Below are 60,948 nucleotides of genomic sequence, written 5' to 3'. Positions count from 1 at the left end.
AGTAAACAGGAGATCCTGGGTTCGTCCCAGAGTAGCGCACATCTTGTTTATAAAATAAATTAAACCGATGATACTCCTAACAACCATAATGACGTTTTTAAAATTTAAACTGCAAAATTACAGGTAACAAATGTGATTTTTAATCTTTATTTGAGGTAAGTAAATTTAAAATATACTATGATACCAAGCATGACAGATAAAATGAAAACGTTTTCCGTACGTGATTTTTTCAATTTTAATAAGCAAAACACACTGACAATTTAATTTACAAAAAATATGAATATTAAAAAATTAAATAAAAAATTTATAGATTTAAGATTTCTGTAAATATGTTACACTATTTGTCGAAAAAGATGTCGTAAGTATGTTGCGGTTAAAATTAAAAATTTTCTTCGGCAATTTGACTTACAAAATCTAACAACATATTTAGAAAGAGTACGCTATTTATGCTTACAGCTATTTATGCTTTTATCCAAGCGGCCAGGGTTCGATTCCCGGTGTAGGATTTTTTTTTTCAATTTCGAGGTGCGTTCTGATAATATGATGTGTAGAGGTTATTTAATTCGGGCTATTGTTTGTGAGTTTACTTTAAGTTTGTTGGTTAAATCTTGCATTATAATAGATAGTAAACTTAGCGTTTTGCCTGAGTTATAAAAATACGACGCAAGTAATTTAATTGTTTCTAATATTATATTTAACGTACTACGAAAGATATAACACGGGCATTTACTTAATAGCTACATAACAAACTGCGTTGAAAGGCTAATTCATTAGACTACATTTTACTAAAGTTAAGTTACAATATTACAACTGACATTATAACGACAACTGTGTTGTTCGTCTACCATAAGGGTAGACGAACGCGTCTGACTTAAGGTCTGTTTGCAAGAGGCTGTTTTTAACAGTAAAAACAATGGGTTTTTATACCCAAAAATAAAGATAATTATGTTTACGAAGAAGGGCAATAAAATAGGTACGAGTTTACGAGTATAATTAAAGTTAAGATTTGTTTCTTTTGTTGGTCGTTGACATCGTGTTGCATGCATCATTTAAACTGGTTAGAGGCGGTTTACTGCGGCAAATGACGACGTGGTCGTTGATTAATAAAATCGCACAGTTTATTGTTTTGTTGTTGGACCGTCTGTAATTGCTTCAGGGTTGCTTGACCGGTCTGAACGCATAAACCTCACATGAATAAAGCAGATGCTGTATTGCAATTTCTTGACCTTGATGAATCCGAATAAACTCGTACCAAGGATTGATCATGAAATGATTAATTCACAGATGCATAAAGAATTAGAATTGTTTTTGCATAACGATTAAAGTTAATGTAATTCCATATTAATCGCCTGATTAGCTTATCCCAAATTAATGTTAATCCCCTTTTTTGCAATTAAAGAAAAATACTTTTAAAAGGTAATTTGATTTCGGACATTATACCAAAAATAAAGTCAATTTTCAAAATATCTATCTGATTTAAAACAATTGTAAACCTAAAATTAAATATGGTTTTATTGAATACGTGTACCGGCAGCGTGGTGTAGTGGTAAGAACACTTGCTACACCACCACTAGGTCGTGGGTTTAATCCTCACTGCTCTCATACTGCAGCGCCCTTGAGTAATGCGCTATAAACGGTATGAACTCCTGCCGAGCTAGCAATAATCAGCAGCATAGTTACCCGGCAATTATAATTTATAATATCCCAATTTGCTAAAGGCAATTCGAGACTGGGTCGGAGTTGCTCATGTTACTCTAAGTTCAGGACGCGCATTCGACCTTTCCACATGGAAAATATTACTATTAATATTAAAAAAAATATATATTATAGTATTTCTAACATAAAAAAATGCAATTTACTATAAAGTTGATTAAAAGTAGTCCTTCATTAAAGAAATTTTATACAAGTTAGGTAACACCTGTAGGGAATTGGGTTAGGAGGGTGACCGAAAGATCCAGCAATGTATTAAAATACTTAAATATATTCCTAGATAAAACCTTATTCAAATAGAATTCTGGCTAAACTTTATTTATAACAATATATATACAAAAGAGGGGGCGATAACATTACATTAAATCATTTCTAAACTAACATCATTATCATATAAAATAACTTCTTTCTCCACAATCACAATTATTAAAAATATAACACACTCACAACTTCTCCTTCCACGTAAAGCGACACATTAATCAAATGGTACATAATGGACACAAACCAAATTATTCTGCGATGCGAAAATAAATAATACACTGGGTTTAATAATACAAAACTACATTACGTGGCTGTACGTTTTACTGTCAATTAAAATGGATGGTAATTCTATATTAAATTAATTAATAATCGCAAGATTCAGGAAAAAATATATTCAGCAAAAATCTGACGCATACATAGAAAAACTAAACAACAACAGGAAATGTTATCGGGATATAACCTAAATCCAAAATTGTGGCGATAATATATAAATACATAGCGTCTATACAATGTTTGACTATTTCAATATAATGACGAAATAAATTTGGTAATTCTAATTACCTTATGGGTAATTAGATCTGTCCCTGAATAAAAGGTATTTCTTAGTTTTTATACCCTTTTAAGCAACCAATACATATAAATATTGTTTCTTTGTAATTCTCTTATTGTTAATAAATTTGTACGGCTTTTAACCGCATAGAATGGCAGCGAGTTTGCACAGTTATTTGGGTTCACAGAACGAATGTTATTATTTTGCCTGAGAAGGGGTTCTTACGTATTCTTTTTTGTACCTTATAATGGGTTGGTTCTGGTTGATAGTGTTGGTAAAGTTTGTAAATATTTTTGCTTATGATACCCCCCAGTTTTGCGGCGGAAATTACATTACAGTTGTCAATGCAGGTGCTTTTGGCGTTTTTTGTGAACCAGTACCACAGCTGTTTTGAGGCTAGGAAAACCTTTGCAGCGTAATTGATTGCGATGCTAAGTGCTTTTCCTACACTACCACCCGTTTAGAAGAGAATTATGGTTACTGTAAAATAAATTCAAGGATCAGCGAAATAAATTATAAGTTTGTCGTCATCATATTGATATAGATTACACGAGAAACTAAATATAACATATTACTAATAAAAATGGAAACAGTATTACAATATAAGGATATATTACGATTAATCTATTTAAAAATCTATAGCTATAAGCGAAATAAAATATTAACAAATGTTGGTAATTTGGGAAAAGATTAAAAACGATGTTAATGTATTTTTTTATAAGAATATAGTAACAAAACCTTCCCTTGTTATGTTTCTTGTCTTTAAACTGTGCCATTAAGTGGTTGATCAGGGTTTCCGTTCTGGATTGTCGGACCTTGATTGGGTTTGTTTAACCTGTTTCTGCAATAATAAATGAGGTACCTCGAAAAGTACTAGGTAAATAATAAACCTCAGAATTGGGATAAACAATAACTAATAAAGAAAAATACGTTAAATATCGGGTTAGTAATTTTAGACATGGCTCTAAGAAAGCCAGAACTTATCAAACCATCAAGCTCTTCAGACAAATAGTCCATGTCCATGTTTTGGTTGAATTTACCGGTCCCTAGCATAAGTCGTTTAAACTTCTCGTTCGTTATGGATGATCTCGCAACTTGTCCGGCCAAACTGTTTATGTCTCCCAACGAGAATTGCTGGTCATTTTGGTACATCGTTGAAGCAGTTACGTAGTCGTGTTTACTGAAATTCTTAATAGAAACATGGTTTAGTGTTGGCCTCATCTTAGTGATGTGGGCCTTAGAAGATATTAACGAATAATTGTCAAAAACTACAAAACTATCGAGTACTTTAAAAGTAAACGAACGGCCATATTTAAAATTTTTAGATAGCCTGATATTGCCTTTATCAAGCAAGTCGTTGAGATTATAATTAGATTATAATTTGAACCGGAATCGATAAGAAAACCTCGATTAACATTAAAGGCAAATACGTAAAGTGTTATTGATAATATTTACATCTTGATGGTGTAAAACCTTCTTTATGGCCCCATGACTCACCTGCGAGCCATTGGTCTTTGGTAGTTTTTTTGTCGGTAGGTACAAGGTGGAGTACAACTGTAGGCCTTGTCTCCGTACCTACTGTGGTCATAACAATAACCTGGGTTATCGGGACGTCTTTGTGGAAAAGACGGAACGATAGGTCGAGGCGAATAGGCGTACCTCGAAGTGTTTTGCACTGAATCTTTATTATTTCTTCCGTGAGTACGGGGATTTCTTCCGCTAGGACAGCTAAGGGTAAATTCTTGCTGGCGGGGATTAAATGGGTATGTCTTTTTCATAGCATCGCTATTTTGGGGCTCCGCGCGGGCCATTGTATTCATTTGTTGAGGCAAGTTAGCGATTCTTTCGCCTAATAATTCATTTATGAGCTCCTGATTATTCTCAGGACGAGGAGAACTTTTTTCCATCTGTTGGGGATTATTTATTTTTCTTGCCGCTGGCATTATTTTGTCAGCGGTGTTCGCAAGCTCTTCAAGCGACATGTCGTCGCGCTGTTCGAGGACGAGGGTAATCTGTAGGGGCAAATTCTGAAAGAAAAGGCCAGAAAAGCGCTGAGGCAATTAAGTTGAGTAATTATGTAATTAAGCCAATAATTACCAACACCTGCTAAGAAATTTTACTATTATTGCTTTGGGTAGGCTACTAAAAGTCCACCTAACTAATTTTATATTCTTTTTTTGCCAACAGAAATTATCAAATACATTGTTATTACTATTACTATTATCATTTTATCAATTTACTATCATTATTTAAAAATGCTAAAAGTCGGTCTTACCAGTTTTCAATGGAATTAATCGACTCAGCTAATATGCTGAGGGGTCGTTTAAATTCGAAAGAGGCCAGAAACCTCCCAAAGAAACAAAGTGGGCAAATCCTGTCTACAAAATCGACAGATGCCCAAAGTAATTAAGTGGCTCCTCTAGGAACTTATTCGAAACACTTATTAAGTACACATGTGGTAATCACACAAAGGTAATGAAATAATACACAACATAGTAAAATTACATTCATAATTGTTGAACGGCCTGTAAAAATAAAGATAATTTTGTATCACAGCGACAAGTACAATTGGAGAGTACATCGACAGTTAGAGAAAGTGTTGAAACCCCTGCTACGTCTGTAGTAGAACCACATGTGGCATTTAAAACCACCTGTGCCACTCCTACAGAAGAAATGGTGACAACTGCACCAGATACAACAGTTTTTCTCCCGAAACATCAAGTACACAGGTAAGTAACACTCTCTTCAAACCCGGGAATTTGGAATTATCCACCTGCAGGACCGTAGCCAAAGGATACAGCAAAGCCCAATCCACAGAAATACTTCTTACGAAGGTTTTTTCTGTGGATGCCCTATGTTATGTGGAGTTAGGTGTTAAAATGCAGTGGATGTAGCACCCCTCCAAAGTTGAGCTCGAAAGGTTTGTACAAAACTGTCCGGCATATACTGGACATCAAGGGCTATTACTACCTTGCAACAGAATATCTCTTCTGTAAAAACTGCAAGGGTACGTACAAGTCCTGTAACCCCAACATTTTAAAACAGCTTCCCCAAGGAACTCGCTGTTTATTTCCTGCAGTGCTTACTTAGAGGTAATTGTTTTACACCTTAACGTGTGTTTTTTAAATTTTAACTTTTCAGGTATGGATGTGACAAAACTGTGGTTACAATGATGAGAGCAAGAATGCTTGGCAACAGTCTTAACTGCTATACAACATCAGTTGCAGGAGCAGCACAATGACTGTTGGGTGGCAAAGTAAATCTCTTACATGAGCGATTGTCAACGCCACAAGAAAGGTGCCATCATGTTCGGTGGAATGTTTTCGGTGAACTACGAAGAACCGCCCAGCATGAAAGTAACACGTTCTTGTAGTTGGTCTTTGTGCGCACATGTTCAGGATCTTTATGACCGCTTGGACATATCGAAGGCCAGTGCCACATCAGTGTATGGAAATATATTAAAAATCAACTTAACAAAGGAGGTGGTTAAAAAGTTGCAGGGCAAATATGCAGGTATATTTTTAAAAATTACATTTTGTTTATTAATAATGGCCTGGGTTTGTACATTTTAAATTGTATTGTGGCTATTTAATATTTTTAGTAAATATAGCAAATTTTTTTAATAATAATCGTTAGCAGTTTCTAAACCGATATCTCCGTAGCACTTATCTTAAAATAATTTGTTTTAATTTTTACAAAGGTACCTCTGCCAGCGGTGCTTATTTTTAAGCGTACCTGTTGGAAGGAATAACTAGATGGAATTGTGATAGAAAAGAGGCTGGCTTGGATGTGTAGGAAATGCACTTGGCATCGCAATCAATTACGCTGCAAAGGCTTTCCTAGCCTCAAAACAGCTGTGATGCTGGTTCACAAAGAACGGCAAGAAATGGCCAAAATCACCTGCATTGACAGCCGTGATGTAATTTCCGCCGCAAAACTGGGGGTATCAAAAACAAAAATATTTACAAACTTTATCAACACTATCAACCAGAACCAACCCATTATGAAGTACAAAAAAGAATATGAAAGAACCCCTTCTCAGGCAAAATAAAAACTTTCGTTCTGTGAACCCAAATAACTGACTCGCCACCATCCTATGCGGTTAAAAGCCGTACAAATTTATTAACAATAAGAGAATTGCAAAAAACAATATTTATATGTATTAGTTACTCAAAGAGGTATGAAAACTGAGAAATGCCTTTTTATTCAAGGACAGATCTAATTACCCATAAGGTAATTAGAATTACCAAATTTATTTCGTCATTATATTGAAATAGTTAAACATTGTATAGACGCTATGTATGTACATATCATCGCCCCAATTTTGAATTTAGGTTATATCTCGATAACATTTCCTGTTGTTGTTCAGTTTTTACTATATAGTAAAAACCAAAAAAAAACATTATTAATAGTGACATAGTTTTTCTATGTATGCGTCAGATTTTTACTGAATATATTTTTTATTGAATCTTGTGATAATTAATTAATTTGATATAGAATCACCATCCATTTTAAATGACAGTGAAACGTACAGCCATGTATGTAATGTAGTTTTGTATTATTTAACCCAGTATATTATTTATTTTCGCATAGCAGAATAATTTAGTTTGTGTCTATTATGTACCATTTGATTAATGTGTCGCTTTACGTGGAAGGCGAAGTTGTGAGTGTGTTGTATTTTTTTGATAATTGTGATTGTGGAGAAAGAAGTTAGTGTATTTTATATGATAATGGTGTTAGTTTAGAAATGATTTAACGTAATGTAATATTATCGCCCCCATTTTTGTATATACATTGTTATCAATAAAGTATGTTAGCCAGAATTCTATTTGAATAAGGTTTTACCTAGGAACATATTCAAGTATTTTAATACATTGCTGGACCTTTCTGTCACTCTTCTGAACCAATTCCCTACAGATATGGTGATTTTTCCGACGTGATAAAAGTTAAACATTTGGTTGTAGGGCCAGTTTAACCTGGAGCAGAGCAACCTTCCGGTATATTATTTTATTTTTTTTTGTAAAGTTTTTTTTTTTTTTATAAAAAGTCTTGTTATATTTTAATTTTTTTGATCATACCAGGATAGATTAGAGTTAAGTTTGTCATACAGATTATTCAGGTTTACTTATATTTTGTATGGGTTTTGGTTGATTGATTATATATTTGTTTTATCATAATTTTTGTGTGGTGTTATTATAGTGGTGGACTAGTGAGTGTTGTATAGTTGTGATAGGCCTATTAGTGAGCTCCATTTGTGGTGTGTTAGACAGCTTGCATTATGGTGAGCCGCTTACCTAAAGGGGGCAAGGATCTTAAAAACAAAGGAAATTCATTTTTGGATCAAGCTGTCTTGACTAAAATTCCCAGTATATTACATTGTTAGGATGACCTTATACCTTATTCTCATCTTAAAGACAATATGATACATTTATTTTCAAAAAGCAAGGCAGTGCTTTTTGATATATTGCTTAATGAACTCTAACTCGGTGACAAGGAGCCGTCGAAACTTCTCTGCCAAATGATGAAATGTGTAAACTTCACACAAGATGAGACAACTTCAAGTCTTGTCAGGCACCTTTTCTGTCAAAAGTTTGTCGCCACAGATTACCCTCGTCCTCGAGCAGCGCGACGACATGTCGCTCGAAGAGCTCGCGAACACCGCTGACAAAATGATGCCCGCGGCAAGAAAAATTAATCTACCTTCCGAAGAAAGTGAAACATCACCAGTTTTACTACCACAAAAACGAATAAGGACTAGATTGATATTTCCACCAAAGAAATTGGACCTTTAAAAAAATGCTACACTTGAATATTATAGCGATTCTTTCTTTATTTATTATTTATGCCAAATCATTTGGAATTTATTTTGAGTTAAAGCTGTGTATTAAGAATGGTGAATATTTTATACCAAATCCTGAACCTTGCGTACGTCATAAACATAGGCGAACAAGAACATGTGATCCATTGTTTATGAACCATCTAAATCTTTTATTAAGTTTGAAGCGTATATTTGTCAAACTTTTCGATCTGATTGCAGCAAGACTAAGAAAAGTAACACATATCCCGAGCAACCTTCTTTCTCAGAATTGTGTGATAAATTTATCCATACAATTAATGCACCTGGTATTCGTCGGTTAGAATAAGATTCGCCTAACAAAGAATAATATTAAATATGAATATATTTGGCCCAAGGGTAATGTTGGTTTTGTTCGAAATGCTATTATGCAGAAAATTATTATAAAATACGATTTTAAAAATCACCGTCTCATTTACCCGATTTGTTCAATGTCAAAAGGTGTTATTGAACGAGTATTTTGTACGGAAGGAACTCTAACTTACATCTAGAATGCCCTCCATTAAAACGATTAAGAAATAATAAATTATAATTCATTATAATATATCTCATCATGTTTACCGCCTTGAAGCACTAGATCTGGGGTTAAGCATCACGAAGTTTATCAGTTGCGGTCGATTTTACAAAAAGATTATGCCCTTAAACTCATGTTGTGATCCGTCTGGTTTGTTCACACAACCCCTTAATTGCCGTTATCTGGTGGATATTGATCAATCGTCCACAGAAAATATAGTAAATCCGTATAAGAGTAATGATTCGTTTTCGCTTCACCCTTATTCGTTTTCAACTAAACGAAGACATACGTTATAATCGTTGTCTCATAGAAAATTATTTTGCCACAACATACAAGGCTCTTGCTCGTCAATTTACTTCTGAAGTTCTCAGCACTCTTTTAGAAGGAGACAGAGCAACGGTTTCTATAGATGTCATAATCGAATTACATTGCAAACCGATAAATGCAACCCTTGTTCAGACTTTGCAACATAAAGATGTTTATTCTAGGCGCCTCTTGTTCGTTATCGCGAAAACAACAATGGCAGTTATCAAAATGGACAATTAGTACATGGTTCTATTGTCTATCCAAAAATAGCTCTAGTTAAAAATTATTTCCCAGGAAGAATTTTTACCTTTGGGTGGGAGAAATGTTTGTCGTGTACGAAAATTACACTTTGACTCATTCAGATTCACATATTTCAAAAATTTTTCCACAATTGAACAACAACCAGAACTATGAGGCCTCATACAGTACGCATGACTTTGTTTCGTTGGCGATGCAATTTCATGATGAGGGTCAAATGCCGGAGTATTAAAAAACCACTTCGTTTACATGTATTTGACACGAATAATGGCACACAAATTTCATCCACGTTCAAGAATTAGAACCTGAAGTTTCTAAAAGAAACGAATAACGCGTGTGAATATACAAAAAAGTAGGATAACAATAACTACACAGGTATTAACTATAGTAAGGCACAAATTAAGCTTACCAACACAGTATGCTAACCACTCAAAATACTGGCAAATTCGGCAAAAACAGTGATACAACAACAGTAGTGAACACTAGAAGAATAAAAAACTTAACGTTAGTTTTATATGCATTATAAAGAGGTTATTTGGCATAAAAGTAGATCCATTAACACAATTTACAAGTATCAATAAAAACATACCAATTTTAAAAAAGGTGTTTAACTTTTAATGGGCAGTGTGACACAATAAGGTAAGCCGCTCACTCACTGCAATAGTAGGCAAGCATGTTAAAAATAAGAAATTACAGTCTACATCAAATAACACAAATAGCAGTTAACAATACAGCAATATTAAAATACCTGGTATCGGGTCAGTAAGATCTAACAGAAAAAACAGTGTCAATCAACAGTACTACCCAAGTGAACAATCACAGTTCTAAAGGTGTGTTATAAAAAACATTAAAAAACACTGTTAAGATACCCAACACTATGTATGGTATTGGCAAGTTTTACACGTGGTTAAAGATTAAGACATATATTAAACATTTAAAAAACAGATGAGAAACATATTTACACCACAATGAACAAAAAAATAATTACCAGAAATTCCAATCAGTCAATAAAAGATCCGCCGTGATTAACAATTACCTATTATATCAGTAAAAACTAATTTTTATAAAAATTCTTTCAAATTGTAACTAACGATTTACTTAAATCACAATCACTTTTAATAACTGTTCTAGAAAGTTCTATTACGACATGTGGTGCAATACATTGCATGAGAGTATTAACCGCAATACGATTCAAAATTGAGGATAAACATATTAGCGCGTATTTAACACTAAGGTTTCCTCACAATATAAATGACGAAATTCGAGAGCAAATAAACAATTCATCTTACTGTATTATAAATGTTATTCTATGTTGTATTATTATTTTTTGTATCTGTATATGCCCGTATTATATATATATGTAAAATTTATTTTTTATTGAAAACATACCCCTACCCCTTAAAAAATTTTTAACGTGGGTTGTTCTCTGACAAAGGAACGTAATGTAGCAATAACAGCTTTTTTTTAATATGTTTATGAAAAAAAAACATGTTATGTTTTTTTATGGTAAACGAGTGTTTCCTTATTATTGTGTAAGTCGGTATTATGCGTTTTTGTGTGTGTGCCTTAATAATCAATTTTAATGTCGTTGAATTAAGTCTTATGTCATAAACACCTTTTAATTAAATTCATATACCAGTTGTGTAAGTATTGTCTTTACCCTTACCACTATATAAAGTCATGTGATTGTATGTGTAAAGGGGGTTGAGTTTAAATAACTACGTAACTAACTGTTTACAAACTGGACAATACAATTACAACTGAGTTACTGTATCTCTGAGTCTTTCTATTACGAGATTTGGAGATCGTTAATACAGAGTCAGACTTCACTACAAAACAATAAGAGTGTAGCTTAAATAACGACTACAACGCTACAGCCCAACGAAATAACTGAAAAAAAGGAAGGCAATAGAAACTCCTGTAGCAAGATATCTGTAACAAATGTAAAATGTTACCAAATATTTAAATAAAAAATTCTTATTTGCATAATATACGCAGTCTATAGGTTAATATATTTAATTCACGCTGCCAAACCTTAGAGTGATAGCTTTTCTCCAGCGAGTATCTTTTTTAAATATTTTTGAACCAACCAGATTGAACAAAGAAGCAAATATAGACGAGTTCATCCTAAACTATCGATAGAATGTAGGAGGATCTAACTTCAAACTTTAGTCACTCTAAGCCCCCCCTTTATCAAAGTACTTTTTTACCTACCTTGAATAAAAAAAATAGGACAAATCTGGTCCTACCTTCTTTGTTGGGCGTTTTCGCTGTTGGAGTATACACGCACGCAGCAATAATTTACAATTTGGACGACACCTCAATAGTATTTTGATTGTTTTATACGTTTGAAAATATACAAAAAAATAAATAGAAAAAAAGGTGTATAATATAGCTAGCTGTTTGTTAGTTTAAAATGGGGATAAAGGTTAAGCGGTCGCTTGTATGTTTACCATGGTGTTGGCTTACAATTTTTTAACGTTACATGTTTGAATTGACTAGCGTTAAAGCGGTGGAAGCGGTTTTCGATGCTAGCGTTACTTAACACTTTACTGATACCTATATATCTTTTTTTTATCAAATTACAAAACAAAAATAAAACTTGGGCTTTATGTTAAACAATTTTAATTTAAAAATTTTATCTGTTGGCGCAGCGGAGGACAGGGCATCAATGCATAGGGTATTTGGCGCAGCGAAGGACAAAACTTTAATGCATAGGGTATTTGAATGTTATGGCCGCCACGAACTCCTGGAAATGGTGCTCTTTCGGATATCGATGGCGCCACAACCATTCGTCGAAATACCCAGGCAGGTTTTCTCTTGGGATTCCCTTTATCTGCTTAAACTTCCGCTTCACCTTACCCCACATAAATTCAATGTCATTGGTGTGGGCACCTTCCGGGGTAACAAATTGGATTTGATGATTCACTGTTCGGTGAATAAAACTCAAATCTCGTGACGTTAAGATGCTTTTAAAGCAGATAGCTACTAGTTAAAAGTAAAAAAAAATGGCAGTATACTTACTTCTTAATTTATTATAAGCTGCCCAACCGTCGGTGTGAATGGTCGTTCCTAACGCAATGTACCTACAAGTGATTGACTCGAGGGTACCTCTAGTGCGATCATGCATCATTTCCAAAAAGCACGTCTGAAATTAAATTGTAGTTGTAATTGTGCCTTACTAGTTTTACCAAATTTAACAACGTGTATGTGACATACTTGGTTAAAACCCAAGTTTTTAATTTAAGTTTTTTTAAAAGTTTTTTAAATTTTTTTTTTTGTTTTTAAAACTTACGCGATTGGAACAATTAGATCGTTGAGATACCCAGAGTCATGGGGTCTGACATCCGTCCGTGTGCGAATAATCGTCTCTAGGGTAATCTGAAGCGGTCAGGCACCATTTCCAAAAAAAAACGTTTTTTAAAAGTAAATTGTAATTGTTTTTACGCCTAAATAATAATGTTAACAATTTTAAAGTTTATGTATTATACTTGGTTGTAGTGTCGATGCCAAAAATCATTTGCTCTTTAACTGGGCGGCCTTGCTTGCTTGTTTGTAGACTTACGCCTCGCAATAAAACTTTCATCCAGGGCGACAACATGCCCAGGAGCCCAAAATACGTGTGGAGATAAGATTGCACGTGGCTGCAAATCTACAATAAACAAATAAAAAATGCCTTTGTTATTAACTATTTTACACTATTAAAAATTTAACCTACATCTCTATTAAAAGAGAACCAATCTCCTATGGTTTTGGATAAGATTCCTGACATTGACCCAATCTAGCTCACTCAACCGATTCCACGAGGTCCTTATTTTCTTTTTTATGTCGGGTTAAAACTCTCTAGTATTAGTTCTTAGCTAAATTTTGGTTAATTCAGCTATTTTATTTGCATAAAAAAGATTGTTATTAAAAAAAAAATGTTTGGCCAGTGCTGTATGTGTTTACAATTCAAAAAAAAGTTTATAATAGAATTTTGTAGTGGCGACTCTTATGTAATCAAACGATTATAATGCCGTTTGCTTGAAGGCCTTAATAACGTACCTATTTTACTTACGTAAATTGCTAGAGTCCGGACACGCGTTAATTACAATAAATTCATTCTCTAAAAATTGATACATACTGCTATATTCTGGTTTGCTTTAAAACGAAATTTTTAAGTAATTAGTAAACAACAAATAAGAAAAGTTTAGAAAATAAAGAACCACAACAACAAAATATTGTAACAATAAAATTGCCAACGTTTTGGACTGCATAACCTCGAATATGGTTTCAATTAGGGGCATCACAACAGACATGACAAAACTTTGCCACGTAATCTCTGCTCTGGATCAAACCACTGGTCAATGTCCACTTGACTTCATGGAAAATCCGCCCGTAAAAGGAAAGTACGTCGCCCTTAAAGAACGTTTGATTTTAAACTTTCAACACAAGAACGCGCATCGATGATTTTAAATAAGCCTGATTTGGGTGATGGTAAACCATCCTGTTTAATAAAAAATAATGAGTGGCCACAAACCCTGCTTTTTATTTTAACATATATTTCTTCAGCACATGCCAGAAGATTTTCGAGTAGCTCTCAGCAACGTAGAATTTATGGACATGTAACAGATGGCATTACGCCAAGAACGTTCTTTGGTTAGCAAAATACTCAACCATATCTAAAAATCAAAAGCAAGATTTTAGAAGCTGCCTTCACGTTTGCTAAAATAGCACTGGCAGATGCTGCAAGGTTGTTTCGTTCTTAAAGCAACGTTCCAACAAGATTGGTCGTTGATGCATCTGATATAGCCGTTGGCTAAACAGTTTTATCAAAACGCGTCGAGGCCACTAGCGTTTTTCAGTAGACATCTATGCTCTCCATAATTAAAATGCAGTGTTTTTAATCAAGAGTTATTAACATTGTATTTATCAGTACGCCATAAACTTTACCGTGTTTACGGATCATAAACCTCTTACTTTTGAAAATTTTTCGATTTCCTGGTCTTGCCGCCAACAACGACACCTCTTACATTTCAGAATTCACAACCGATGTTCAACACATTTCTGGAAAAGATACTTTGTCGCCGACCATTCATATTGGCAATAAAAACATTAGAAACAGGAATTAACTACGCTTCTATAGCAAAGATGTTTCATGCGGCTCAAATGGTACAACCAAGCTTTGCGATATTTTAACAGGTGCACCTCGGCCCATTGTTCCATTACCGTGGCGGCGTAAATGTTTTACCATTACATATGGGTTATTTCACCCTCCTATTAGAACAATGCGAAACATTTTATTTAGCAAGTTTGTTTGGCACTGTAAAAAAAAAAAGTTGGATTGTGGGCCAAACAAGGTGTGGCATGCCAAAAAGCTAAAATACATCAACACACCAAATCGCCCCTCGAAAAATTCAGCATGCCAGATTGAAGTTTTTCGCATGTTAACATCAATCTTGTCTGACCATTGCCAATGTCGCAAGAAAAGTATTACATTTTCACTTTTGTGGACAGATTTACTAAATGGCCGGAAGCCATTCCTATTAAATATATTTCAACTGTAACGGTGGCCCGCGCTTTTAGTTCATAATGGATTGCTCGTTTAACTATTTTAGAATAGATAATTTCAGATCGTGGTTCACAGTTTACCTCTTCTATATGGCATGGCATATCTTAATTATTAGGAATGCATCTTCACCACACCACAGCTTTCCACTCACAATCCAATGGTTTAGTTAAACGTTATCATCTTCATTTAAAATCAGCTTTCATAGCACGACTCGTGAATAATAAGTGGTTTGAGAAATTACCCTGGGTTCTGTTGGGAATTAAAAGAGGACTTTAAAACGTTCTTCAGCAGAACTGGTTTATGGCGAAACAACTAAAACGTTACAAAAGCATGTGCCAAATGACAACTTCTTGGCACTCAACACCAAAGATTTCTTTGCCATTTTCAATATTTAAGAAAGAAAATGTTTGGTTAACGGCCTGCACTGCATTCCCAATTTTATCACGAGAGTCTTTTCAAATAGAATTTGGGCCACGCAAAGAAACCATTTCAGTCGATCGGCTCAAACCAGCTTTCGTTGACATCACAAAACCAATTTCTCACCGAAAGTTAACTTTCCAGCAACAGAAAAATCAACGCCGACCAATATCAAAAAGCATGATTCCATCCTGCCAACAAGACGAGTTGTACAACTTGATCGATCTGTACCGTAGCGGCGACATTTATAGTTTTGGGGGGAAGCAACTACTTTGTAATCAAACGATTATAATGCCGTTTGAAAAAAATTGAAGTGATAGTAGTTGTCAAATCAAATATAGTATTGTAAAAAAATTTAACCACGTGATCGCGTTATTTTTTAAAAAACAAATCTCCATTATAATGCTAGTATAATCGTAATCAAATTTATTTGACAAATAAAAAATGGTTTGGAATCATTCACTAAATCCTCTATTTTAATTGTTAGGAAGTTTATATTCACTTTCACGAAACACACAACCAATTTTTAGCCGAGGAGTTATTTTACACGTCGCGATTTTAATAAATGTTATTTACATATGAACAAATAGTTGATGAAAATAATAGGCAAAACTGACGATAAAAATATGTCCCGTGATTAAAGAATTCGTACCATAATAAACTAATACCGATTAATCAATAACTATAACAGAAATAACATAAACACAAACAATTTATTAAGAAAAATTTAGCTTTAATAAAAATTATTTTACAGCTTCATGGTCTTACCATTTTTTTGTGAATCAAGAATCGATTTCCACAGCTGTGTTGCCTAAAATTGTAAAATTTTTAAAAACATATCAGAAATGTAGGTTAGACTTAAAAAGTTAAGATAACATTTATCGTCTAATCTAGATTACTATTTTAACATATTTTGTTTGAATTTTCGACCAACTGCTTATTGTTTTTTTATAGTTAAGGTCTGACAAAAAAATGTTAAGTTCATTAAAAAAGTAATCAAATGATTTGAAACCATATTTAATTTATCAAAAAAATCAAGTATTATTTATTTTTACTAGTCCGAATTTTGGTTCAAAATAACTTTTGTTAGTACTTTTTAAATAAACTTTTTTTAGTACTTTAAAAGTGTTTTGGTCAGTTATATATTATGATATTTATAACTTAAAAATGGATCAAAAATATAATTTTTATCACTAATTGTTAGGTGTTTGTTTAATAAAATTGGAAGATAGTTATTAGTTTTTTTAATTTAAGTCAGTTGTATATCATGATATCAATAACTTTAAAACGGTTTAAAAAATTAATTTTTGTTTGTTAATTGTAACAAAATGCTTGTTTGTGATTAAAAAATCGATCTTAAACATTTAAAATTTACTCTAATCTATATCATGATATTATTAATTTAAAATCATATTTAAAAACTAATTTTTGTTAGTTTATTTAACTACTTGTTTATTTTATTAAAACTTTAATATTAATTTAATGCATTCAACGTTTAAACCAATGTATATTCTGATATCTATCAACAACTTCAAACCTGGTTAAGAAATTTGTTATTGTTTGTTAAAAAGCTTGTTTGTTTATAAATTTAATTAATTAAAATTTGGTCTAATCTATAAGTAATGGCAATAAGTAAAAAATATGTAAAAATTGTAACTATTTCTGTTAGAGGGGAGGCGAAGACCTCCCTGTTTAGTCTAATAATGCACAATTTAATATCTAATATTAATTTATGTTATATACTTAATTTATGTTTATACATATGTTTATTTATCTTTAAAGATTGTTAAAAAAATAATCAAATAAATTCGGACTATATTTTATTTATCAAATAATTTAGTTTAGTCTAAAGTTATAATAAAGGTTCTTTAAATTGTATATTACTCTTACCTTGATCCATTGCTTAAATAAAACAAAACAATCTTTATTATTTAGTAACTTACTTCACCGGCTGTAAAAAACAATTTAGCTAACTCTGTTATTTATGTTAAAGGGGAAGTGAACGCAATATTCCCCCTAGACTTATTAAATTTAATATATTTTTTCATTTAATTTCCCAAAGAAAATTTTTGAATGTATTTTTTAAAAGTTACGTGGGTTTGGAATATGCATAGGAAAAAGTGTCTACCGCGTGTGACTTCACTGTAAGGGAGTTCTTCGCTTTAGTATGTGTTTGTAGTTTCAAATGAGTTTTTAAAACTTATGTTTTTTTCGATTGCTAAATAAAAATATGTTGTTAGAAATGTTTGGGTTTTTTTGGCTATGACTTAAAAATACCAAAATATATATACATTTAGTACGTATAACCGCTATATGGCAACAAATGCCATATTTTTGTGCAGAAGAGTTGCTAAAACCCGTCTGTTAGTGTGATGAACTGGTCATGGGATCTGACTAGGAGCTGAAAGATTTTAAGTAGAAGCCGCACTAACGCTACATGATTTGCCCTTAAGCCTGGCGTTCATAGCTCAAACCGCACACCCATACCCGACCTGTGTTCGTTAAAGCACAATCAGTTATGTTTTTTTCTGTATTAAAATACATTTGTTAAATTAAAAAAATGAATTGGCGAAAATGCGCAAGTTTAATTATAAGTTTATTAATATACTAAGTGGTGATATAATATACGATATAGACCATTACTGGGTGGCGGTAGAGAGTCTAAAACCGTTATAGACCATTACTAGGTGGCGATAGAGAGTTTTTAAAAAAGGGGTTATTCTGTTATAGACCATTACTAGTTAGAGATAGAGAGTATTAAAAATGGGAAAAAAGCGTGTGTTAACTTAAGCATAAGATAAGAAGAAGTGATTTTGGATGTTTTCAATTTTATTATATACACGATGCGAAAAAAACAATATAATACAACAGTAAAACAATGTACAATTTGGGGGATAAAGTGTGAGGTATGATTAATATTTTATTAGATCATGTAGTTTTTAGAGGATGTTGTAATGTTTTAGTGTTGAAAGTCCATTCTGTGCTGTTTTTATTTAGGAAAGCGTTAAATTCTTTTGTACATCGGCTTCAAGCCCATAGGATCAAAGTATTCTCCTTTTTGGTTTTTGTCGAAAAAGCATGCTACCCAATGAGTTCCAGGTTTTTTCTTACATCGGTGTTAATGATGTAGAGAGCAGGATATTTGTCAATTGTGAAATTGATTTCGTCTCTAGACAAAACTCCCTGAAATTGTTTTTGGGTTTGCTCGTCTTTGGCAACAATATTTTCAATTTCAAAAGAATACATTTTAATAATCTAAAATAACATTTCGATGTTTATCGACTTGTATAAGATTATCAAATTCTGCGTAAACGACTATGTTGATAGTTTGTTCGAGCGCCTCATCAAAGTGAATTTCGAGTCGAACAGAACCTTGTTGAAATAAGTCGAATGTAGATGCTGTGCATCCACCGGCGGTCAAATTAAAAGCAAACAAGGTGTAGCCAGCTTTGTAGTCTGCGGAAGAGATGCAATTACCAGTATCTTGAAAAAATTGTTCGGTGCTATCGAATAAGGAACAGTAACTTCTAGAGTAGTGATCTCTATTAAATGCGGGTGTGAACGGAGCACTGGGTATCATTTTGCCATCGTTAAACAAAGCTACATTGTTGTTCATATAGTTTTTAAAATTGAAGGGATTTCGATTGATTGCTTCGTTGAAAGATGTGTTATCTACACATCCAATAACGATACGTTTAGGTACTTGTCCCAAGAAAAGATTTTGAATATTTGCGTTTAAATTTCCTCTGGGTATAGAAAATATTTTAGTTTCGACCCGACGGATGGGGTATTTTGCTGTGCTGTTATTTAAGGTTTTAATATGAGCCAGTTGAAGATCAGGATTAAGTTTAACTTTACGGACTAGCAAGTATGCTTCTTCCAGTTTTAACTTAAATTCATCTGCAGGAGCCATGCAATAAAAATTTATGTTGTTAGGTAAAAGTTTTATTTTTAAATCGACACCGTTCAACATGTAACGTTGTTGAAAACATAAGTCGAGATGAAGTTTTCCGAGCATGTCGAACGAATGACTTTGGGCTACTTTTTGTTTGCGTTGACGATAACCTGCGTTAGCATTAGCTAGATTATCACATCTTGATCCAGAATCAGCATACCACATAGAAGATTGCAAGTGTGTTTCTTTGGCATCTCTTCCGAACGATAAAAGTGTTTCCAAATAACTTCTGTAGGCATAGGTATTCGAGCTGGGCGAAACGAGTTTGTCGTTTAAGCTCAAATCTACTTGACTAAACATTGTGTTTAGCAAGTAATTAATAGGCGCTATTTCTTGATCAGCAGCTAAAATTAGTTCCATCATTTTTAACAATTTTTGCACGCACAAAAAGGCGAGATGCAGCTAAATCTAAGTATTGTTCACCGCTGCCTGACACAATAAATTCAATTGGAGAATCGTCGCTTAATGCGGACCGAGGTAAGATCTGAATAGTTTTCGAACTTTCGATTGACGTCTGAGTGGGAGGCACAGAAAATAAATCAAGATCCGAGGTCAAGCAGTCGCAAGAAAGCGGGTGAATTAGAGCCATTACTTAATCAAATACGTCTTTTTTTCTGCGTTTCCCTTTGACGGTAGTTTTCTTACTGGCTCGTTTTCGTTTTGTGCCGCGTCTTTTATGTTGAGTACCGGGTGGTGGTGGGAAAAAAGAATCTTTTGCGTCATGCATAATTTGATTTCCCATTTCTTTGTTTCGTTTAAGAAAAGCTTGTTTTGGGTTTTCTCCGCGTATCAGATCTCCGGTTAGGTTAATTCCGCTAGAAAGTGCTCGTTTTCCGACTGCTTTGGCCCCGGATTTAATCATGGGTATGATTGCGCGTCCTAGGCTACTAAAAATACTACCTAAACCGTACCCAGCCTGCACACGATGATCTCCAGTATAGATGGGCACCCCGTTCCGCGTAATATTTTTCGTATATGTTATTTTCAGAAACATAAGGTGGGTTGTAATGACGATACATTCTTCCCTTAACTATGCGTAGACTGAGAGAAAAAACACAAGTATTGTTTCTTTTATATATTTTATCTTCACATAAAGTTCTATACAAGTAACGACGATATTCGTTTGAAATGCAGAGCGAGTATTACTTTTCCAGAAAGAAAAAATACAGGTTCGCCTATATCATTTGTCAGGGTAAAACCGATTGTTTCAAAATTAAAATTTTTTATGTTCTTGTAATGAATCTGATTATATCTTATATGCATGGGTATTGCACTGTAACCCGACAGTATCTAATAAAGGAGTTCGTTTATCTCCGTGATACGAATAATCAAGTATGTCGCAATACAGATATAATGCGCTCAATTTTGCATGTAAATCAACCCTGTGATTGAAAAGTGATTTCCAGATGGGAAATTTGTACGGTTCAAACCTAACAAGTCGGCGAGACCATGACACATATCCAATTCTCCAGCTAGTTTTACGTAAAGATGGACTCTTTTTGAGATTGGATGATGGCGAATAATAATTCTATCTTTTAAGCGTGCCCTTCTAAAAGCATCTTTTACGCCTTCCATAAGTGCATCAGATGTTTCGTAGTAGCCTGTAAGCAATTTAAAGTCATGAACCACCCCGCTGTTGGTATACTTTGGCTTACAATGTTTTTCACTTAAATTTGCGTAAGTTCCCGGTAGACTGATTTCGCTGAGACCTCAAACCCAATTAGAATCCAATGTAATAGGTTTTGATAGCTTTGTTGTGAATTGATGCAGGGTATTTTCTGGAAAATAATCCATGCTCTAGCATTGCTAGCGGTTGTCAAGTAAAACTCATTCATTTGCTTGCGCAGTCTGAGAAAGAGGCTGAGAGGCTAGTCCAGTTTTTAAAAGTGTTAACCACAAATCTGTCTGGTCGCTACCTTTAGTTAAGTTGTAGATACTAGCTGCGATTATAATTAACAGCACTAGTAATTGTGAAATATAAACAACCACGTCAAAATAGTTCGTTTTATTAACAATTCCAGGAGTTGCAGTTTCAATATCTACACTTGGCGACATTATCACTAAAATGAAAATACGATACACAAGTTTTAGTTTATATACTGTTTAAAATCTCTATTCGAAGTCCATGAATTAAAATTTTCGTCGTAGCCAAGCCATTTGACTAGATACTCAGTCTTCTTGTTACGTTTCCGAGTTGAAATAATTTTCTCCACAGAAAAACGCTATCCTCCTTAATAATGGGTAGAACCTCCTCCTCATAAAAAGTCCCAGCCACAAATTCATCGTTGAAATCTTTGAGGTGATAATAAGGAGGTTTGCCTGCTACAGCTTCTCGTATTTTAAAAATTTCTTCCGAAAAATTTTGCTGATACGATTTTTGAAAACGTTTCTGGAGACGACTCACTCTTACTAAAGTGTCAACGCTCAAACGCGGTTTTTTATTAGGTTTTGAATCGGCTTCATACAAGTTAAACCAAACTTCTTCGCGATTATTCTCATTTACGTTGGCAGGCGCAAAACCAGTACTTCTATGCTTGCTGTGATTGTACGAATCGACGATTTTTTGCAAAACTTCGATATAACGAAATGTCCCAGTGTGTGTAAAGTACTTGTAGAGTTTTGTTAAAATAGTTAAATTAAAGCGTTCTACCAAGGATGCTTTAATTAAATAGTCTTGTGTTGAGAACGACTCGACGTTATACCTTTTCAGTAGTTTTAAAAAAGTTTTGTTGTAAAACTCTGTGCCGCGATCAAAGGAAACTTTGTCGATATTTCTCTCTTTTAAAACCGATTCAGAAGCCTTTGTAGTTGAAACGCCGCACTTGTTTTTTAATGGAAAGGCATAAGCAAATTTTGAAAATACATCAATACACGTTAAAATAAATTTAAATCCGTCGTTGTGTCTGGCAAGTTTCGTGAGATCAATTAAGTCGATTTGGTATTGTTTGTTTTCACCGAAAACAATTGTTTTTCGTCGCGGGTAATTCTTACGAGCTCGGCGATGTAATGTATAGACATCTTGCGCTAAAAGCCATTTTTTAACTTGTTTTTTATTTAATTTAGTGCTTCGCGCTAATGCATCGATTCCGCTAAAACTTCCTGGCTCCGAAGGATCGTAGTAAATATTCTCCATATTTTTTAGTAAGGAACCCAACGTTTAGTTGCTTTAGTTCTAGTGTTTTTCGTCTTTGACTTTACGAGTCTATGCTTGTTGGCAACCACGCCAGTTATACCTTGCAAATCAAACTCTTTGTACAAGTGTTCGGATCCTATCGTATCGGTTTTTCGTTGTTTTAACACATCGTCAATTAAATCCCCGATATCACTGCCAGGTATCGATACGTTATTGTAGAGCAAGTGGCCTTCTGAGTCCCAACTCAAACGAGGTGAGGTCTCAATAACGTTGAGTATACGGCTTCCTTTTGCTTTTAAGCTGTGAGGTAGCGCTTTTAAAATTTTGCTTTTAAAATCCAAGCCCTGTTTAGGAATCGATTCTATTTTGATCGGGATCGGTGCTTCGGTTTGCTCCTTAAAAGTCAAATACTGTTGAAGTCTTTGGTTATAGGCAAGTACTTTTTGTTGTACACTCATTTCTTTGCTTTGTGTAATTTCTGCCATATCGCGTTCAAGTTTCGACATAAGCGAATGAGTTGGAGTGACAGTCAACGCGAGCTTCGAAACCGAATTCATTTTCCAGTCAATCCCCCTAAAAGTCCTCGAATTGCCGGAATGATCGCAGAAAGAAGCGCTCCGAGAAACCCGCCTGTTTGAAAAGACTTTCGTTTGCTTTTAATGCTGGCTTTTTTTTTTACGACAAAACCCGTAACTTTTTTCTGTGTTTTACTAATTTTTTTTTATTTTTATCGTCCAAACGAACACTGCCGTGTAAGATATTTTTTGCACATTCACACAAACAGTTAATAAGATCAGGTGCTGAAACGTAACGTTTTTGTGCTAGAGCAGGAGAATTTGCGAGTATTTTTAATACACTTGCGTGCCTAGCTAAACGTTTTGACATTGTTCCATTTCAAGGAAAAAACAAAAATAAACACAATTCAAAGTTTCACGTTCTTATATATGTTTATTTGGGGACATAAACATATTGAGTTTTTCCAGGAAAAATATTGGTGCGTAAACGATGCTTTTCGGGGGTACACTGTTTAAAATCGAATAGCAAATAGCCATACTGTTCGCTTGTCGCATCTTGAAAGGCCTCAACTACAGCACATGATTTCTTTGGATAGATTTGTTTCGCTAGATGCATGATTTGGCTGCTGTCGCGTGGCGATTAAAAAACAATCATGTAATGTGTATTAATGCTAATTGTACGGTGAAACTTTGAGTTTGCAAACAAATTTTGTACGATATACATAACACTAATGCTTCGATGATGTGAGATCTGAGTGAACATTAGAGATAGACTTGAGTTGCATTGATCCATCAAATCGTCGATAATAACCTAAGTACGTTCTTGCGTATTAAAATGACTAGTTTCAGGCAACCCATTGTAAAACTCAACATTTTCAAACTCTTCAAATTTTGGCTGCCATTCGGAATAGCAATAAACCACTTTTTGAGGCTTCGGTTCGATCAAGCTTAGATTATTCAACAACTTTGCTACAAAATATGTTTTTCCAGAACCCGTTGGGCCGCTGATTAAACAAGTAAACGGATGTTTAAACGTAACTGACATCTTGCAATTCGTCACAAAAAAAATATTGAAATGAAATTTTTATTATGCAGTACAATATTTATATACAAATTCACGCACAAAAAACAGTACATGTATATTAAAAAACAGTTTTGGCCCCCGCGCGCGCGATCACAAATCAAGCGGGACGGTTTGAATACCGTCGGGCAAAACCTTTCGTTTGACGTAGAGAAAGGGCAGGCCCAAACGCGATTGTGAATACGTGTAAACATTGTTCTTGAAAACGCGAAATCCGAGATTACGTCCTCCGGATGCTATTTGCGTTTTTAATACCTCGTCGAATTGTTGTTTTGTCGTTTGGTTTTGAGTCTTGTTGAGACCGTTTGTACTCAGTTTGTTATTGTCGCCAAAACAAAAATAGGTTTTGCTGCAAAGAGCGTACATACCAGACTCTTCTCCAATCGTTTCCCATTCTAATTTGAATAAACCAATGGTTCTCTTGTCGTAGTTCAATCTTTTACTGCAACAATCTCTCATAGGCCATTGCTCGTCGGCGACCCGTTTTGCAATATATTCGCTGCAATCACACGAACGCGATGGAAACCATAAATGAACGTTTGTAAAATAATGTTCACGCTTTTCTGGTATAATAAGCTCCTCGAGAGATCAGACTGATATATAGAGAATCAGTATCAGAATTAATTAATTCAAAGGAGCTTCTATCAAAATAAAAATCCAAAAAATCATAATAAAATTCCAACATCCGGAGTTTGGCATATTCGAACACAAAAAAACCGACTTGAATAGGCAGTTTTTGAACGATGGTGCTCTTTTTAAAATCAACCTCGTATAAGTTCTCCTCGATTTCGTCCAAAAAGCTGAATAACGGATGACCTATAGATTTTTCAGCTTCTTCCTGATCTAAGTATTTTACGTTCGCGTGCTTCTCATAGTTGCATATAAATTTTCCAAACGATGAATTTCCTTTAATAGAACAAACAATTAATTATTTAAAAAAAATTTAAAAAAAAATAAAAAAAAGTTTAAGAATACCTAACAATTTTGCAGACTCTCCAATAATTGATTTGGAAGGATCGCAATCTGCATCCCGTCTCGCATTAGACACAAAATCGGTAAATGCTTTAAAGCAATAACTTCCTTGAAAGCTTACGGCTGAATGTACTTGCGTAACGATTAACCCCTTTAATAGGTAGAATTTTAACAATGGCGAAGCCATTAACATTTTATCAGCTCTGTAAAAGTTAATAAGCATTTTTCTTGGTGTATGTAATAAATCATTCTCTTCCGCATAAGCTTTCATAAATGGTCCAATATCATTTCTCGATACTGTACAATGTTTAATAATTGGAGTAAATTCTTTAAAATATTTCTTCAGTTTCTGTGTATGAATGCTTACTTCAACTATGCCGAAAAATGTATCGTTTTTAACTTTTCTTAAAATGTCCGCACTGGTTTTAATATAGGGATGGGTGAATTTCTTTTTATGGGTTTTAGCAAATGCTTTAACTTCGGCGTCATTTTTGCAAATTGCCTTCCAGGTATGCTCGTAAATTGAAATCACTTCAAACCCAAGATTTTCCAAGTAAGAATTTTCTACGGTTATTCGTTTACGAATTTGTTCATATGTCAATTTACTCTTTTCGTCAAATCCGTCCACAGGAAACATGCACAGGCATTTATGCCAAAAGCAACCTTGGAACTCATAAATCTTTGGCTTTTGCTCATTTTTAATTGCTTGTGAGTATCCGTCAACTAAATAATTTCGTAAGCCTATTTGCTTTTCTCCAAGGTTAAATTTATGCTGAATAAATCTTTTTTCTTTGTAAGCAATGTAGTCTAACCAACAACAACTTATTTGACCAAAATAGAATGGATTTTTACGATCAAAGGTATTATTATCGTTTAGAGAATACACGACAAAACTCCCAGTGGACATTTTTTGAGAAAGCGAGTTCAGATAGAGGGCGACAATCTACTCCAGAGATGTGTCGACAAAGCTTAGCCTCGTTTTTATAGTCTTGTTCACGAATAAATGATTTTCCAACAACTTGTTTACGATTGAACACCAAACTAAGTCCCCCCCCTTAAATTGTGGTTTATAAGCTGAAAAATATGTTTATTTTTTTCGTCGAATAAGGCAAAAAACGTCTGCTTTGGCATACTTTTAACAATCATTTGCAAAGCAAGATTTGGTACGCTTACGCTTTGCCCCACATATCAAAACCAGTTTTTTTGTAAAAATCAATTTGTTTTTGCAGTGCTAACAACATGGGATAAGTATCGAGGTTGTTGTAATAAACAAGAAAATCTTTCAGGGTTTTCATATTATTAGTTTTCCATACTTTTTGACATAGCTCGTATTCCTGAGGGGTAATATTTGAATTTTTTAATTTGCTGAAAAACTCTTTGTGTTCAGGTAATTTTGTATCATCTAACTTGGAAATTGACGTAAGATATTCATAGGGGAAATAGCCTTTTTGTTCTTCAACTTTAAAAGCTTTTAAATAATTTTTGTAACTGCAATTGGCACCAAGATAATTAACGATGTCGAGAAAATTAAACCGACTTGTTTTAATTTGTAGGTATTTATTTGCTTTTTTAATCACAAACTTCAACTTGTCGTGTTTAAGTATGTGGGAAAAAATGTAACGCTTTGCAACCTGAAGGTCGTAAGCACCTCCGTTAAAAGAGTAGATTGGTAACACTGTTATTTCATCCAATAACCGATTTTTAAGCATAAAAAGAGGATGTTTATTAATTTTTGCATTTGGGTCCATTTTTGCATTTGGGTTTCTCCATCAAAATATTTAATCGTTCTTCTATTTGATTAAAAACATTTTCAAATTTTTGAAGCAAAAATTGAAAAGCTGTTTCTTGTATTTGAGCAAGATAAGAAAAAAACTCATCAATTAATTTAACTGAATCCCCGTTAGATACGAAACAACGTGGTTTTTAAAGTTATTTACATTTGAACAAACGCTTACTGAGAGAATCTCGTGTTTAACCAGCCACGATGTTTTTTCTGTTTGTTACTGAAAAAAGTTTCAAAATCAAAACTCGCACGAAAAATCTGAAACTGCAATTCTCTTTCAACTTTAATTCCAAATTCAAGTAATTGTGAGAATATCGTTTTAGGTAAGCGAAACAAGCCACCAGGGTATTTGAAATTAATTTTTGTCGAACAGTTTTTGATTTTTTTATGCATCGCTAGTGAATGTGCAGTGTTCCATCTTACGACACACAAAGCCTTTACAGAATTTAACATGATTTTTAATAAGACTGAAATGATTTTTATATAAGTTCAAGTACATAATATCTTCTTTTTTATGAAACATTGCACGTCTGCTGCGATAGATCAATTCTGTGTTCGTGTTTGCTAGCTTTGAATATACTTGAATATTAATCTTAAAAAGTTTTTCGATTTGTGGTAAATCGTTTATTTGAATACCAGGAAAATCAGCTTTGAATTTTTTTGAGTACTTTTGCAAAAGTTGTTTAACTTTTATCTCTGACGCCCGCTTGCGGTTGGATAAAAAACAATCAATAGCACGAAATAAACAAAGGTTATCCTCATAAGGGATTTGACCATTAGTTGTTAAAGTAAGTAAAAATCGACTGCTTGATAAAAAATAAATAACTGTAACTTTTGTAACGACAAAACTGGAATTTGGTTTCTGCAGTATAGTTCAATTCAAAATGCTAAATTGGAAATTTTGTCGTATAAATTCCATAAAATAACTAAATTTTCGATAAGAACCGCTGTTTCAAGAACACTCGCATTGTTTATCGATGCATGAAAATAGCGATGATTTTGTGTTACAGGCGATTCTAGAATAAACCCATAGGATAAATTTATTTTGAAGGCAGATGTTTGTACATTAAAAATTTCCTCAACAAAACGTTGAAACCATAATTGACGCCAATCTTCATCTGCGTAAAGAAACAGATATTAGAACTTTTATTTAAAATTTTTTTTATTCGATTATCTGTTTTGAATCTTGTTCAGTTAGCGACTTTACCTACCTGATATGTTACAAAGGTCATAGTTGTAAAACTGTAATATTCGTCCTAGCCTCGTGTGTGTTCGAATGGAATTTCGATTACTTTCAATTAAGTCAGGCAAGTTTTAAGAACCAAAAAAGAATGTATTATAAAGAAATTAGTTGAAGTGTGAAATAGATATGAAAAGGTTTAAGAACCAAGAAAGAAAGTATTATAAAGAAATTAGTTAAAGTGTAAGGATAGAAATGTAAAGTTTTAAGAACCAAAAAAGAATGTATTACAAAGAAATTAGTTGAAGTGTGAAATAGATATGAAAAGTTTTAAGAATCAAAAAAGAAAGTATTATAAAGAAATAAGTTAATGTATAAGGTTTGAAATGTAAAGTTTAAGCCAAAGAAAGTATTATAAAGAAATTATTTAAAGTGTGGAATAGAAGTGAAAAGTTTTAAGCCATAGAATGTATTATAAAGAAATTATTTAAAGTGTGGAATAGAAATGTAAAGTTTAAGCCAAAGAATGTATTATAAAGAAATTATTTAAAGTGTGGAATAGAAATGTAAAGTTTAAGTCAAAGAATGTATTATAAAGAAATAAGGAAAAGCAAGAAGGATTTTTGAAAATATTATGAAGTTAAATTTTTGCACCAGAATCGCTTTCAGATGTTTCAATAACTGGATTGAAAGCAATCTCAGTTTTTAAAAAAAAAAAAATTATTGTTATAACTAGTAAATAAATTTATTTATACTTTTTTAATTAACAAAACAAACGTTACATTTTTTTATATGAAATTTTAAAGTTTTTGTAAAAAAATATGTATATATATATTCATCTTTAGAGTTTTTATTTTCAGGAGACTGTTCGTTTTCTAGAATAAAAAAAAATAATTTAATAATTAGATAACAATTTTAAGATTTTCTTTTTTTTAATTTATTCGAATTAGATTCATATTTAGTTTATTTATATATTAAGTATAGAAGACTCCGAACTACTACATTCTTCTCTCCATTTTAGCAAATCAGCATCTTTGAAAATATGATGTTTTATTTAAAAACAAATCATATATCTTATATTTCTAGATTTGATTAGAAAGTAACAAACTCAAAATAATTACCTAGGGCAGTTTCTTTCACTTTATTTTCTTCCTCTTTTTTTTCTCCTTCTCCTAAACAAACAGATAAAATTAGATTGATATTTCGCTTTAATAGAAGAATATAAAAATAACCTATATTATAAAAATAAAAGTGCTTAAATAAAGTTTTTACCTTTTAATATTTTATCCCATGGAATAGGAGATCGATTATCATCGAACATCGTCTCCCTTTGTACTTGCACTAAATTTATTTAATTATTTAAATATATATATATAAATTTATATATTTTTTACCTCTTATTTGATCTGCCATGCCATCTCTTGTCACGGCATAATGTTTGATTGCTGTTGGTTTTTTTTTTAGTATTAAATATATAGATATAAATTTAATTAAACAAATAAATACCTAAACATGTGCTTTATGCAGTCTTCCACGTAGGAAAATTCACCCTGACAAAAGCTACACTTTAGCCGATTAGCATAATGAATTTCTTCATTGTGCAGCATCCACTCCTCAGCCGAATGAAACGAAAAATTGCACGAAAAGCAGTTCATTATTATGAGCTATGTTATTTAATTTTCTTAGTCTATTTAATCTTAAAGTGTTTTCTACCTCCGAAACACTCTAATTTATATCGCCAAACACGTGGCATTTTTTTACTTGCTTTTTTCTGCGTGATTATCTCGAATCAAATGAATCGCGCGAAGATTAAAAAAAAGGGTAAATACTTTTCCCGCGAATTTTTTCGCTTAAGAGATCGGAGTTTTTATTTTATAGCATGCACACGATTTGAAAAAATAAGAAAAAAAAAAAAAAAATAAACTTAGTTACTTTTTTAAATTAAAAACAACAAAATTTTATATTAATTTTTAATAAATTTCATAGTTTTTATCTTCTAACCAAAAACATTTTCATTTTAAATAAATTTTAAAAGGCATTGATTATAAAATCAATCAGATTCCAACTTTAGAAAATAAAAATAAGTTTATTACATTATTTATATCATTTAAAATAAACGAATTAACATCTGATTTATTAAAAAATATTTAAAACTTTGAAATAAATATTTACTATTTTAAATATACATTGTAGAGGCAACACGAACTTAGATTACCCGTAGGTTCAAAGCGCCACTATGTCTGGAATATCTTACGAAAATTGCAATAACAAAATGCAATCTGGGGCAACACGAATTTAGATTATCCGTAGGACCCTTCAAAGCGCCAGTATGTCTGGAATTTCTTACGAAAATTAGGTTATCGAGAACACAAACTTAGATGATCGTCAATCAATCGATATCAAAAGTCATTGTCGTAAGAAAAAACAAAAAAATAAAAATTACATGTCGGATCATGCCTAAAAAATATAGAACACTTTTTTCGCTGTAGCATTATCATTAAAGCTTTATAACCATCAAGATAGCATCAGTTTCTTCATTTTTTTCAGTCAACAAGTTTGTCTAATTTTTAGCAGATTCAACTTACAAGTAGAACTTGGTCAGATGGACCGTCATTGGTTTGATGCGTTCGAAGATAGTCAGATAATGACCGATCAAATAGTCTTCCCCTTTGATGACTTTCAGGAGCCGACAGTGCCATCTGTTTCAGGCGTAAAGAAAGTATCATCAGAAAAGACACCAACATCGGCAAAATCTGCTTCGGCATTAACAACACCGAAACCAATGCCTCCTCTTAAGGTAATGGCTCCGGTAAAGGTTACCGCGCCAAAAAAGGTGCCAGTTGCAATGAAAGCGACAGCTACGTCTTTGGCTTCTCCGTCAACTCCGTCTTCTTTAAAGGGGCTAAACTTTAATGTGCCAAAGGGTAAAGAATGCCAAATGCGCAAAAGGATGAAGTTGAGACATACTGATAAAGTAATGTCAATGTCGCTGGAAGATATTTTCGATAATATCGAAGGCAAAAGAAAGCTTCCTCCAGGTGTCATTCCCTCCAATCCCCGACTGACATCCAGCTACCTGTCAGCCTATTCAAAGGGTAGCAAATGGTGCCACACTGATTTGTGCAAACTGATTGAACCTCTTTTGGGAGAAAATCCTATGATTTTGGGTATTCCCAATAATAACTTGTTCAGCATCAATCTAATATACTATGCTGGGGTTATCGAGAATCACTATCCGTGTTCAGTTATGGCAAAAATTCACATGGTTGCCGATGCGGCAGCAAAAAAAAACATTCGAATCAAACTGCATCATTGTCAAAACATTTTCAACTTGCCAAATTTCATGAAACGTTTCAAGGAAAAAAGTACTCATTTCGAGGTTCGAAATCGAAACAAAGCTCATGTGGTTTCGGATGATGCGAATCAGTTTCAACAGATTGTTCGCCTGTTGGACGCTCCAGTCAAAAAATAACTCAAACATTTATCCAATAAAATAACTGCCATATTCATTTAATTACACGAACATTTATCCAATAAAATACTTTTAATTTTCTTAATTACACAAACATTTATCCATTAAAATACCTTATAATTAATCATAGCTCACACTTTATCTCCCAAATTGTACATTGTTTTACTGTATTATATTGTTTTTTTCGCATCGTGTATATAATAAAATTGAAAACATCCAAAATCACTTATTCTTATCTTATGCTTAAGTTAACACACGCTTTTTTCCTATTTTTAATACTCTCTATCTCCAACTAGTAATGGTCTATAACAGAATAACCCCTTGTTTAAAAACTCTTTATCGCCACCTAGTAATGGTCTATAACGGTTTTAGACTCTCTACCGCCACCTAGTAATGGTCTATAACGGTTTTAGACTCTCTACCGCCACCCAGTAATGGTCTATATCGTATATTATATCACTACTATACTACATACACATTATTTATTTATTCGATTTCTAAAATCTTTTTAAAATGCATTAAAAGATACAAAAACAAAAAAGTAAACAAAGCGTTCTTGGTTACAGCGAAAGTCAACAAAAATTGTCGTTCACTGTTTTAATTCGCTGTAGCTAGGATTAGTTAACCCGAGTTTAACTCGAAAAATATTAAAAGGTTGGTCGGAGATTAGTTTACTCGGGATTAAGTCAACTCACTCATTTTTAAGAATTTCACCCTTAATGTAATAATTGAAATCTAGCACACCTCAATGTAAAAGTTTTTTTTTTACATTTTACCAATAAATTTGTTAAAAATATAATAATATATGTCTATTAATAGCTTTTTTAATTCACCTTGTTTCTAAATTTTAAATAAATATATAACTTTGTGGCTTTAAATAAGTATTACTTAAAAAAACATCTTTATCAAAATTTAACTTAATTTTTAATGAGTTTCTAAAACATTGTTATGTAGTCGGTAAAAAGTAAACGAACACGTTCGTAAAATTGATAACTGAAATGCGATATATCTGTTATTTTGTAGTTATTTTATGGTTAAACGTTATTCTTAACATATTAAAATAGTGTTGTTAAATTTATTCAAAGGCAAAACAAAAAATTTAAATGCAAAAATCATTATTTAAACAAACAGATTTGAAACAAAGAACATTTTCATGTTAGATGTTAAAGAACAAATAAACACTTAGTATTAATTTAGCCCGTTTCCATGTCCAAAAATAAAGCCAGGCTTTTTATTGGACTTTGGGCTAATTTTTAGTCCAAAGCCCAGTTCTGTTTCCATGGCCATTTAGCACATTGGGCTTTTTATTAAAATGTTCGTTTTGTCTGTTTGTCAGACTTAAAATTGTTATTGATTTAGTTATAAAACATCTTCTATTGCGAGTTTTAGTACAATTATTAATAACTAACTGAATATGGCTGTTTTAAACTTCTTTGTAAATCTGCTTAACGCAAAACAACCTGTTTTTATATTGTTTATTGCACAAAAAACACAAATCAAATTAACAGGTTGCCAATTGTATATATTAGCTTTCTTTAAACAGCTTCTTTGTTCTCAGTTGTTTTCTATTTTTGTTTAACCACTTATACCATTTAACACACCACTAATACCATTTTATCCTACAAAAAACAGATTCAAACGTGTTTAAACAAACCTAATAATGCTTTGTTTTTACTTGGCAGTCTGTAAAATTCAAACCATACAATTTGGCATTTTTACTGTCTGACAGATATTTGTAGGTGATTTTTTGTAAGATTACACATTTAAATTGACAGTTAACCAATTAATACGGCAATTATAAGATAAAATAACGGTTTATGTCAGACTATCCGCCAATATTTTACTGTAAAACTTGTTGTTTGGCATGTTTCAAAGTGTCCGTCGGTCAGACAGCTTAACTGCCGTTTTAAAATTGATTAAACCCGTATTTGTTTTTATTTACTAACCAAAAACTATTTAAATTTCATTCTACATCTTAATTTTATCCATTTGTTTGCATTTTATCAACAAAATATCGCTTAAACTAACAAAATCACGTATGCGCTCACTAGCCTAAGCGATCGCGTAACCGAAGACCGGTGAAAAGCCCGGGCTTTTTCGAATTAGACCACCTCTTTAGCAGGGCCAAAAAAGCCCGTTTTTTTTCGCCGAGTTATGATATTTTTGGACTACATTAGTCCAAAGCCCAGAAAAAAGTGGACATGGAAACGGGCTAAATATATCCCAATTAAATAAAGCCTATTTTTTGGCTTTAACATTTTAATTCCTACATTTTGCGTATTTTAACTTTACTAAATATCAATGTAGTTTTATTGCACGTAGCCTAAGTTTGGCAATTAACTTAAATAATTAAACGCAATTGTTTAACCTTTATGAATGTAGTGATAAAAATCAAACCAACCCGAACGGCTCTGTTTATGCTTGGAAGTAAACACGTTTTCTTTATAACAAGCGATGTTATTGCATGCCCATGCATGTTTTTTATTAGTCAAGCTACCTTTTAACATTGGTAGACGTTAGAAGTAGAATCGTATAAAATTATATATGCATCATATTGTCAAAACGCACGGCAAAATTGAGGAAAATATTCCTACGGAGGGAATCTAACTCGGGCCTCCTGGGTGTAAGCCAGGAATCCTAACCCCTAGACCATGTAGGAGATTTAACACTATGGTTGCTTTCAGCTTGACAAGCATAACCTTTACCACTAATGTTTGACATTATATCAAAAATAAGTTTTGTTATAGTTAGTGTGTAGCAAATTTATTATTGTCTTTAGTTGTTGTTTGTTTATACGAATATAAAATTGTGGCTTATTTCTTCTAAAAAATTATAATCAAATTATTATTTTCAGATTTAGATTTAATATTGTTAATCAAGAAATTTTGTGCACTAAAGTTAACCAATTCATAGTACAAGTTTGTTTTTTCGTCCAGATTAGTGTGTTGTTTACATTTGTTTGGGTCTGCAAGGTGGTTGTTTTTCCGGAACGGCACACGTACCTTATTAATTTGGGCCGAACCCACGATGTATTGCTTAGTGGTTTAAGTTTTTTTGCAGGCGGATCTTGTTCTCAATCCTCTACGACAAAAAATGCATTAATTAACAACAGTTAGTATATATATACACAAATTGTTACTACAAGTACGGAAGTTTACTCATAGATTTTGTAATGTTCCAAATGATGTCAATATTATCATTTATGACACTACAAATCCACGCAAAGGCATACGCAGAATCGTCACGGGGTCAAGACAAAACAAAACTGATTAATAAGCTAATATCGGCAATAAGTAAATATAAGTTCAGCCAGTAAACAATTTACTATGTACAAATTACCTTGTTTAATTTTTTAAGGTTTCAAAACGTTTTTTTGCCACTGTTTTTTAGATGGTATAACTCCTTGTTCAATTTCTCCAACAATGCATCACCACCTCTGTAATTTTCTTTGATGCCAGTTCTTCTTTCGGAGGCAAACATTTGCTTCACACTTAAATGGCGGCAGACATTAAGAAATTGTCTAAAGAATCCCGATACAATATTTCCTGGTATTTTAGGTAGTTCCTAGCAAAAAATAAATGTCTTATTTTAGTTTTTGCGCATCCAACGGCATCCCAGTTACACTTTTCGTATACCAGAACGTAAAATGATGTTTTAGTGTAAAACGACTTTTTACATTTACCACATCTCCAGACGTTATCCATTAAATCCCGCATCGTTTAAAATGGCAAATTGTCGTATTCGACGAAAAGCCATTCCCGCAATTTATCTCCGTATTCAGACAATCCAGCTTTTTCGCCAATATTTGAAATGACGCTGGCGATTGTTTTGCAACTGTTAGGATTTACAAAGTCTGGTTCTCCTGGTTTACATGTCATTTTTAGGGCACTTGGGATCACAAAGGTTACCAGATACAAATTGTGTGGTCCAGTCTTTATAAGTAAGCTGCACCAATTTCTTTTCGCAACCCGAACATACTTTTTCTCGTCGATGTAATCCGTTTAATCGAATAAGCCATGTTCATTTGCGACGACGCTTATACAATTTTTTTTAAATAAGTTTTTTTGAAATACAGGCCCTGTGTCGATCATTTTGTCTAAAGTGCTTTCTTTTTTTTTTAACCATAAGCTCCGTCCACATTCAGTTGTCCGGTCTTAAATTAGGATTTTTTTGCGTTTTCGTGGTCTAAAATTATCGTAAGATGGCTGGTCATCACACTTGTTGCACGCAGTTGGGACAGCATTTGCTCCTGTGATTTTGTAGGTTCTGCCAATTTTATGATTGTTGTCAAAAATTGATTACTTAAACGATTTGGGTACGGAAATGCAGTATTTATCAGTTTGGATAACCAGTTACAATTATAGGTGTAAGAGCCACCCGGTCAGTTTGTTCCCAACATGTTAATTAGTTGTTTTGAGTTGGTTAGTTTATGGGCCAGCATGTTCTCGCAAAAAGATAGAGGTAAAACTAACTTTGAGTTGCGGCAATGTTAAATAAGTTCAACAATTTTTTCCACAACCTCCGACCTTTTGCTGTCTTTAATCTCAGGACCTTCAGGAAAGCCATTGAAATGCATTTTACTCATCTATAGAAACAAATTCACTGCATTCTTTTAAAACAAATAGGCTTTTAATATCAGAGGAAATTAAATTGTCAAGTTCATTTTCTTTAGTTATAGTTTGCAAAGTTAATGAAATATTGCTGACTCGATTAAAGTCATAACGTTTTGGGCAATTATAACACAAATACGATGAATATAAAGATATGAATCCCGTTTTCCTCATGCAATGAATTTTCGACTTGCTGATTTTTTTTGGAAGTTTTGAATTATTCGGGTCGCTTTTTGTTTTTTTATCATTTTCTTCGTGAAACTTATATCAGCATTTTTTTTAAATAGGCCTGCGTTGGTTGTTTGTGATTGCTTTTTAGGTAACATGTTGATTAGTATAAAACTAAACTCAATGTTAATAAGCAAAAGAAACGACAATGAAGGCTCTACCCTGAAAGCTAAAAAGCGATAAGACGATTTAATTGTATTAGAACAATTATTGTGAAATTAATGAAAAGATATCGACAAACACGCAAGTCAAAAACAATGAAGGCTCTAGCTTACATTTACGAAAAAAACGAAGTTAATACATAAAAAGTCATTATTGGTGTGTGGGACACTTATATTCGTGTTTTGCCACTGCCTTATCAAGTTGGAGTTGCATTTTTAAACAAACCACATGAACCCAAGAATTGCAGTCGGGAACGTCGTAGTCTATCCACGTCGACATTCATTTGCCGTGTTTTTTTAAAACGCTTAGTCGGCTTTTGAATCAAAAATTACCTTGAACACAAGGCATAAGCTTTGAACTCCATCTCTTTTGAACGCGAATCATTTTTTTGCCTCATGTTTTTTTCAGCCTGCCCACCAGTACAATAACTGTGGTCGATTGTAGACACGCAATTATTAACCTTTGCCGACATGCAATACTTGAAAGTTACAGGTATATTGATCTGTATTAATAAGTTTCTAGATGTTATTTTGCGCGACTTATAGGTGTACATCTTTCCTGATTCGCTTATGAGCACTACAGCAACATATGCTCCACATATCACGTGTAGGTTTTCCATCTGTAAAATGTTTAAAATCAGAATTTATTAAGTGGACCATCAAAATTCACCAAGTCTGTATGTTCAGGCGTTATAATACTTTAAGGCTGTTACATAGTTCGGCACAGTTAACCCAAAGTTATCTTCAGTAGTTGTATTTGTGTCAAAAAACACGTAAACTTTGTTAACGTTGTGGTGAACCGTTAACGATGAAAAATAAAAAAGACATCCATTTTTTGACAAAAACAACGGCCAGTTGACAGTTACTGATTAAAATATCACAACGTTTACCCCTGATAAACTTCGTGATATAATTGTCGAATAAATTTTATTTGCAGAATTTTATTATAAATATAAGGATTTAAAAAATTTATCATTTGTATCATCATAATATTTAATCGATAAAAATGTAGAAACCAAATATTGATTTTGTTTTTAATAAAAAAGCAATTAATATTTATTATAAACACCAAAAACTTGTATTTAACCCGTTTTGAAGTAGAATCATAATATCATAACAAATAAATAACATTTAATACATTAATACGATTTTTTATAATTTTAATAAGATACAAGCATTTACAAATAATAAATAAACAAAAGTTAATTTTTGTTTCGTTTTAAAGTTAATCGTATAATAGTATGAAATACATTAAAATTAAAAAACTTAAATTTAAATAACAAACATATTAATACCTATTAATCAGTAAAAAAATTTTTAATAATTAAAATAGTATTAAAGTTCAAATAACAAAAAATGTGAATTTTTTACCAATTTTTATGAGACGTAATTTAAACATCGAAATTTAATTTTTATCTAATAAACAAGTGTTAAAATATAATTAAAAAACAAAAACTAATTTTTATACACATTTTACATTCATTTCCAACCAATATTTTTAATTTAACACGGACAGCAAACAAGACGATATTTGGCGGCGACCAGAACGCTGGTAAATCATTTAAGTGTAAGAAAGTGTTAAACTTCCACTAATAGAGTATTTTATACAAAAATCAAAAATAATTAGCTAGAATTTAATCTTTATTTTAGGTAGCAACATACAGAATAATAATACCAACAACATATTAAAATTTCAGAAGATAAATAAATAAAATGTTTAATGCTTCTTATTAATAAATTTTTGAAAAACAAACCAAGATTTAAATTCACAAATGAAAAATAATTTCTTAAATTGTCTTTAGGTTATTGATATCATAATGAATAAATATTTTAAAAACTAAGTAATAGGTGATCAATAAATTTTGAGAATAAAAGGATTAAAAAACAATATGACAAACAACATAGTAAAATTTCGGAGTCAAACCTTTTATTAACTTAGAAGGTTAAACAATTTAAAATAGTTGGATTTTTACCAAAGATATAATTCCAACCGCAATATATCGCAATAAACTATCAACCCGAACAAAAAATATACATCACAAGGACAAATATGGCGTCAAAACAGAAAAAATATATTATTTTGTTAACGAAACCAAAGTCCCCAAACAACTAATATATAAAAATTATTATTTTCCGGTTTACCATTCCGGCCAACAACCTGAAAAACAAAAAGATATAACAGAAACAAATATACCAAAAGAACAGCAACAAATATCACCACAAACAAACAAAAAACATGAGATCAAACCCCCCAAGGACCTTCAGGGGAATAAACCTAGCATAATTTTGCCGCCATGACCAATAATGAGAAATCAAAATTAAACCTACACGCCACAAAGAAACATTTCAATCCAAAATGAACCAACCCGTAGACAACAGACATCAGCTCACATTAGCCACAAATCAATCCCATCTGTTTTAAACAACTCTGATAAAAAAAAGTTTATTCAATGGAGACAAGTGAAAACTCAAAAGATATAAAGTATACTTACCCATCCGCAGGTAAAATAATATACAATCTTTAAGAAAATAAAAAGTTTGTATGATAGCCCAGGTGTTTTTGTGGTGAAAGTGATTTTATTGTGTTTGATATAATGAGATTTGTTGATTTGTGGTAATGTATTTGAGTAAAAAATGTGATTTGTGTCAGTGTGTGTGCTGTCGTATAAGTTAGTGTAATATTGTTGTGTTATAGTAATCATTTGTTTTGTTGTGAAATATGGTAAAAAGTATTTGTTATGAAGTTCTAGTATTCGTATTTGGGTAATGTGGGTTTTAATTTGTTTGTAAACCTATATTAGTTATTTAAAATGGTATTAAATGTTTTTTGCCAAAGTATTTTTTGGTGTTTGATATGTTTTGTAATGTTGTGGTGTTGAATTCTATTGTTAGTTTTCTTTTGCTGTGTTCATGTTATAGGTAAGTGTTTGTATGTTGTCAGTCTGCCTATTTATGATCAAGATTAAATGTTTTATTTTGAAATCTTTCATATGTATTTTAATATTAATCCAGTTATGTTATGTGTTGTGTTTTTTCAATTTGGTTATTTATGTGCTAGTGTGTGTGAAAAAAGTCTGCATCGTGATAAGTGTTTGTGTTGTTTTTCCGAAATCCTTTTTCTTTTTTAGTTATGTTTATTCTGTGAAGTCTCGACTGCATTTTGTGTCCGGTGTATTGTTGCTTGCGAGAATGCAATTTTCTTTATGAATCAAAAAGTTGCCGAACTGTTTGCATTGTGTGTTGTGTTTTAATGAAAGTGTTTTGTCAATTTGTATGTTTTCAATGTTATTATAGTCACTCGCCATTAGGGTTGGGTGAGGTGATGAGGTTAGTTGTAGTATTAAGTTAAAATATTTAATCTCAACGGTTGAATTTTGGTATCTTGAAAATGGTGCGTATATGTTTATTATATGAATTGTATGTGTGTTAATATCTAATGAAATTGTACGTCCGTCTGTTGTGTAATGTATGATGGTGTGATAGTTTGTGTTGAAAAGTATTGCAACTCCACCGCGAGCGTTAGTTTTTAGATAGTTTTAGTGTTGAAAAGTACTGCAACTCCACCGCGTGGATTTAAAAGCAATTGGAAGAGTTAAAGAAAGATGGGCCATTTTTTATTTAGATGCCCATGTCAGTTTGAATAGGGGGAGGGAATGGGTTTTCTGAAAGAAAAATATTGTTGCTGACTGTTTAGTTAATGTTTCAAAAAGTGATTGCCTTTTTATTGGGTTGCCTAAACCATTTCAGTTAATAGTTGTTGATTCTATATAAGAACCATAAATAAAATATATTTACTAAATTAATGAAAATTAAAGGAAATGAACAAAGAAAAATATTAAAAAAATTCTGGGTTCTTACTAGTCATGTTTGAATTTGTGGTGTAGGTCACTTTACCTGCTGAAGGGTAGGTATAGTTTATGATGTTGTTGTCTGAATCGCTAGATGTGTCTGGGGAAAATTCTTCTTCTATAAATGGTATGTTTTTTCCATCCATTTTCTAGTGTATACAAGATCTTTCCATTTTTTAATTAAAAATATTGATTTATAATCTGATGGCTCAAGTTTGAGATTTTTTAAAAGGCGACCAAAAGCCCCTTCCCTAGTAATTCATGTATTTTAAATCTATATTTTTAGTTCTGATGGTTTTGCCTGCGACTACTTTGGCAAAAAAGGCTGTCCAGTCGCGTGACTTAGAAGGTTATGCGCCGCATCGCTGTTCCTTTGCCATTTTTGTCCCGGTGGAAAGCACGTCTTGTAGCCGAATTTTCCATTTTGATTGGTATAACTATTTCGGGCGTTAATAAAGGCCTTATTAAAAAAAATTACTATACCAATCTCCACTATACTGTCCCAACCCTTACGGGCGACGTTTACGAGTTGTAAGACTAAATAAGCTTGCAAACAAGAACTTCTCAAGAAAAATAGTTCTTTTTGTAAAAGAGCCTCCCCTACTGGGGGTGATAAAATTATTTGGGTTTTTGATTGAGGAAATTTGCGAGTATAACACAGAAAAATAAACTTTTACAAAAAGTGCGATTAGTTACAAAAGTACAAAACAGAGAATCTGCATAGTGTTTAAACAATTAATTGCGACAAGGTGCTGCTCGCATAGAGTTCTCCAAGGCGTTGTAGCTTGCCCTTGTTAAGGTGAGCAGTTATGTAGCTGGATTCATTAACGATATTGTTATGGTGTATATGACCGAAACCAGCACAATTCATTGAGTGACAAAAGAAAAATACATTGTTGATGTGGATTGTTCAAAGGGCTAGGCCACGTAAAACAGAATCGGTTACGTTTTGGTTATTGCCTCGGAGATGACCCAACACCAAGATTGCCAAGCAGCGGCAGCATTTGACTCCCTCGGGTGGTCTGTGAAACCAAGCTGGCACATTTTTAACAGGAATAAGGTTTTAGCGAGTCTTGATGCCGAATAAATACACATGAGTAGGAAGTAGTGCCGGATTTTTAATCCAAGGGTACGAGTGAGAGTATGCTAAGTGGGCAGTTACAGTCTTTTTAGCATTAGGAAGGGCCGCCCACTGCTCTTTCCACTACACTTGATCTTAGCCCTAGGGGCCGAGAAGCGGTGCCCAAAATATGGCGAAATCCGATCGAACCCTTCCGCGGTCCATCATTCTGTTCGCGACCGCTATTGGCTAATATACAATTAGACATATACAATTTGTCCACAACACGACATAAACAATACCATATCATATCACAAGATTTTAAAAAAGCATTTGATTCAATAAGCCACACATACCTACTAGACACACTTGCGAAATTTAACTTTCCAATCACATTCATTAACATTATTAAATCACTAAATATAGACGCCATATCACACATTCTCATAAACAAACATATCACTTCACCAATACACATCAAAAAAGAAATTCGACAAGAAGACTCACTAAGCTTACACTTATTCACACTTTCAATTGAACCAGTGATACAGCAAATAGACTCAGATAACACAAAAAATATACCACAAAACATAAACCCTAATTACACACACATTTCACCACTTAACACGCCAACCAATTGGCATATCTACATAAATTATGGAATACAACATATAACAAACAAAAAACAGAACACGATAATTTAAAACAACATTATACCACAGTTGAACATAAAACAATATTAACTAAAACAAAACTACTGCCCCACATACGAGCAATGGCCAGCATATATCCCATACCACAACATATCAAAACTAAACAACACATTTCTTACATATGCACTAGGAAAAACACACCCAAATATCACATATAAAAACTTACACTACCACATGCATTCAGAAGCTATTCATATTCATACATACAAATATACGCAGACATTTTTTTTACATAAGACCACTTTTTCACACACCAAATACAGATTAAATGCAAGCCCACCGACCAAACAGCACACTCTCATAGAATATCACATAGGACACACACTACACAAACTATATAAAACAATTATAACGCCCACAACCAAATCTACAATTTCATGGTCACATAAACACAGTAAAATTTTAACAAACAGCACCAAAACATTTAACTTTAAACTCATACATAACATATTACCACCTAAATCTACATACATGCCCTTTAATTTAGACAACAACTCACATTGCCGGTTTTGAACAAAGCCGCGTACGAAACTTCTCTTAACACTTTTCATGCTTGTAAACAAATCCAACCTTTACTTACTTTAACTAATAACAAATTTACCTTTCTATCTGGCCAAGACCACAATATTTTTGATAATTCCGACCATTTAAATTTAATTTCACCCTTATATCTTGATCATTATATTCTTCTTATTTCAATTTTACATCAAAAAGTCTGGAAACAAAGAAACCAAATTTGCCATGAAAAATTAACTTTTTTATAACAAATATTCTATCCTATATTAAAAAAACAGCAAAAATCACAGCTTATATTCCCAGATCATCACTGAAACCAGAACAGCTAGAACCACTAGAATCAATAGGTTTTTTCTGGATTAATAAAAAGTTCAATAAAGTAATTAATAAATAATTTATTTAACTGTTTTTAGATAATAGATAATAATATTACTAGACATTTTTTATGAAATAAAAAAATAACAATATTAAAAGAAAAAAAAACGTTTTGGTGTAATAGTAATAACATAACACGTAATTAAACATACACACATACCTGTTGCTACTTTATTCATAGCTTCTCTTGCCTTTTCAACAATTTCTAGTGAACTTTCAAGATTATATATTTTTACTCCCATTTTTAATTTGTGCCCTTCTGCTTTTGCCACAGCTTTCTAAATGGATAGTGGTGCGTTTTTCATTTAAGTAGTTTATTATTTTTCTAATATCAGTAACTGCCACAGCTCTGGCAAATTTTTTTTAAAAAGTCGATTAAACGTTCAACTTGACATACCTTGATAAGGATATTTCAATGAAGAAAATTCTTTCTTTTGTGGCTCTTGCTTTGTTTTGAGATATGCATGAAGGTGTTCGGAATTTTAACTAAGTCTTTATATACGTTTTCCGAGACAACAATGCATCCATGTAGCTAATTTTTCTTTTTGTTTGTCCACCATTATACAATAGTTACCTTTTTTTAGTTTTATTTGGGTTTATGAGTTCGCTAATTATCATTTCTGTGAATAAATCAGATCTGCAACCCAGTCTGCCAACAATACGACAAAAAATGTCTGCACATATTACCTTTAGATTGTCTTTTTTTACACAGCCCAGATTTTTTCGAATTCCAGAAATTCTTTTCTCATTATTTTTTTCAAATATTGCAATGGCATTTATACGATTTTTAAGACCTTTTAATTTGAATCTACTTGATCTTTTACAAATTGCTCTCGTCTTTCCTTTGCAGTTCTTTGTCTCATTAAACATTGGCCACAATGATGGGTTAATCTCTTTACACTCTTCACAGCAATTTTTTCATAATCTGTTCGCATCTGTTGTAAAAAATTGTTCAGGGATGCGAAGTAGGCATAGGTACTCCCGGCTGTTTTTGTTTTAAAATTTACCCGCGATAAATTGCTTCTGAATTATTGATTGGAATTTATTTCAGAAAGAATAAATTAAACTTGTTTTTGATAGGCTGCAGCCTGTGTCTCATCGTTGTTTTATCGTTTACTTTTCGCTTTCCAACACCCATACCTAGTATAATTGTTTTGTATTTTTTAACTATTTCATTAAAAGTTGTCATTTTAGTTCTGCAACTTTACGCAATATTTTCAAAATTTTTAAAGCCATAGGAACATTTGACAGATTTATAAAAGCTAATAGCCCGTTTCCATGTCCACTTTTTTCTGGGCTTTGGACTGGGATGTACTAAAACCAGACACCCAACACTTTTTCAGACACCTTTTCAGATACCTCTAAAATTCACTTTATCGTTGTTATTTTTTAATAAAAATGATTTTTCCGACTTTAGGACTATTGTTCCAGCTTGCCTCAACAATTTTTTTTTTGTTTTAACGTGTTGAAATTTGTGGCAAATTTTTTTAAATTTAGGGGTGCCGGAATTTGCGGTAATTTCACCCTCATCAGACACCTCCAAAAACCAATTAAACAGTTATAAATTTTAATAAAAACTGCCTTAACAACATAAAAACGCTTAAACTAACTTGCCCAAATCGTTTTTATTAAAAAATAATGCTTATAAAATGGTTTTTAAAGGTGTCTGAAATTGGCAATAACGACCATAGTTAAAATTTCTTCATCCTCAGACACCTCCAAAAACCAATTAAACAGTTATAAATTTTAATAAAAACTGCCTTAACAACATAAGAACGCTTAAACTAACTTGCCCAAGTCGTTTTTATTAAAAAATAATGGTTATAAAATGGTTTTTAAAGGTGTCTGAAATTGGCAATAACGACCATAGTTAAAATTTCTTCTTCCTCAGACACTTCCAAAAACCAATTAAACAGTTATAAATTTTAATAAAAACTGCCTTAACAACATAAGAACGCTTAAACTAACTTGCCCAAGTCGTTTTTATTAAAAAATAATGGTTATAAAATGGTTTTTAAAGGTGTCTGAAATTGGCAATAACGACCATAGTTAAAATTATATCTTCGGGAAAATTTGTATTATAGAAAGTCATGTTTGGTAGTGACTTTGATAGTTATAGTAACTTCACTTCCTGGGCATAAGTTAGTTTTAGTGGCGGTGTTAAATACTTACCTACCCGGTGAAGATGGCGGGGGCAAAACCAATGGCTGTAATTTTGGTGGGGAAAAACTCATGTAATTCGGGCTAAGGCTGTCCATAAACGATGGTGTCAACGAGCACTGCATGGGGATCGGAGATGGAATGATATGAGGGTTCTATTGGCGACAGCATTGAAGAAGGTGGTTGAAGTGGTGCGGACGACAGAGGGGAGAAAAATTTGTTAATTTTTGAAATTCTCCCTCTGCCCTCGGCTCCTTGAGGTCGAGTAGGAGCCGGAGAGTCCTTAATCCTACCACAACTTCACCAATGCTGTGCTGCTTTCAATATTGAACACGTGCCCTGGTCTACCATGCAGTGACATCTGTTGCATGTTACGTCAAGTTTAATATTTTTGTAGTTATGGACAGTCTTAAGATGTTGGACAAGTGCTCGAACTCTTCCGAACCTATTCTGGTGTTTTACACAGTCGCTGTATTGGCATGCATAGCTGGTATCAATGCCGCCGTAAGTTATTCGAGCAGCGACTATGGCTTTTCCCCCCGCGACGACCTGGTTCTGGCAGAGCATAGATTTCCCTGCATTGCCAGGAGCAAAAGCCGAATAAGGAAGAGATGGCACACCAGGATGGGCTTGGTGGTAATGGTTACGTGCTGATTTCACAGTTAACCACCTGGACGCACACGTTGGACACAGTCAGACGGTCTTCTTTATGGGTCATATTTGATGACGTCATTCTTTTCTTCTTTTCCTTCTTCTCTTTCTTTGGCTTCTTTTTTCCCGCTCTTCTCTCTTTTTAGGACATGGCGGGTTAGGTTATGTCCTTGGCTGGCTGACTTCTCTTATTTTTGGCTTTATTTTGTGATGTCAAGGCACAAGTATCTCTTTTTGTTAATTTTTGGTTTAACATTTTTTTATTATCTCTAACAAAACGAATAAATTCAACACAATACTACATAGGAAAAAAACTGAGTTCATTATGATACTGTAAAGCAGTATATCACGTTTCTCCTCATACGGAGGTGGTTGCTCCATCTGGAACATCAAAGCCTTGAGAGCTCGGTATTATCCAATCTCTTAGATCCTCGTCCACTACTTCACACATGCACTGGGCATCACTGTTCGGGTGATATTTGCACCCAGGCAAGCTCATTAACACTTGGCCGGCTGGCTCCACTTTATCAGCGACAGAGATTGACGTGCCGGTGTCGGATATTATTTTGGCCTTTTTCGTGATAAATTCGACCTCGTCCTCTGATGAGCTTTCGCTAATGTACACGGGACGTTTTCGTTTTGGGGTCTCGGGTTTAGCTGGAAATTGCTTCTGTCCCCCACTCCGCTTCGGTGAATCTTCTCTTTATTGGATTGATATCACCCATGCCGGCCAAGCGTTCCACGGGGTTCTTGCAGTTTGTTGTAATGAATGCGAAAGTTGCCGCATTGTCTTGGCGGTCCCCGCGGATCTTGGCCGACCATGCATTGTGATACATGAATTTCACCGCACTCGTAAGTTGGTCATTATTGAAGAATGATCCACCGGCGTCGTCTATTTTGATCATCTTGTGTTTAAGCCTGAGGCTCATTTGACCGACGCCGACGGAGTCATTGGTTAGAGTGCTTGCGTACTCCGTCGGGAAGAGGATTGCCCCGATCATGGTCTTCCCCTTCCCGGCGGCACCATGTAACATAAAATGTTGAGAGAGTCTAATGAGAAGGGTTTAATAGGGACTTGAGGAGAGCAAGCCAGTGGAGCGGCGCACGACGAGTAGTGACGCTGCACCGATCTAAGTGTGGGCCCTGTAAATGTAAATTTGCATTTATTGCAAACGGCATGCACAGGTACGTTACAGCTCTTCCAGCCATGACAGCTGGTAATATGTCTTTTTAAGGACTGCAACGTAGTCTGTGGTGCAGCACAACTCGACACTGGACAAGCAAACCTGGTCGCCCCAACGCCACTATACCAGAAGGTAATTCTGTCGTTGGCATCCCCAACAGGTTTTGGCAAGGCCATATCCAAAAATAGTATAAAATTGAGGCAGTATTTGTTAGAAAACAAGAGGTAATATTAATAGTAAAAACAGTAACAGTATAAAATGGTCAATAAAAATAAGAAACTACTGTTTGTGGTCATTTGTACTTTATACACAAAGGTTTGAATTATTACTTTACAAAACAAAAAACAGAATACTATTGAATAAGATATATTAAGGCAACGTTGTAGTAAAATCAAATAAAAATATTTTTAAAGCATTAAATCTAAAATATTAAGATAGACCTTTAATAATACAATGCAACGCTCGCACTGTTATAATAAAGGAGAGCGACGACAGCTGATTCACGCTTCACTTGCCCTACGTCACAATTAAGACTTAAATTAACACGCCCAAACTGTGAGTGAACGTAGCGGAACAGAACTATTGTTACTTGTGCGGAGCAAATAAATAAGACACCGGTATTGTCAAAAGTAAAAATTAAAATAAAACTGAAAGGACGTCAACTTTTAAGAGTTAATCATTAACAGGCACAAAAAGCAGTCAAGACAGATTCCAGTCAAAACAAGACTGCCGAAATGAAGCACCGTGCAAAAATGGCGACGCTCACGTATTGCGTAGTAAAAGAGAACTGTTGCGCGCTTCACTGACGCTACGTCACAGGCGGAACGAATACAATTTGTTTGTAACAAATCTAGTATCAAAAAAGAAACAAACACGGCCCCAACACTCCATAATCTAACAGAAACACCAATATTATATTGAGATTCCCAAAATATTTGATGCGGCCGGTCCGCAACCCGGTTTTGAATTTGTCGTTCAATTAAAAGGTTAAAATGGAAGATAAAATTTTAAAAACTTCGCCAAACACGACCCCAAGACAACTCTCTCAAAGTAAATTAGCAACACCACTCACCTTTACGATGTTATGGTATGTCTTCTTTGTCCACGTGGCAGTTGTAAAGAATTTCCGGTGTTGGTTTGGATTTCCTTTTAATAAATTGGTTTTAAGAGCAATTCGCTTGCCCGGAAATCCAAAATCCCGCAAGTATAGAGCAGTTCTCCTGCCCGGTAATTTATTGTGTCTGCAGAGCAATTCACTTGCACGGAAATTCTTTCCACGTGGACGAGAGTAGTCGTGTTGCGTAGATACTGTTCGTGAATTTTTCTTCAAATGAAGGAGAGAGAGAGATAGCCTTTTTCTTTTCTTGTCCTAGGGGCCGAGAAGCGATGCCCAAAAATGACTGAATCCGATCAAACACGCGCCGTCGGTCATTCTGTTCGCGGCCGCTAATGGCTATTTCATTTCATTCCAATCGTTGCTTCGCACCCCAAGTGCAGGTTGACGGTTTTTTGAGGCGGGGTACACTATGTTAGAGTTTAATGTTTTTTTAATTGGAAAAGGTAATCCATTTTAAATATCAGTATTATAAACGTAAAACATACAAACCTTCCAGCATGGTTTACAACAGCTTGCATGTTAATGGAATAAAAGGATTTGCGATTCCAATAGTCTTTGCCATTTTTTGTGGGCTTTGGTATGGCAATATGGCAGCCATCTATGGCCCCAATACAATTGGGCATTTCTTTTTTTATAGAATAGGACATCCCAGTCAGAAATTTTTCTCCGGGCCTTATTGGATTTATCCCCCTATTTCCAAAGGCCCATATTATGTCCCCCAGATAATCACCGGTCAAACATCCATGATTTATACATGCATTATACATTGAAATGAAACCGGACCGAGTATGGCGCTTCGCCAATGGCTCATACAATAAAACCAAGGGATCACCAGTTATAAATCTAGAAGATTCAGGTATAACCCTCGGAAGAAACATAAGTTTCCAAACAACACTTTCAAAATTATTAAACAGTAAACATCTTTATTTTAATCACAAATGCTACACAAGGTATGCATTAGGAATTACACAGTACGTAAGATCGCACAAGATTTACAACAATAGCAGTAAGAAAGAACTGAACAAAATCCACAGTATAAGATTTACAACAATAGCAGTAAGAAAGAACTGAACAAAATCCACAGTATAAGATTTACAACAATAGCAGTAAGAAAGAACTGAACAAAATCCACAGTATTAATTTTTGTTAAAAAGAATCACAAAAAAATACAAAATTACAGTATTTGTGGGTAAAAATGACTGAAAATAGCCTGTTTAGTTAACATCAAAGGTGGGCACAGTTATTCTAAAGTAACTTAATCAACTCATGTAACTAAAATAGCTTTAAAAATAGCAATATTTCAAGTTTAATATTTAAAAAATTCTGTCAAGGGGGTTAAGATAGAAACATGATTTATAGAAAAAACAGTTATTAACATAACTGTTTAGATTTAACTTCTTCATTAAATTACAAAATAAAAAAAATTACATTAAACTATGAATAAATTAAAATTAACTTTAGTGAATTAGCAAACTATTTCAATGGTCTACTGTTAATACCACAATGTAGCTGATGTTATCCTTTAAAAGCTTTTTTTATATTATTGCATTTAAAGGATAACATTAGCTACATTGTGGTATTTAAGAGTAGACCATTTAAATAGTTTGCTAATTTACAAAAGTTAATTGCAATTTATTTTTAAAATAAAAAAAACTAAACCTATGTATAGTCTCTAGTGCCCAGCTTTAATATTAACTAAAGAGAACTAACTAGGAGCTGAATACGGGCGCCGCATAGCTCTTCCTCCATCCCAGTCAGGTACTCCGTTAAAAACCACTTGAATGGCACAGGCTATCTCAGAGTGCCTTGATGTTGAAAATTCGGTAGAACCGAGCACATCTGTTAAAATAAATTCAACAAAACTTATTTGAGAAAAATAAATTCAACAAAGCTTATTTTAGAAAATAGAACTTACTTAGGAGTATTTGATAGATTGGGTGGTCTCGAAATGATTCCTTTTTCTTTATTCGTTTAGTGCCCAAACCTGTCCACGAAAACTTAAGGGCCAGACACTTTTTCATGAATACTTTAATAAAATTACGCACAGTTCCCCTTAAAGTGTCGGATATTATGTAGCGTGCCAAACCATCAATGTCCTAAAGTACAAACCATAAATCAATAAACTGTGAGTTAATTTTTTAGTTAAGTGTCCACAAACAACAACAGTATTGCATTATTAAAACAAATATTTATAATTGTTATATTTTACCATGTTTTCCTTTATTATTTCTTGAAGACTTTCAAGAGTGTCCGAGGGCTTCGGAAAATCCCATTGAGTTTTTTTCGGAGTATCAAGTTTTGTTAAAATGATGTCTAGTTTTTCCTCCAACTTTTCTATTTTTTTAAAAACTTTTTGCACATCAACTTCTGGTAATGAATTTTCACTTTTCCTTTTTCGAGAAAATGGCAACTGCGGCACACGAAATTCAAAATCTTCTTGTTTTTCAGTTTCAGAAAAGTAATCTCTAAAAAAAATTCCCATTTAAAGCATTGTTTTGGTTAAACCTAAAGTTACCTGAATTCCTGAATATTGCGACATGCTTTAGTTTATTTAAGCTTGTAATTTGGAGGGGATTTATCATCTGCCGAGGATTCTTCCGACTTAGTTTCCAAATTAGTTGCGGCATATGCCCTACTCACACACTTATCCTTAGTAGCTAAATAAATATGTAGTTGTTAATGAAAGTATTGATGTGTAAACACAAACAAACTTACAAGCTTGGCAAAGTATGGCACATGAAAATGCCTTCCAATCCTTTTGTGGACTGATTCTATTCGACACCATCATTTGAACATTTGCATTGCTTGATGATGGGGGCCACAAGCACTCAGTGGGGGATAACATCCACTGCTTTGGAATAACATCAGTGGTTTGATTTTCAAATTTTACACACACGAAATTTTTCATTTTTAATACAAAAATCTAAAAAAAAACATTTTCCGTATTTTTAAAATATCACAACTTTTAAAGTACTTTTACGTTATGAAATTAAAATTTAAACAATTACAGCATGTGAACTAAAGTACATGCAAGAAACTTTTTTTTGTAAGGAATACATAAACATTTGATTGGCATGCTTGACATCTCTACAATAGAATAATTCTTTGATAAACAAGATACTAATAATATACCCACATTTACCGATGGACATGGGTGATTAAAAAGATTTTCCACTTTTTCATATTGTTTTAAAATAAAATATATTTTTTTATTATGTATAACAATATCGCACACTTCAGCCACATTAAAGGACTCAAAAAGTACTGTACTGTCTCCTTCGGTTTGTCTTCTAATTGTACATTTTTTAATTGTTATTTTGTCATAATGGGCTACAGGAAATTCATCATCAAAAAGTCCTTCAACAGAGCTATGTTATTTTCAATGGTCTTTTGAACATTTTCATTTAAAAAATGAGCATAATTTGCTACCTGTTGCAAGGGCTTAAATCCAGATCGAACACAATTTTTTAGACGTCCAAGATAACTTTCAAATGGAAAACAACTAATTAAATCCAATGACCCAAAATTTTTATAATCGTCAGCCAAGTGTGATAAACTGTGAATATTGTATGTTACAAATGCATTCCCATAAATTGTAGATGATTCATCTACAAATTGTTGTAGGAGTTGTGAAGACAATAATATGTCACTGGGTTTAGTTTCAGAAGAAACTAAAAACCTTAATGCTATAGCAAATTTTATAAAATGATTATATTTTGCCTTGCTCAATATTTTTTTACTCTTTAAGCATAGAAAATCCAGTATACAAAAGAAATAACCTAAACTCCGATGCCTTCCAGTACGCCAAGTCTGATAAACCTCTCAATTTTCTATTAAATTCAATAGGAATAAATACTTTTGCCTTTAAAATTTTTTCATTGAATCGAGAAATTGCTCCCAGAGACATCTTAGCACCCAGCTGCCTTTAAATATACAAATAATGCATTACTACTAGTAAATAATGGTATAATATATTTTTAAACATTTAAATTTATAGTTTAAAATATAGCGCTAAAATACAGTTTTAATCAATCTTTTTAAAATTTTAAATAATTACCGAGGAACTCCCTTCCACCAAAGTAATAGTCTTTTCATCACACCGAGACAACACAAATGCATATAGTCTAACACAAAGTGAGAGACCATATTCACACCTAGACTGGCCAAAATAGATTTTTTAATATGATGATTAGTATCCGAACATTCCAAAAAATCACTATTTAACCTCCTATCACAAAAATTTATGGAACATGTGTTTGGTCTCGTAGTAGATAACAACGTTACACGATTGGAGTGATATTCGCCATGAATTTTGCAACGATCCAGTGTGAGATTTTATGCATTTTAAAATAGATCTTGCTGGGGCATCGCACACGAATATACCATAGGACTTCAAACAAAATTTAATACCATTAATGATAATTGAATTTTCATAAATTCGGGAAAGATCTGTGATAAATTCGCGTAAAAAAATGTCAGGATGTGGCATTTCACGTCGCAAACATTTATGGCTGCAATAAATACCAGCACAAATTGGTCGAGATTGAAAACCATAAATTGTAATTAAAATTGGGTGAATATTAAAGTCTGGCGAGTGTTGAAATAATGGTAAACCATCAATGTTTATTAAAAGATCAATATTGCAAGTCATTCCAACACTTTCATTTAAACTGAAAGTGTGAAGCAAATTTGATAAAGAATTTATCCAGTTGGGAAAATGAACATACTGACCATCACCCATTTCTCTAAAATTTAGATTTGAAGAAGGTAAAAGCGTTGAAAAACTACGTGGTAAACTTGGATGAAATTCATGAAGAGATTGAAGCAATCGAGTTATGCTGGCTTTAGGAACATTAACTTCATTTAATGCCCAATTTTGAACAACTTCCAAAATGGTGTATTTTTTATCACTAACCATTGTATGGTTATCAGAACATACACTTTTACTTTGCTCATTTTCAGATTCATATACTAAAGATTTAACAGACTCTGCTGAGTCTTCACTGGTTGAACTTGGTGGAGTTTTCTCCATAACTATAGGCACCGAAGTATTTAATAAATATTGGTTTACAGTATCATTTTTATTTCTTTTCGTTCTTCTCCATTTTTGAACCTTCGACAAATTTTCAAATCTTTTGTAATAACTTCTTTTGGGTTTCCTTTTTAACATATCTTAAACAAAAATACTTAAATGGGCGTCTAATACTTAAACATATAGCAATAATACCTAGCTTTTTTAAAAGGTTTTCTAGGCTTTATAATTATTTTTTTCTATTATACCTTACCCTAAGCACTTTAAATAAAAAATTAAGTTAGTTAAAGTTACAAAAGCTTGTGTTAGAATTTTCTTCAGTGTATAGATTGGTCAAGGAACAACCCCCTTTGTGTTATTTGCTTATGCTTGCCTTATTTGCTTATGCTTTTATCTATTTATGTAAGATCTGAAAATATCTAAATATACTAATAAAACCAATACGATGACACATTCAAACCAGTTATTTATAAACAACCCTAGTAGGAAATGTGCACTAATTTTCCAAGTTATCACTACTATTAACTTTAACTATACTTGCTTGCCAGCTTGCCCGAAATATATAAATGAGTTTAATTTACGACCCTACTTGCTCAAACCCTAGGTAATGTAATATCTACTCTTTTTTCGATAAAAGAGGTAATAGTACTACATTATCTATCACTAAGCATACCTCGCAAAACATAAGTTTTAAGTTAGCCCGCACCAAACGCCCTAAAAAGTTCAAAAATAAATTTAAATTGCGACTCAAAGACAAATGCCACAAATAAAATCCCACGTTTTTAAAAATGCTTTTGATTGGGTGTTTTACGCACGTGACTTATTTCAATTTAGTTTATCCTCTTTTTAAAACTACATAGTTCTTTCGACGGATATAAATTATACAACATAAATAATGTAGTGTTACGCATTAGTATCACGATTACATGTGTGTGTTTTTTTAAACGTTGATTTATTTACTTTTTTATTCACACATCAATAAACAAGATTTTAGCAGCACACTGACCATAATTTTATAAAGTTTTTGTTCGCAATACAAAAAAAGACGGTACAAGACTAAAGGCAAACCTTGCATAAAATATATAAAACCCGTTACAGTTTTTCTATAATAGGCCGAGAGTTACATAAGCCAAACATGATCTATTTAAGTTTATCTGATTTGACCATCGGTTGGTTATGCCAAACAATTGCCGTGAGTTTCCGATTGTCGGCCACAGAAAAATCGAATATAATTTCTGACTGGGATGGCAGCTTCTTCAAAATTACTTGTAATTTTTATATATTTTTTCATTAGCTTATCGATTTCTTCTTCGCAAACCTCTATCGTAATCTAAATAACAAAATTTAAGTACAACTACACAAATTTCCAAAGGCATTTAATATTAAGAATTATTTTTATAGCTTATGGGCCTATTAACTTTAATAAAACAATCACATTCCTTTAATATTTATTGCTGTGCCCCATAACACATCTGCCATAGGTTTATCAATATCCGCTTTTCACATGTAATGTACCTGTACATTTTTGAGATATTTTTTGCTACCTTATAAAAATCAGTTGCATTTTGAAAAGCTACTGTGGTATTATTTTTTTTAACTTGTCCCGATATTGCCTTGGTTTCACCAAATATGCCATCAACAACATCCTGTCCATGCCCGGTGGCGAAATACCTCTAATGTTTGGAACCTAACTTATTCTGTAGTTTTGCGGCAAAATTGTTGAAGTTGTAGACTTTACCTACAACAAATGCGTTTCGGATGCCGTCTCTATTCTTCGTAGGTGCTTCGAGCTCAAAATTTTACTTCAATTACTGGATGGAAGCCCTATAAAAACAGCACGGCAACGAGCCCTATTAGGTGACTACGGACATCAAGATTTCAATCTGTTTTTTTTCTTATGTGAACGAATTACCGCACGTTCAAAAACTTGCAGAGGAAAATCCCCAACTAAATTTGCTACCACAGTTTTCAAATTAAGTATTGCAGTCGTATAAAAATGTTATAAGCGAAGTTGTTTTTTACAATTTTGGTGGGCTGCGAAACACCTGGTTTAATCCCATAGCTGAAACAATTCCGGACAAACAAATATTGATTGGATTCCGGACATTCCGGACAAACAAATATTGATTGGATTTATACGATGCCTATGCAATGTCCAAACGTAATAGAAGAAGTTTCACAGTTGTATTTGGATGGCAACCAAAACTTTGGTATACCAAAACACCACGCCTCTGTGTTTTTGGATAATAGGCAAAGGGCATTGAAAAGGTTTGAATTTGGCAGCAAAGTTTTGGATAGGTTGCACAAAAAAAAAAAGGTAAGGACCTTTTTAAAACAAAAATTGGCACTAAAATTTTCTTGGACAGGAGTAATTGTTTTAGCAATATGCATTTTATAGAAACCTCTACAAACTACTATATTTGTTTTCTAATTTTTTAAGTACAAAAATTGATGATTGATTACATGTTTTGCAGATATTTTAAGCTATACAATGTTCAAGAATTTTGCGGCAGATAATCTTGCTAAAGAATTGCAGATATGTCTTTCTGGTGCACCTGACTGCGTGGCGGTCGGGAAAAGCGAAGAAATAAAACTCCTTTGGATAGCTATAGTGATGATAGTATTGACACGATTCCATGTGAAGACATTGACGATATTAGCGATAACGCGTAAATAGTTTAGAGTCCCTTTTGCCTTCGTTCGTTTTAATAAAACCAAAAACGCAACATCTTGCATTGACTTTTAGACTTTAACATAGACAGAAGTAGGATTATTAAAAATCTTGGTTTGGCATTCTAGTATAATTTGTGCATGGCCCATGTTTGGATTAAGCTTGAAATTGAATCAAACTGCTAGCATGACACATACTCGGTAATCAGGCATGGGCCGGATGTTCACCTTCCGGTCATACGATAGGGATATAGGCATGGTATATCTATGGGCGTGTATCAATGGACCAGGGATAAATTTCATACTGGGTAATGTTCAAACTTTTGTTGGAAATTGCGTCCATTTTAGAGTATATTAATATCATTTTTTAAATTTTTTTATGTATGATATTGTCGGGAAAGGACAACGGTATACTTTTTTGACCTGCCTCAAAAATATAACATTGCATTTATTGTGTTTCATTATGATTATAAAATAGTGGTTTAAATTTACAATTGAAGAAGTAAAGAATTATAGACTTAGGACAGATAACACGTTACAGTAAACATAAAAATGGCAGATTTGTTATGGTATTCCATTGATAAATGTTTGCTACGTTACCTTTATTGTTTGCTTTTGGCTAAATACTTTACCACTAATACATAATTTGGATTCAGACTTGACCTATATTTGTAATAAGAATATTAGCAATAAATACTTATTTTATTAAATTAATTAACTAGTACATATCTGTTACATAAAAGTTTTTTTAAATAATCGGACGAGAGACCTTTTTTACCCTTTAACTTGGTTACTTCGCAAAGGTAAGTTACAGTCAAATTTGCAATTCGTAAAGCTGGTAATTCACCTTTAATTAAATACGGGTTTCTTTATGATGGTTAAGTTAAAAAGTTAATTTTTTTATCGAATGAATTTAGTTACGTAATATATCCGTGGACTTCTGAATAAACCTAGCTTTATTTTTAACCTGACGTTATGCCAACACTAGTGAAATTGAAAAGTTGTTTATTTAATTCAAAAATCGTGTTTTAGTCATATATAAAATTATTGTCAGAAGTGGGATTCGAACCCACGCCTCCATTCGGAGACCAGAACACCCATCGCCCCACAACGGCGAAGATTTCATCTTGAGTCTGGCGACTTAGACCACTCGGCCATCCTGACACATTTTGCATTACGAAACTCATTAAATTAAAGATATCCTGTGGCGAAATTTCTAATTATAATTGCTATTATGGGATAGTTGATACAAAACTTTGACTTACTTTTTTCAAAAATAAACGCTTAATTTACATTATGTCAAAATTCATTTTTACTAACCAACATATGCACACCACGAAGGGAAAATATTTTTTTTAGAATATATAGATTTACCGAGAAAACAAATTTAAAAGTTCATTAAAAAGATTTGCAAATATAAACCGCAAAACTATAACAACTATTTATTTTTAAATCAGAAAAAAAGACTACTTTTTAGAAATTAATAAACTTCACAACAATAGTTTAAAAACATGAATAGGCGTTCCTGGGGATCGAACCCAGGATCTCCTGTTTACAAGACAGGCGCTTTACCACTAAGCCATAACGCTCTTTTTGCTTATTAAGGTATTAAATTAATATCAAAGTAAAATGTAATAATGAAAATAAAAATGTTTATTGTTTATATATTTTTTGCTTATTCTCGTTCACTCTTTTATAGGTTAAAAGCTAAACAGCTTATAAAAAATATAAATTTTATTTTTTTGCACTACTTTTTGGTCTCGTCGAACCGGTATATTGGTTTAACTCGACCACCCGCCATTATCTAAAAGCCGATACATTGGCTTTGGCATTACGCCACTTCCGGGGTAATTAAAAGAAATTACTTCGCTTGTTTGCTTTGAAAACCGAAAGGAGAATCGTGAAAGCTGATTGGTTGGTAGTATCAGCTGATCGATAAAAACAAAAAAAGGGGAATTTTTCGCTTGTATAAGTCAGCTGGCTAATGTAAACAAAAGCGATTTATTTGTAATAAGTTGTATTGAGGTTAGCACGTAAATTTTTTATATCTATTTTGAAAAATACAAAATTATTTTGTTGTCAGGTTATATAGGTAACTTACATATATTTAAACAATTTGTTTATATAATATAAAGGTTTAGATAAACATTTTTTTTGCAGATTACATTATTTTTACAAAATATTCTATTCAAAATCTTTATATTTTCTTGAAAATGGCTACTTTTTCTGCACAAGACGTGTCCGATATGTTGACAGCGAGTGATGCTGGAACTGACGATAGTATGTCAGACCTGGTTTACTCCGGTAAGAAGGCCAACACCGAGTCCAGCGGCTACTCCATCCCCCCTAAACGAAAAAGGGGCCCAAATGTGGTTAACATTCCCCTTTCTGCCCCGGCTGATTGGAGTAAAGATCCATCGACTCCAGATGCCGAGTTTACATTTACTCAACGCCGGGAATAAATATTAATTGCGACGATCCAACTCCAATCAATATTGCAAAGGAGTTTCTCACTGAAGAGTTTTTTCAAATAATTCGGGATGAAACCAACTTGTATGGCCAGCAAAGGATATCAAAATTAACGCTCGAAGAGAAATTAAAAAAAAACTATGTGACATCATGGAAGCCGGTCACAACAGACAATATCAAAATTTTTATTGCATTGGTTTAATATATGGGTGTGGTAAAAAAGCCCCATTTACAACATTATTGGAGCAAGCGGGAAATTTACAACAACTCCTTTTGCTCAAAACATATGGCAAGAGATAAGATTCCTGGGAATTCTATCCATGTTTGAACATTTCATACCATTGGGTTAAGATGGCTATGATGCCTTGTTCAAACTTCGGCCAATCGTGAAAGTCTTCTCTGAAGCATTTCACAAAAAAATTATTCCCGACAGGGAACTGAGCTGTGATGAGGCCACATGCCCATGCAAAGGCCGAGTCAGGTTCAGAGTTTATAACCCAATGAAACCCAAGAAGTGGGGGATAAAGATATACGAACTCTGGGTACTGTCTTGGATTCCAAGTGGCAACTGGCTTTAAACAGGCCCAAACCCAAGACAAGACCTATAATACAGTAATGAATCTTGTAAATAAATATTTGGGTTTGGGCCATGTCCTTTATACCGACCGGTATTATACTAGCCCCAAACTGTTCAACGAGCTTCTCCTGCACCAAACAAATGATGTTGGGACCTGCATGGCCAATCGCAAGCAAATGCCAAAACATTCCTTAGACAAAAGATTGAGAAAGGGTCCAATTGCATACAAGAAAGGACAGCTTATTGCCTTCAAATGGTGCGATAAGAAAGACGTCATCATGCTTGCAACTAAAGGAAGCAGCTCAATGAGTGAAGTTTCGGTGCGGCGGCATGGGGGGCCGGTATTAAAATTGAAACCCACTCTGGTCCAGGACTATAACAACTATATGGCCGGGGTGGATAAAAGCGACCAGACTATGCAATACTATGCATATTCCAGAAAAACCCTTAGATGGTATCGCTAACTATTTTTTCATTTGGGTAATCTTGCATTAGTGAATTGCATCGTCCACAGTAAAAATAAAAGATACCTTGACTACTTGGTTGAGGTCATTATGACACTGGTGGAAGAGGCTTCCGATTCAACGAGCTCTACACAACAGTCCTCCAGTGGCTCACACAGGCTGAGTGGACATCATTTTCTGGAGGCTTCTGAAAAGACAGACGGAAAATCCCGATCACAAAAAAACTGCATTGTTTGCGCTGAGCAAAAAATCGCAAACGTACAATTTTCAATTGTGATAAATGTTTGAAGAGTTTTTGTGTTCCATGTTTTAAAAAATGCCATTCTTTACAAAAATATCTTTACAATTTAATTGTTTTATTTTTGTTTTACACTTTTTATCTAAAATAAAAAAGGTAACACTTCGTTGATCTTTGTCGAATTTGAAGCAAGTATTTGACATGGTCTGCAAATCAGAATTTTTTTTTCAATTGGTTTAGGTCAAAAGTTCGATTTTTTAAGATATCAACATAAACATAAGTATCTAATGACACAGTGTCAGATAATTTACTGCTTTTATTCATACTTAAAATATTTAAAATAAAGGACAACCTAAAAATGACGAATTTTGGCAACAAAAAAAAATTGACAAAAGTAGGTCCTGCTCTAACTCACCGCATGTTAAAAAGTTTTATAGGTTAAAAGCTAAACAACTTATAAAAAATATAAATTTTTTTTGCACTTTAAATGACTTATCTTATTCGTATCAAATAAAGCTTCAACTTTCGTTAGAAAGTCCAAAATCAAGTTAACTTATTCCCATTTTTGCAACCAATTTTATGTATTATGTTGGCCTATGTGTTAATTGTTAATTATATAATTTAATATATTTTAACTACTTTTCATTTTAAAGCAAAACATTTTTTTCTATAAGAAATTGTTGTTAAATTTTTTATTGTTTATATATTTTCGCTTATTCTCGTTTACTCTTTTATAGGTTAAAAGCTAAACAACTTATAAAAAATAAAAATTTTTTTTTTTGCACTTTAAATGACTTAACTTATTCGTATTAAATAAAGCTCAAACTTTTTTTAGAAAGTCCCGAATTAAGTAAACTTCTTACCATTTTTGCAACCAATTTTATATATTATGTTGGCTTATCTAAACTTTGTTAATTAAATATTTTAACTATTTTCAATTTAAAGCACAAAATTTTTTTTTATAAAAAAATATTACCTTTATTTTTTTTAAATGTTTAATAACGCATATTAAATTCATTTTTAATTGTTCACGTTTAATTAACGAATTTTGAAAAACACAGTCGGGTAAAATTACCAGCCGAAAATGTGAGGTTGTATACATTGAGTTTTAGCTTTATTGCTACATAAGTTAAAAAAATTATTTTATATCAAACTATGGATATTTTATTATATAGAATTTAACACTATTTTTGAATTAAAAATTTTGCGTCGACCAGGAGTCAAACCCGGAACTAGTGCTTGGAAGGCACCAATGCTAACCGTTACACCATCGACGCGTACAATAACAGTTAATTAATGAAGCCCTTTAATATAACGTAAACAGAATCAATAAAGATAATTTATTGCCTTATAAACTAATCAA

The 60,948-nt window shown here is 33.1% G+C and overlaps 1 protein-coding gene, 1 non-coding gene and 2 pseudogenes across 2 annotated transcripts; all 4 read right to left on the bottom strand.

The window, feature by feature from the left end:
* Positions 1-18,668: 18,668 nt before the first annotated feature.
* On the bottom strand, positions 18,669-20,238 carry LOC145755822 (uncharacterized protein F54H12.2-like). The gene is made up of 3 exons (XM_082572064.1): positions 20,022-20,238; positions 19,487-19,720; positions 18,669-19,321 (listed from the first exon to the last, which is right to left on the bottom strand). Exons 1-3 carry the CDS (start codon positions 20,236-20,238, stop codon positions 18,669-18,671), a joined length of 1,104 nt encoding a protein of 367 aa, XP_082428190.1.
* A 3,960-nt stretch (positions 20,239-24,198) lies between these two features.
* On the bottom strand, positions 24,199-29,695 carry LOC145755821 (uncharacterized; annotated as a pseudogene).
* A 20,987-nt stretch (positions 29,696-50,682) lies between these two features.
* On the bottom strand, positions 50,683-52,281 carry LOC145755820 (uncharacterized; annotated as a pseudogene).
* A 5,073-nt stretch (positions 52,282-57,354) lies between these two features.
* Trnat-ugu (transfer RNA threonine (anticodon UGU)) lies at positions 57,355-57,426 on the bottom strand. Its single transcript has one exon. It is a non-coding gene; the product is annotated as a tRNA-Thr (tRNA).
* Between the last annotated feature and the right edge of the window lie 3,522 nt (positions 57,427-60,948).

Source organism: Corella eumyota, chromosome 6 (assembly GCF_963082875.1).
Source record: "Corella eumyota chromosome 6, kaCorEumy4.1, whole genome shotgun sequence".
Classification (NCBI taxonomy): Eukaryota; Metazoa; Chordata; class Ascidiacea; order Phlebobranchia; family Corellidae; genus Corella; species Corella eumyota.
The sequence above is the reverse complement of the archived record's forward strand: the minus strand, read 5'-3'. Positions and strand labels throughout refer to the sequence as shown.

Bases quoted from the DNA above. Each gene is read 5' to 3' on its own strand.
- LOC145755822 (XM_082572064.1), bottom strand. From the start codon at position 20,238: ATGATTAAATCCGGGGCCAAAGCAGTCGGAAAACGAGCACTTTCTAGC. The intron at 19,721-20,021 runs GTAAGAAAACTA...AACTAATTTTAG, and splicing joins CACAAAACGAAAACGAGCCA to CTGCTGATCAAGAAATAGCG. The intron at 19,322-19,486 runs GTTATCGTCAAC...TGGCTCCTGCAG, and splicing joins TCTAGCTAATGCTAACGCAG to ATGAATTTAAGTTAAAACTG.